Here is a 72,089-nt window from a genome sequence, read left to right as displayed (position 1 = left end):
ATTCCCTCTTAAAAACTACGGACGGTTTCTCCTCTTCATAGCCATCCTTTATAGACCACCTTTCTTTCCAATCATGGAACTCATGCGGATATCTTAATCTTATGAAATGGCACTCAACTCTCGACCATTTGAGTCGTCCATCAATATTAATGTTCCAGGAGACCATGAAAACCTCCTCTTTTCTTTTGCCTGATTATGTAACGCATCACATTCCTGCTACATGTGCTCCGGTTGGCCGCCCTTCGGGTGGAATTATGATAGCCATAGACAATGCTCTTATGTTTAATTCAAAAATCGTGTGGCACGCTAATAACCTACTAGCAGTTCTACTGGATACGAACCTCCAGAACTATCCCCATTTAATTATTATGACTATGTATTGGAATCCGTCCACCCTTGAGATTGATGAGATGATTGAGATAGTTGAGAACTGTCTGGAATATGTCACTCACGAATATGAAAAGACTGAAATCATTCTAGGTGGTGACTTTAACTGTGATTGCAGAACCATCAATGAAATCGGAAATCCCCCTAGAAACCTTCTCTCTAAAAATAGAGGCAAGATATGGAGGTCCTTTTTGAAAGACTGGGACTTAGATCTTATTCCACCTGTCGACCTGTTGAATTGGACCACATGGTCAAGAGATGGCAAAATGTCAACTCTTGACTTTATATTTGTTAGTCACAACTTGCTTCTACGAACTTCTCCCCTACGAATCTCCATGTTGCCTTTTAGTGACCATGCTGCGTTACTAGGTAATTTGAAACTTGATTTTTTTATTACCGGAGTTGACCATGCTACTGCATTATGTGAAGTAGATCGACCTATGACCTCTATCAGATGGTCTACGGCTCTCTGCAAGCAATTTATTCAATTTATAAAGTCAGCCACTGCGCCTTGGCATAACCTGGATTGTATGCCTATGGATGCCCTTGAGCAGCAATACGCTGAAATAACACACAGAGCACTAACATACCTCAACAAAAAGAAAAATACAGACAGCAAAGACTGTCATTCTTTTGATCCGCTGTATAAGGTACAGAAGCGGGAAAAAAACAAGGCTCTTAGGGCCCTGAAAAAACTTCCAGATCTGTCGCAGGAACAATATCTTTCACGGCGCAAATCCATTCTGTCGAATTACAAACATAGCTTGAAGCAGTTAAGGCTCATAAGGCATAATGAAATAAATTGTAAACTCATCAGAGCCATTTCTGCTCATGACACCTGTATTATATGGCGAACGATTAAGAGCAATTCTTTGCAAGTAACACTTTCAATGCCGAATGTCATATCGGAACCTACTTGGCATAAGTATATCTGGCACAAATTCCGGATTCCGGAGCAATTTGCGAATATCTCGACACCGCTAATAAGATATCAAGATCTGCCGCGGTTGGGCTGGTCCATTGCTGACATTAAATGGGCGATCTCCAAACTCAGATATTCTAAATCATCCGGTCCCGACGGCTTACCTCCATGCCTCTACAAAGAAGATCCGGACCTGTGGGCCAGTATTCTCAATACCAAGTTTCAGTCCATTTTTAACACAGGAATTATTCCAGCTTCATGGCTAACTGCTAATATCATTCCGATTTTCAAGAAAGGAGATGCTGCGCTGCCACAGAATTACCGTCCCATTGCCTTAATTGACACTGCGGCGAAATTATTCGCCTCTCTCCTTCTTCATGACTTGGAAAAGCACATTGGGGCACTAGGACTATATTCCAAATACCAAACCGGATTTAGAAAAGGCATGTCCACCACGTTAAATGCTATGGTAATAGCATTTACGATCGCAGAAGCCAAAAAACCAACATCTAACCCGGTCTACATTGCCTTTATCGACATGTCCTCCGCCTTCGACACAGTGATTCGTAATATATTATGGACTAAGTTGACCAACATGGGAATCCCACCTATTCTCATTTATTGGTTTAAAGCTTTACATACTAACACTTCTTATAGAATCAAGCTCACTTCAGAGGGACGTGTTTCTAAAGATATCAGTACAGAGGTGGGGCTGAAGCAGGGTTGTAATCTTGCTGCTACCCTCTTTAACCTATACCTCTCTGATCTTGATAAAGGTTGGGATGAAAAAAATCTTTTCTCTGCTAAAATCGGCTTGATCCACCTTAAGTGGCTCGCCTTTGCGGATGATATCATCTTATTTGATCCCACCCCGTCAGGCCTCCAACTTAAACTACGTCTATTTGAAGAATTTGCATTAGCACACAACCTGATGCCTAATCCTGCTAAAACAGCAGTCATGCAATTTGGTGTACAGAAACGAACCGGCAAATCACAGTGGCATCTCATGCAGATCCCCATCTCAGTTATTAGAGAAACAATCTACTTGGGATACCACTTAACAGAGAAAAATTCTATCTCAATGTGGCATGATGTTCTCAGCAAAAAGATCAGACCCTTGATATCACAATCCAAAGTCATCTATGCAAAATATTGCAAATTCTCACTAATTCCCCTTATCGAGTTCTTTACTTTGAAAATTGAAAGCGTAATCCTGTATTCTCTTGACATATGTATGGGTGAAATGGGCCCAATTTTGGACCAACTGCAGGGTACTGCCTGAAACGTGCCATGTCGCTTCCGATGTCCCTCCCCAATGCGATCTTGAGGCATGAATTGGGTCTAGTCGCTCTGTCTACCCGTTGGAAATGGCGTCTCCTCACCAATTTTGCCAAGATCAGGCATCCCACAGCGAACTCCCTATATGCCGAGTTAAACCACACCATTACGCTGTCACCCACGTCTTCCATGGCCCTCTATGTGTCAAAAATGGATGGTATACTCAAGACGGCTAACATCACCGTGGACGATGTCTATCATAGACCGGGCTATGCTAAAAAAAAAACTTTTTGAACTTGATTGGTGCACAACCCTTGACAAAATGGGATCGTACTATCTTTACAAGGAATATCAATTATTTGCACGTAAACGTATCCCTAGACACGATTACATTGTGCTTTTTCCTTGTAACTCCACACGGAGGACGTATCTCTGGTTCAAACTCAATTTGTTTCACACTAAAGAAAGAGTTGTAAAATGGATCGGTCATAAGCTGTATGCCTCCAGTCCGCACTGCAGATTTCCCATGTGTACCGAACCCACTGAAACATTAAAACATCTGGTTTTAAACTGTCCCCATTTTAGGAATCAAAGATCGTTATTATTGATGGAATTTGTAAACATTAATTTTATTGACTGCCTTCCCTTTCTCTGGGACAGAATGATGCGAGGTAACCATAAGCCGTTGATATATGCTGTATCGAAATTATGTAAAGTGATTGCAAGAGAATTGGAAAAAGACTGTTACATGAATATCTCTTGAATCACTTATTTTAACTCTCTTCCCCCTTGTAAAATTAGTATGAATTTGAGGATGCATGTACATTTGAGCGTATAGATAATCCCATTGTGTTTTCTCTTGTTTTTTATGTGTTTTTCATTATGTTATATGAATTAATGGTTCTTAAACTTCGACTTGAATGATGTCTTTTTAGGTCTATGCATTGTAAATCTTCATGTTTGTAGGCATTTGTTGTAATGCCCTTTTTTTTTATCATAACTTCTTTGTAAAGTCTCTCTTACTTGCTAGGAGAGTCAAATACAAATAAAAAAAAAAAAAAAAAAAAAAAAAAATTTCTACCAAGCCAAATGCAGGATAAAAGCACATATGGCTTTTTATTTACGAACATTTCACCCGAAACGGAAGGTGAACACTCTCTATAAGGAGATCAGATCTCTTCTTTTGAAACCACAGATATCCATCAGGGAGATGGCGAGAATTGTGAATTTTGGGATGGCTAGCATCCTTAAGTCAGGAGATATTTCCAGTGGCCTCTTCACTCCCGGGTTTTCTAATGACTGAAGATTCAGCACCTCAGGAAAGGACTAGCCTACACACAAAGGGTGCCCTCAGGTCCGGCCCAGGAAGCAAAAACAACATTGTGCTGGTGGCTCCAGCATATAGGGGTATGGAATGGAAGAGCGATCTTTGTGTCCTTTCTGGATCTGCAGATTGAGTCTGATGCAAGTTTGAGAGGCTGGGAAGCCCGTTGCAGAGATCTGTCGACTGGAGGGAAATGGGCCTGAGGGGAGCTGAAACTCCACTGCTTGCAGTTGCTAGCTTGGTCATTTGCTGTGAAGTGCTAGACTCAGAGGAAGGTGAAGTGTTGCGTACCAAGATGGACAATGTCTCAATGGTGAGATACGGGCGAGCTAAGCTGCTGATTGCCCTAAGGAAGCTCTTTAAAGCAGTGTCATCCGCAACTTTGTCCAGATGGGTTAAATGATGCATGCTACAAGCATGGATAGACACATCCTGTTTCGGAGCACACTCTGTCCAGGTGCACTGGCATCTAAAGGCTTTGGTAACAAAGGTGGGTCTAAAAGACATATTGAAAGCCGCAGACTGGTTGAGTTAGTCTGTGTTCAAAAACATTTACTTTGAGCCGAGCTAACCAATATCTTTGTTGGGGGCAAGTAAGCTTTGAACAAGCACAATACGAGCCCCGGTCTTGGCATAGAATTGATATTTTCCATACTAATGTTAAGGAAAGGCATGATTCTATGAAAGGCATGGGTGCAAAGTAGTATCCACCGATGCAACAGCTTGAGATCGAATATGAACATGCAGAGAGAGGAAGTCAGCGAAAATCAGCTTTAGAGCAAGCTGCATTAAAGCGGCGCAGCAGGATAGGGATTTCGCTGACGACACTGATGAGGAGTCTCATGTTTATTATGTCTCCTTGCTGCAGGTGCACAAGTTAAGACATCCGAATTGTGACGAGATACAGCAATCATTTAGTTGTCGAGTTCTGTTGAGATCCCAGTTTAGTGAATCTCTAGTTTGCAGTAGCAAAAGAAAGAGGACGAGTTGGTCAGAAGAATGCCTCTTTTGAGGCTTCTGTGAAGGGGATTGGAGGAGTGGGTCACATGATCCAATGCAATGGAGATGGGAAGTTTTGGACAACAAAATTGTTGTTTTAGGTGTTTTCTTTTTTCATGTTTATACTTTGGAGTTATGTTTGGCTGCTCCAGAAGGAGAAAAGTAAGCTTAATACTCATGTTGCTCCTGAATGTAATTTGACAGCAGGGGCCTGGTACGTTTGCACTCAGTCTGGCCAGGTCTCTACAGACAAATTGTCATATTTTGCACTACAGAGTCTGAATGTAAAGGGCAAAAGGCAGCGTACAAGCGTGCACACTACCTTTTGCCCTTCACATTTGCACTCCACAGTGCAAAACTAGCATGGCAGGAAGCGTTAACTTTTCATTATGAGCACTGCATGCAATTCTCACATGACAAGCAGTGCTCACAATTGAAATAAAACCCTCACCAACATGCATGTCGGGGAGGGTTTCATTTCAATTGTAAATGCTCCCGCACGTGTACAATTGATCCCTATGGGGTCTTTCTGCTTTAAACTGGTGCATGAAGCTGGCGGACACCAAATGCAGGAAAATGAGAAGTGCCTCAATGGAAGGCGTACTGACTTTGCGGCTCAATTGAACACGAGTCTCTGTCTTTAATAGAAACACGAGTGTGGCCAGGCAGTGTCGTAAACAACTTGAAATAACATTAAACAGAATGAAAGCACAAATCCGACTCTATCTTGCATAGTTGTGTGTGCACACTCGCACACGCCCTGGATCTAAGGTTAAAAGCTCATGTCAGTGCCTGGTGTTGCTTCAGTGGGAGTCGCCTGTCATTTTTCTACGGAAAGAACCGCAGGCGTCTGTGTCAATATCAAGTGACACGTTATCTGGCCGGGCTCGGGTTTCTGTTGAAGAGTCATTTCACACTCTTGTTACTGATCATGTGTGGTTCAAGGTCATTGTTTCGGGAATTGGAAATGACAACTGTCCAATACAGTGCCTATAAACTCACGGGGGAACTGTAAAACTGTCCCTTTGCAGTCGATTCGTATGATTCAAGTTTTTGACCCGTCATTAGATTTCAGGATCATTTCTTTGCAATTGACGTGAACAGCAGCGCGGTAAAGTAAATCTCACGCCCACAAATGTATTCCCCACCAAATCACTCCTTTCGGTAATATGCTGGCGAGGGACACGCGCCGCATCTGTTGCAAACCAAATATTTTCAGTCAGTTGGTTTAAAAGTCAAATATTTACAGAAGAAATTGCGCAGACAATTAGGAAGTGCGCAGCTGAAAGGCAGAAGTGGGGAGCTGTTGGCAACAGCAGTGTCTCAACATGGGCTAGTCTGCAGTTCATAAAGTAAGCTACCCTCCCTCAACCCCTGGAGGGGTCCCACCCTCTGGACCCACTGCAGACGAGGCAGCTGTGTTAAGATACCCAGGAGTTATGACTTTGTTTTGATCCACTTGACCAGTTGCAAATATGTTCTACTGGATCCAAATGCCTCAGGTCGTTTGTTAAACATCTACCGAACTGCTATAAAGACACCTCTGGATAATTCACTTTCCGTCACGAAAGCGGTAAATGATGTTTAAATGAGCATAATGGTTTCAGGTGCCATTTTCATTTTATCATTAGAATTTTCTTATTAATGCACATACCAAGTCGAATATCCAAAACACATGTGATGGGTTCAGTAGATACCATCTGTATCTGGTCAATTGGAATGTCCACTACACCAGAACGGAGGCATCATTGATCCAAAGGTATCAGCTGATATACTGTGTTTATGTAGCGCCACCTCTGAGTACCTAGGTGCCCTGTAGTGATTATAGCACATTTATTACAGGTGCAGCGTTACAGGGGAAAGTCATACATGTCATTGCGGTGAGGTTTGCATAGGAACGGGGGAGGGTGGGCAGGGATGAAGAACAACAAAAACGGTCCTACTAGGCCTGGTGACATTCAGATCGTGCAAGTGCAGTAACAAGAAATACAGTGGAGTAGGTGGGGAGAAGTGCCGGTCAGAGCGGAACGCGCTAATTTATTTATTTATTGTAGCATTTATAGCAACGGCCAAGACCGTGAGGTATCACAGCGCTAGTTACAATAAGTGCAAATTCTCAAGTCAAAGGAAGCATGCTTTGGCAGAGGCGCAAACCACGGTACAGGGGGCACATCAAATAAACGTGTAAAATAGGTAAAATGCAACATTAGGAAGGGTGCACAAAATGGGAAAACCCCACCTCATGATTCGGGGGACTACACCAAATATTCAGGTACAAATAGCAAAAGAAGGGACATGAGCCCAGACTGTTTTGGGTGAGTACATAGGCTGGGAGAGCCCGTTATAGTGAGAGATTGAACCCAGACAGGTTTGTAATGCACATTTCTCTGTATGTTCCACAGGTGGACGAGATCCTTATAGGATTCAACTGTGTATCGAACACAGATCTTCAAAGTTGACCACCAAACAATTTTTCCAATAGGTGATTTATTTCCAATCGAAGGAGGTTGGAGGCAGGGTGTCTGCCTACTTTTCCCCTATTCAAACTACATGTTTGTCTCTTTTGCAGTTACGGGGAACATATTTGGAGGAAAATGTTTTTAGAATTCTATTAGAATTAAGAACTTGGACATACTAGTTAATTGTGACCTATATTATAGCACCTGAAGAATGTTCACCATTTGCAGGGCATTGGAAAAGAAACATGTTGAGCCTTAGAGGGGACTTATGAGATGTATATGAGTCCCATACCCTATTAAGGATACCTAATCTGTAATGCTTTAGACAGATAGATAGATTATAGGGTTGGGTAAAGTCACGCCCGCATTTTAATACTTTGTTATGGTGTTTTGAATACGGCGGTTTTGCATATGTTTTTAACTATTGTGTATGTATTATGAATATGGTATCATGTTTTTTGTGATTATTTACTAAATTGAAGATGTTTACCACAGAAGGGTTTTATATGGATATGCTACCTCCGACATATAGTCAAACCTCTTTTTCTTGGCATTATATTTAGTCCAGGCATTGTTTTAACTACACACACCCAACCTATGAGGGGGTGGTCCAAAGTTTCTTTTTGTATATTGGGTAGTGGTAAAACACCTGCTAATTGCCGTCCCTCTGTGTTTTACCATGCTGCCAAATTATACATTTCATATTTGAAACTCACTTTTCCGCCTGCTTTTGAGTGGTGGATTTTACTGCCACCCAAAAGCGGATCTGCATGCATTAATTAGCGCATGCGTTAACAGTAAACAAGTTTGGAGGTATTACCGGATGTAATATCCCCAAACCCATAATCGGGCCCTTCCATTTATGATGCCTAATTATGGAACACACATTTTAAAACGCTTTTCAGTTCTCCACAACTTTCATCTTTTTTCCAGCCAGTCAAGTCATCAAAAGTCACTCTTTCAATGCCTCAAAATGTGTTTTTGAGACATCAAGAGGGCTCTGTACACCCAAAAGAGTTTACTAGTAGACTAATCAACAGTAGAAGGGAACAGACCCAACACACAAATCAGCGGCGTACGAGGGAGGGAGACCCAATACAATATTGATACGCTGAAAGACTTCATCCCAGAATGGTTGAATCTTCCAGAACAAGTGTAAGGTAGTACCCACATCTCTTCTACAATTCTAGCAGATATTATCCTGGGACAACTTTCAGGATTTCCACCAGGGCAGTTTCTAGACAATATGGCACCTAAAACAGTAGAATGATCCCTCTCCCCACACCACACACCCCACACTGCAATCCCCCCAACATAACTATTTGGAATTTGAATCAAGTTTTATTGACTTATACTTAACATTAATAAGTACCACCTTGAGCACCTAACTGGATATCTACATCCCTCAATCTCTCTGCTCCTTGGTCTGTTGTCTGCTTTTTCATGGTCGCCTGCTGTTCTTTGTTCTTTTTTGCAAGTTTGTTTGCCTTTCTCTTTCATTTTTTCTTTCCATCTCATCTTTCTTTTGGGTCCTTTTTTTTCTTTTTACTTACCCCCCTTTTTATCTCTCCTTATATTTTCTGTCATGCTTTCCTTTCTGCTTTTCTTTTGATCCCACTCTTTCTTTCCCATTCTTTTCTCTTTCATTGTCTGTTAAATTAAATGTTCTTTCATTCTTCTTTTCTTTCGGTTTACCCCTTTTTCACTTTCTTTCAGTCGTCATATTTATTTTGCATGCTTTGTTTTTCGTAGCCAATCCCTCTCTCTCTCCATTTCCTTATTTCGCCTTCACTCATTTTTCTTTCTTTCTTTCTTTCTTTCTTTCTTTCTTTCTTTCTCTTTCTTTCTTTCTTTCTTTCTTTCTTTCTTTCTTTCTTTCTTTCTTTCTTTCTTTCTTTCTTTCTTTCTTTCTTTCTTTCTCTCTCTCTCTCACTGTCTAGCCCCTGAGATCCACACACAGTTGCACCCACGCCTCAGCAGGACATTCCTCCGCTGGGTTGATTTCTTGATTTCCCAAGCACACCACGGAGCCCTAATAGTTTGTGAGCATGGCTGCTAATTTAGTAAGAGGTGTTAAGCCATCTCAAAACAGTGACCATGTTTACCTGCGGGAGGTGCAGCTGACATACTATGAGGATGGCAGGTTCTTGTCCTCTTTGAATTTGTGTCTATACACGCTCATCCACTAACGTAATTAATAGCTGAGCTAAGTTAGCTTACCTAACTTAGCTGTTCCTGCTGCGCTGCCTCCCCTTTCCAGGTCCTGGGCTGTGGCCTGTGTCACCTCCTGCCCCTCGACACAGCCTTGGATGGCACCGGGACGTATTGGTTGACAGGGGTTGATGCGAGCTGTTAGTTACAGTGCTGCAAAAGATGGATACAAGTGTGTGTGTGTGTGAGAGAGAGAGAAAGAGAGAGAGGCAGAGACAGAGACAGAGAGAGAGAGAAAGAGAGCAGAAAAGTTGTGGCTTAAAAGGCATAGACAAACCTTATGAAAATGGAATAAGCCATTTCAGCCATGTCACAAACAGCACAGCGTCACCCAGTAGCCACCACTGGAAGTTCACCTCCAGTTGCGAGCCAGATGCGGCTATGCAATTTAGTCCAACTGTCCAGCCTTTGCTGCAGGAAAATGCATTTGTCTATATTTAATACATAGCATTTTGTAACCCAAGGCAGTTCTATGTGATTTCCTCAAGATGTTTCCATCGAAAGAGAATTCATCGAATTATTAATTTTTCTGTAGGACATTTGACTCCAAATGTATGTGGGTAAACCCCCCTGCATCCCCCCTACCCACCCCAAGCTCTCTCCAACTTTTTTTAAATTACCCTAACCCACCCCTACACGTACATTTGCGGCAACATTCATTGAAAAAAGGGTGTTGATTTCTCCCTCGATGGAAAAACCTGTGATGGAATCTACCTATCCCCCCAAGACAGATGGCTCTCAAAGATGCAGACAACTGCATGCATATTTCTCCCAATTTTTGTATTTTATTATTTATTTAAGTGCTTACGGTTTCATCACACAACCTTTTACACTGAAACGTTTTAAAGAAAAGAAAAATACAATGAAAAATAGAAATGGTACATTTCATCATACATGATACATCATTTAAAATAATAAAACAAGCATTTTCAACAGTATCAAAAATTCATGCTTTTAAAATGCACACGTTTCCTATTCATTTGCTTCAGGGGGCAGATTTATGTAAGGTGCCATGCTTTGCTGCAAGACCACCTCTATATCCAGCAATGCTTTGGCCTTAAGCCATATATGATGGGCGGCTGACGTCATCACAAGGGACTCTGCCCCATGTAACATGCTCCAGAATTGTTCTGTATCATATGACCTGTAACGTGCGTACTCTTTGATGTAATACGGGCCTAAGGCTATCCAGTGCGTTAATATGTTCCGCACCATCTCAACTTCAAGTCTACATAAGCGGCAGGTGTGTTCATTTCGCGGTATACTCTGCCAAGCTCCAGTATTGTCATAGACAGGAAGGATATCAAAAAGCATCTGCATTAGGAAGCGTGTTGGGGCGGGGAGACGCAGCTTAAGCGAGTATTGCCTAGGGGCTTGGGTGAACCGACCCTGTTGGCTATTGGCTAGATATTTTCGCCTTTTAGCCAATTCTACAAGGGAAATTGCTCTATCATAGTCTCGAGTTTTGAGGCCCAACTTATTTAAAAATACCGCAACCTCATGCCAGGGCGATTGCATCAAAATGTGTTAGCCCCACCAACTCCAAACCCCTGTACCATGCACTGCGAGTACAGCGATTTGCATGTCTCCCTGTGCGGTATAAAAGGAAGTGATACTTAGTCCCCATGTACTTAATGTTGACCCGCAGCTTACAAATTGCTGTTAACCACAATGAGTGTAATGATTGTAAGCCTAGCTCCAATCTAATGGCCTCAACCGGGACTGATCCCGGGAGGCCCAGCAATGAGCGTAATATTTTTGCCTCGAGGTTTGGTAACCATTTGATGGCCCTTGCCGGAAACACTTCCAGTGCATACATTTTGCCTGGCACAATTGAGACTGTATAAGCCATAAGCTTTGCTTCGATGGATCGTCCATCACAATTGTTGATAATTTTCCTTGTGGCAAGCCACTTTTTCCATGTCTTAGGCCATATTCTTTTCTTTAGGTGAACAAAAGAGGGCGATGGCCTAACGTGGATGTCCAAGTACAGTTTGGGCTAGTCGTCTTTTTCCCAAATACCAACTGTGCGTTGGTGCCCTGTTCATCTTTTTTCCAATAGCCATAACGTTAGTCTTTTCAATATTGGTCTTCAGGCCGTTCTCTGTATATTCGTGTAAAGCATTAAAAGAGCGCTGCAAGCCGACAGGGGTCCTATCTAGTATGACTATATCGTCGGTACACAAAACAAGTAATGTTCCCTTCGCCCAAAATGTGGGGGATGACCTTTCACAGTTTTAAAGCCACCTCTAGATCAGCATTATACAAATTATAAAGCAGGGGTGCCAACACATATCCCTGCTTAAGGCCAATGTTTGTGGCAATACATTGAGTAAGTAGGCCCTCCTGAGTCAATCTAACTCTCATGTGGGTGCCACTATGTAGTTGTTTAATGAAGTAGAGTAACGAGGGGGCGATTTCCCATTTGGCAATGTCCCCCATAATGTTGGGTGTTTGACACTGTCCAACGCCGAAATGTAGTCTACAAAACATAGGTAGAGCGATATCTCTGGGTAATTAAAGGTATCTGATATTAACGTGAGTAAAACCCAGATTGGATGTGAAGTGCTGAAACCCTTTTTTTTTTTTTTAAACTTTTATTTTTATTCAGCTTGGTAGCACAGAACAGGTGAGCAACAACAGAGCATATAAAATCAAAACAACTTAAAACATCACAGACTTATACAATAAGTCGAGGGACTCGCCTCGCGAACAAGGGAGGGTACATAGCAGGACAGCACGAAACTCGGTGGAGGGCCATACAAGAGACAACTGGGGATTAACGAGAAGAGGTGGCTGGGGATGTAGGACCTGAGTCGGTGTCGGGGGGGGACATAAATGAGCGGAACTTCAACCAGATGTCTCTGGGTCTAGAGCAGGCGGGCTGTTGTACCGCCCATGATTCCTCCGTATCGGAAGCCCAAGTGACTGCTCTGAGCCACTGTGCGTGAGTCGGGGTGGTAGGCCTAAGCCAGCAAAGTAGTATAGTCCGCACAGCCAGAAGCATACAGAGGCCAGCCCGTCTCCTAGAATCTCGGTGGAGCTCAGGAAAGTCGTGGAATAAGCATTTCATTAGGGTTGGGGAAATGGGGTGATCAAGAATAGACGAGATAGTGGAGCAGACTGCGTCCCAGAATTGGGTGAGGCGGGGGCATGACCAGATCATGTGGATATAGTCGGCGTCATCATGGCCACATCTACGGCATCTAGGGGAGGAACTATTAGAGATACGGTGTAGTCTGGTTGGGGTGTAGTGGTATCTGTGGAGTAGCTTAAATTGAATTAGCTTGAATCGGGAGTTGAAGGAGACCCTCTGGATACGTGAGCACATATGGGACCAACGGTCTTCAGTCATTTCCAATCCGAGATCAGACTCCCAAGCGAGCTTCAATTTGGAGAATGAAGGGGGCGATCTGGATTGTACCAGGGTGTATAGTCTGGAAATTTTCCCCCTCATAGGGAAAGGTGAGGACAGTTCAGTGATCGCCAGCTCATCAGGTGGCAACGCTGGGAAGCATGTGTACTTATGTTTGAGGACTCTACGGAGGGATGAATATTGAAGCCACACAGAGGGTCTCTGTCTGAGGGACGGTGGGAGGTCAGGCCATTCTATGAAATTACCACCTTCAAATATGTCTCGGAGCAATTCAAATCCCGCCTCAGCCCATGTGCGAACAACCGATGGGGGGACCTGTGGGATCCCCGGGACAAAGTTCCAGATCGGGAAGTTACCATGGAAGGGATGGGTGGTGCCCAATATTTGCCACGTTTTGGATAAAGCCAGGGATGTGCACCTCAACGGATCTAGTGAGCCCGAATCTATTGGCAAGGGTGCGATCACCAGGGATCTGATATCGCGGTCACCAACCGATAACTTTTCTAGTCTGACATGGGGAGGGGGGTCAGATATATTGAACCAATGTGCAGTGTGTTGAAGTTGAGCTGCCAGCCAGTATTTGAGGAAGTCAGGTGCACCGAAGCCACCCACTTCCATCGGGGAAGCAAGGGTCTGGAACTTAAGGCGGACCGCACCAGAGTGCCAGAGGAAAGTATTGAGGGTTCGTATCAATGTCTGAAAAAACTCGACTCCCGGCCACTGCGGGATATTAGCGAATCTATACAATAGCTGGGGGAGTACCACCATCTTCAGTATTCCCACCCTACCTGCCAGTGAAATCGGAAGTTTGTCCCAACCCTGAATTTTTAGCGTAAGATTTGTGAGGTATACTTGATAATTCTTCTGGAAAACCCGATCAACGTGACGCGACACCACTATACCTAAATAGGTAAACTCAGATTGGGCCCAAGTGAATCCAAGGGTATCGGGAGGGGGGAGTGTGCTGGGGGTGAGTGGGAAAAGAGTTGATTTAGCGCAGTTTACCGTCAGGCCAGAGATGCGACCAAAAAGAGCAACATCCTCCAATATTGGGGCAAGGTTGATTTCCGGGGAGCGAATGAAGAGTAGAGCATCGTCGGCATATAGGGAGACTATATCAGAGAAACCGGCGGTGCGTAGGCCTCTATGAGAATGAAATTGGCGAAGCATATCCGCGAACGGCTCCATTGCCACAGCAAAGATCAATGGAGAGAAGGGACAACCTTGTCTAGTACCCCTAGCTATTTGGAAGAGAGAGGAGCACCGATCCTCAGTGCGGACTCTGGCAACGGGGTTTGAATATAGCAGCCTGACCCAGGAAAGAAACGTGGGGCCGAATTTGCATTTGTTGAGTACCCGCCAGAGATACCTCCATGAGACGGAATCAAAAGCTTTTTGCATATCGAGCGTGGCGGCTACTGCGTGGACATCCGGGCTCACCCTGCTTATAATATTGAAAAGGCGCCTCAGATTCAGGGAGGTAGAGCGTCCCGGAATAAAGCCCGCCTGGTCCGGATGAATGATATGTGGCATGAAGGGGGCCAGACGTAAGGCAAGTAACTTTGCATAAATCTTGACGTCGCAATTGATTAGCGAGAGTGGGCGGTAAGAGCCGCATTGAGTGGGGGATTTACCAGGTTTTAACAGGACGGTTATGGTGGCTTCGCGGAGCGTGGGAGGGAGCTGACCCACCTCCACCGATTCCTCCCAAAGCGCGACCAGACGAGGGAGTAGAAGAGACTTGAACCGCTTATAGAACTCAACAGGTATACCGTCAGATCCCGGGGATTTGCCTGATGAGAGGGAGTCTATGGCCTCCGAGAGTTCCAGGGGAGTGAATGGGCTCTCAAGGGCTCCGATGGTATCGGAGGAGAGAACCGATTGGGGAAGCTTGTCAAGAAAGATGTCGATTTCTGATATAGTGGCACTGTCCGCGTTAGCATACAGGGATTGATAGAAGGAGAGGAATACGGAATTGATATCACCAGGGGAAGTGGCTAGGGAACCATCAGGTCTCTCGACGCCAGGAATGGGTGGGGCACCAAACTCACAGCGGAGAAGCCTAGCCAGGAGACGGGATGGGCGTTCACCCTCACTGTATTTTCTCGCTAGCCCAGGGTTATCGAGAAATCTCTGCTCACGGTCCGCAAGTGCGCGGAAGGTATCTAGTTCCGTGCCGATCAACGCAAGGGTCTCAGGAGTTTGATTTGATGCATATTGGGCCTCCAACTCGGACAGTGTGGCCTCGCTCTCGGCGATCTCTCTACGGATGGTTTTAAGGATGCCATTTTCCTTAGAGAGAGCGATGCCTCTGATGTAGGCTTTAAAAGATTCCCAGAGGGTGGCTTGTGATGAGACGGAGCCGGTATTGGTTTCAAAGAACTCCTCAATCGCCGACTCCAACTCCGAACTGAAGACCGGGTCGAGGAGGGAAAGTGGTTTCATCCTCCAGTGTCTAGTACGGTTGTGATCCGAGCCCCAGGATAGGGTGATAATCACTGGTGAGTGATCGGAGAGAGTCCTGGGGAGGATCGACAAGCTTGAGACGCTCCTTATGAGTATATCAGACACTAGCCATCTATCAATCCGGGAGAAGGAATCATGCACCGAGGAATAAAAGGAGTAGGCGCGGGAGTCGGGGTAAAGGAGCCTCCATGCATCAAACAGGGCCAGGCGAGGAAGTGAAGAGAGTGTAGTATATGCAGCCCTAGTGAGTTGACGGGGACGAGAGCCAGATCTATCGAGATCCACATCAAATATCGTGTTAAAATCGCCTCCCCAGAGAATCGGTACCAACGGGAAGCCATCTAGGAGAGACGTGAGATGTGTAAAAAATTCAGGATCGTCGATGTTGGGACCGTAGATATTTAGTAAGACCACTTCCCTATTCTGTAAAGTGCCATGAAGTAAGACATATCTGCCCAGAGGGTCTATTGTCGTGGCTATGGGGTTGAATCTAATACTCTTGTGAATAAGGGTCATAACCCCCCGGCTCTGTGTAGAATAGGAGGTATAGTATCTCTGTGGTCCCCATGCTTTAGCAAACTTCTCACAATACTCAGTAACCGCATGTGTCTCCTGGAGAAAGAGGATCTTAGTCCCATGCCGTTCAGCCTGAAGCTGTAGTAGTCTCATTTTCTTGTAGTTTCCCAGCCCCCGCACGTTCCAACTCAGGAATGTCAGGGTTTCCTCACTCGACACTCCCAAAGTAGACATAGAGGAATACAGGTGGATGGAACAGTGCCCCCCATAACCAGTCCCTATTGTAGTCAGATCTGTGATGACATTGAGACCCTGGAGCTCTGAACTCTACCCTTTCTGCAATCACCAAGCCTTTTTTAAAGTAAACTCCCCTACCCCCCACCCCCTCCCACATCCCTCCCCCAATCAGAGGGATGAACACCCCATATACAACCAACCAAATCCAAAACAATGGCATCAACGCCTGGGGGGCCTGTAAGTCGGCCTGGCGGCGATGCTCCGTACCTTGAGGCAATTTTAGGATAAACGTAATGCCTGGCAATGATAGCAAGTCTCATACAGGGATGGACCCGCGGGGGGAGGGAGGGAAGGCACGGCCATCTATAATGAACCAATGTAACGAGATTATATGGAGTAACCATCCGAACAGCTTGATCGGGATGGTGTATGTGGTCAGTCCCAACATTAGGAACGAGGGATTACCACAGAGTTCCCGGACAATCAAACGGGCAAAGGATGTATGTGGTGAATAGCTGGGACGCACCGACGGAGAGAAGTCAGTGCCGTCGAACCCACTGTATCATAACCCAAAAACCAACAGATGCATCGCATAGAGAGAAAACAAAGACATAAACATTCTCCATCACAACGTCAACAGGACAAGATGGGTGGCATCCCCTCGGCCCAAAAGCCTTTGTAGATGGCGCAACCGGGAGTGACGAAATGCTACAAGTCCAACTGAGTTCTGGGTTAGGGCTCAATGATGTCGCCTCCACAATAAAAGCATGTTATGTTAGGCCAGAGACCCAGCGAGTGGTTCAATGTAACAAGACATAAAGCAATGGTAGAGATTGTTGCGAGTACAGTTCAGCCGGGAAAGTGTTCATCTATAAACTTAGAGGCCTCCTCCGGCAGCGTGAAGAAGTATACTCGGTTTGCATGTTCGATTCGGAGTTTGGCGGGATATAGCATAGCGTATTTGACCTGGAGCTCGCGCAGTCTTCTCTTCACCGCCAGGAAGAACTTACGCTCACGTTGGACCGCCATCGAGAAGTCCGGGTATAGGTGGATTCTGGCTGCGCCCAATAAAAGGTCTCCCTTGACTCTCGCCGCCCTGAGAAGGGCATCTCGGTCGCGAAAATTTAGGACCCTGGCTATAATCGGGCGAGGAGGAGCGCCAGGCCTGGGCTTCGCTGTAAGTGCACGGTGGGCTCTCTCGATTGCAAATTGTGAGGAGAGTTTTGGGGAATCAAGGAGTCGGAGCAGCAAGCTCTCCACGTAGTCCTCCATGGGTTCTTGTATGCCATCCTCCGGCAACCCGATTATGCAGAGGTTGTTGCGTCTCGAGCGAGACTCAAGATCCTCATTCTTCTTTTCCACCTCTGTCACGCGGGCGGATAGTGTGGAGACCTCCGCCCGAAGGGAGCCCAGACCATCCTCAGCGGTGCTCACCCGTGATTCAATCTCAGTCACACGACCATTAGTTCTCTCCATGTGTGCCTTAATAGAGGATATCGTACCATTCATGTCGTCTAGTTTGCTATGGATTGTGGTGAACCCCTCACGGATGTATTCCATCATTTTCTGAGATTCGGATGGTTCCAGTTCATGTGAAGTGGATGGTTCCTGTGCAGGTGTCTCCGCACCGGATCCCCCCGGAGGCTTCGTAAACATATTGATGGAGGATTGTTTCTTCCCCGTCCGCGTTGACATGATGCCGGCAGAAGGTGAACTCAAAACCGGTGGGCCGGACAGGGGGGGCGAGAGGGACGCCAAGGGAGGGCACCAGGTATGTGTGGGGCCGCAGTCGGCCAGCAACACGAGACGCGGTTCAAATCCAGATGGGGAGGGACCAATCTATGCTGGGCTGCCGGGTCTGGGCCAGGAGGATCGCCCAGGTCGGCTAATATGTGTAGTAGCCAGTGAAGTAGACCTCCGAAAACTTGTAGAGGCCAGGGTCAAGGAGACAGTGTCTAATAAGAGAAACAGGAGAAGCCTCTGGTAGCCATTGCGATGAGGTGGGACCGGGGAACACCACTGTGTGCGGCTGCAAGGCGGTCAGCACTCTGGTATACTAATAAGGCAAGTATGTCCCGGATCAATGATGCATCCGTATGGGAGATTCGGGGGTCAGAGCGTACCTCGGCACAATAAAATGACCAGCAGTAGGTAAGTAGGGAGGAACAGATGCCTCATGCCGTCCCCCGGCTAGTCCATGAAGCAGGCCGATGGGCCCGGGGAGCGGCGTGGCCGGAGAAGAGATCCGCCGGGGGGTGGGCTCCGGAGCAGCCGGGCAGCGCCACACAGGGTATCAGGATACCGGAGGAATGTAGTTACTGCCGCCAGACAGGGCCAGGTGTAGCGCCCGAAATCATGAGAGGGAGTCCAGCGTAGAGAATGTGATACTGCCGGGCCCAACGCGCTTCAGTGACGACCCCACGCCGTGCAAGGCCACCCGTCAGCAGGGTGTATGCGGCGGAGACCAGGGGCCCAACTCACCGCCCGGAGCCAGGAATGGAGTCACGATCCAAGTCGGCACGCCGCCTAGGTCGGGGCAGCGGAGCGAAACGCTTTTGAATCCTGTGAAGGTCCAGGGGACAGGCCGCCGCGCCGGTCAGCCGCTCTCCCGTGAGGCAGTAGAGAGCGGTCGCGCAGGGCGGTAAGGATGCCCCTCCCCCCACGGAAGGCCGCAAGCCGCGGGACACGGCCGCGATTCTCCGGAACCCCGAAGGGGGTCGGAGGAAGCACTCGCTCCCGCCTCACCCGCGGAGGCCCGCAGCTCCGCGGTAAAAGAAGTCCGGGAGACGGGACGAGGCCAGCAGAAGCCCAGTCACACCAGCTTTCCCCTCCGTTGGTTGGTTGTTGAACACGCCGAGGCAGACAGGAGGATTTTAACACAAGGAGCGCCTCGCGGCTCGGAGCTGATCAGAAGGCGGCCATCTTCGCCGAGCGCAACAGCGCCCCCCCTGAAACCCTTTTTAAAGCCGAATTGGTGTATACCCAATAGATGTTTTGATGACGACCAAGTAGCTAAGAGCTCAAGCAGAAAGTTGGCAAAGACTTTAGTGCTGCAGTCCAGCATGGCCCATAGTCGATAAGAGTTTGGTTGGAGCCGTGCGCCTGGTTTAAAAACTGTGATCAATATAGAATTGTGCCACGAGTAAGGAATTTCACCAGCTACACAACTATGGAGGAAAAAGGCCTTTAGAAGATCAGCCCAAAACTCTGGATCTTTTTTTAAGATCACGAAACACAGGCCATCTAGTCCGGTTGCACGTGATGATTTTGTCTTTGTGATTATATTTAACAGGTCCGCATCATTTACTGCCTGCCGTCAGTACCGCTGAGTATGTCGTGGCAAAGCTCCTATAATACCCTTTAAATTTGTGCTTTTCCCAATAGCGGTCTGTTATATGTCTAAACCAATCTGCTTCCTCAATTCCATTTACTTCTGTTGTTTCTCCGTTATTAGGAATTATCAGTGCAGTGTAGTCTGCATGCTTGCGGTTGGAGCATTGGGGCCTGTTGAGAAAACACCCAAAAAAAAGTATGGGAGCTTTAAAAGGCTTAAAAGAAACCTTCCACCTGAGATGTGAAGTCTACACAGCAAAGTGCACCCAGTAGCCATCACTGGAAGCTCACCACCAGTTCAAAGCCATATGGGTGATGCATTGTGAACATGCACATAAGCTCAAATTCAAGCCTGTGCTCCATGATGGGGAGCAGGTGCAAGTGGATCTAGGTCACATGGCCTAAACACCGCCAACCTGGTGACTTCCAGATTGCCGCTCTTTTTCCCCACTTAGCAAGCCCCGCCCAACTAGTGCCTTCCTGGTTGCCGCTCTTTTTCCCTACTTAAGGAGCCCTCCAGCCTCTTTTCCTTTGCAGATGGGGAGCAGGTGCAAGTGGATCTAGGTCACCTAGCCTATGCCCCGACCACCTGGGCGCCTTGCAGGTTGCTGCTCTTTTTTCCCACTTAGCAAGCCCAGCCCACCTGGTGCCTTCCTGGCTGCCGCTCTTTTTCCCTTCTTAAGGAGCCCTCTAGCCTCTCTTCCATTGCAGATGGGGAGCAGGTGCAAGTGGATCTAGGTCAGCTGGCGTAAGCCCTGCCCACCTGGCGCCTTCCAGGTTGCCGCTCTTTTTCCCCACTTAGCAAGCCCCGCCCACATGGTGCCTTCCTGGCTGACGCTATTTTTCCCTACTTAAAGGAGAGTTCCGGGACTTTTTTTTTATTGTCCCTACGGTTCGGCCATGTGTTTTTAAGCATAACTCGGTCGATCGTAGAAAACTTTCCTATGGACCTTACCCGACTTTTCGTCCATTAACGCACTCGAAATCAGCCGCCATTTTCTGATAATCCTATCACTTGCCGCATCACCCTGGCTCACCTGCTTTTGCGGCACTAAATCAAATCCCCCGCCCCTGAAACAGACTTTATCAAAACATTCATATTCCCCGCCTCTATCCGTGACGTGACTGTGCTGCGTAGGCAAACGCGCCCAGGCGTCTTCTACGCGACTCCACACAGAACCCGGAAATCAACACAGATCAGCTCACACAACACAGCGCGCCACAATTCGCAATATGAAACTGTACTTTTAAATCAAACCGCAAGATTGTAAATTTGGTAAAGTACATTTATTAGACATCAAATGTTTAGAGAATATTCAGCGATTTTCTTTTTTATTTGCTCACGTTCCAAAAAGTTCGTTTTCAGGCACGCGATGTTCCTTTGCTGTACACAGGGTCTTAGATCATCTCACAATACAGCGCCACAATTCGGAATATGAAACTGTGGTTTAAAAGCAAACTGCAAGATTGTACATTTGGCAAAGTACATTTATTGGACATCAAATGTTTAGAGAATATTCAGCGATTTTCATTTTTATTTGCTCTCGATCCAAAATAGTTCGTCTTGAGGCAAGCGATGTTCGTGTGCAGTAAACAGGGTGTTGGTTAACGGTAAAATAAGCTCTTCGGTCGCACTGATAATCGCATGGCTGTTCCAACAACGAGGCACTAGGCCACCACAACGGTCTGTATGTTGCATCTAGCCGTTAGTACCGCGTAAGGGCATACTTGTACTTGGCGATCGTCCCATAAAATGGTCAGGGTGGTAACGTTGTTCACGCGGAGAAGCAACTGGCGGTTAAAAAAGCCGTCCGCCGGTGTCTGGTACTCGTGACACATGCAGTAATGCATGATGTACCTGTTTGAAAAACATAAACAATGAAATTAGTCTCACCATCAGATCTTTATTAAAATTATTCATTTTATATATTCGGTCGGGAAATTATTTCATAGCTAGGACAGTGCAACTGGGTTTTAAACGTCAAGGGGGGGCTGTAGGATACTGAGACAGTCCCTCAGTGCAGGGGTTGACAGGGAGTGCAGGTGGAGAGTGGAAGGGCCCAGGACCGAGATCGCAGACAGTGGACCAGTTGTAGCAGGGGAGAGGGAGAGAGAAAGCAGAAGCAAAGGTTTTGAGGTGCTTCCGTAAAAGTAGACGGTTCTCCCCAAGATAGTGCGCGGTACAAAACAATATGCCACATAGAACGAACAAGTACAACTTAACCCGTCTTTAAAGCTACTGTATAGTAATTAAATTGCGGTATAAACCCATCTAAAGAGTTACTTACATTATATTTGCATTTTCCATTGTGTCTGTGCGTAGGGCAGCCCCGAAATACCACTCCTTCTATGCCGACGTTATTTCTTCTAATGAACGAACATGAAATGGCTTTCGTTTCTGAAATTATATTCATTATCGTTTCTTACGTGGTCCCGGCCTGTCAAGGTCAAAATACAATAGAACCTTATACTGAGTCGTGGGCCATTCTGGCACCCGAGAAAAAATCAAAGCAGCTGACCTTCACTTTGAACGAGCACACATTCCTAGTTAGCTACATTCAGTGTAAGGCATTCTCACAGGACTTGAAATTTACACTCCATCTTTGCATTTTGTCTGCGTGCTTTGCAGCCCCACAGAACCATAAATACGGAGACATTCTATATTTTTTGAAAAATGATTTATATTACTGTTTGGTTTAATTTAATGCGCAAATGAACAAGGTTGGATAGATACACATATTCAATGGGCCTGCGACATGAGGAGACTCGAGAGAACAGACAATCAAATTACAATCATTTAAACCGTGATGTGTATTTCTCAATGAGTTCTTCTTTAGGTGGACATGGAACAGAGGCAATGTTGGGTGGCAATGCAGTTGTCCCCTGCACAGGTTCGTTCACAACTCCATTTATGTGCCTATCTAGGACGTCAACAATAAGTTTCTCAATAAACTCATATTGCATATCCTCAAACACTGGTTTGATCACCCATTGTTTACTTCTTTTAGTGAAGGCCTTATTGTAGCGAAGCGTCCCTAAAGTTCCGGTCGTCCTACTTTGTTGACGGCCAACATTATGGTTATGTGCCAAGACCGCTAAAAGAGTCCGATTTATCATGCCCTCCATGCCAAAATGCAATCGTTTTGGCCTGTACTTGAGGCACATATTGTGGAACACCTCCAAATCTCCTGTGTGGCAGAATTCCGTGAGTCCCCTCAAAGCTTTTGTTATAGTTTTATCAAATACAATCTTTTCAATGGCTTTGTGAGTGGGTGATGAAGGAATCAACCACTTCTTCTTCCGTGCCTCCTCTGTGGACAAATGGCCATGTTCACAATTGTGGAAATGTTGGTTCGTGTTCCATCGGTGAACGTTTGTACAGTGTGGCATTACTGACCGCCATTTTTCCAGTAGAATTTCCAACGACCCTCCACATGTTTTTGAGCTCCACCAAAGATGGTTGCTTGGACCACTGTGAAATACCTTGCAATTCTTTTTTTTTTACCTGCAGCCGACAATTTTTTATTGATTGATTTTGCAAGATGCCAAACGTCAAATTGGTGATTTATATTTTTGTACTGTTCTCTCATTGTCTTGGCAATTGAAACGTGTCTGTCCGTGGCTATCAGGTCGATCACCATTCCCCGCGATTGTAGTTCTTGCAATGATGCTACAAAGCCAACTTTCTCCATGGCCACTGAGGATGTACTTTGTGACACCTGCACGACCACCGAACTCACAATTTTCTTACTTTCCATGTCCTGAAAGTGGTAGGTGCAGTACTTGGCTGAAAATCCTGGGCTGTCGCACTGTCCATCACCGGCTAGCCTGAACCGTTTGCCCGCGAATGTACTATCAATAGACATTTTTTCCATTCTCCAAGCTTCGCTAATGGCTGGAAATAGATAATCGGTTTGGTATTTGTAGAACTGAGTTTTCGCAATGAAATGGATTCCCACAAACTGAAAGAAAGACTCTAATTTTTTAAAACTTGAACCACTAAAAAGTGCAGCCGCTGCACAAAGTAGATTGCCTGCTGGCAGTTGTCCCAGCATAGGTTGTGCAGACCATGTGAAAGGATGATATTTTGTACAGGTGGCATGTATTTTAAGGTTAGTGCCTCGAATTGCACGAGTCACATTAATCAATGGCTCCCCACATACTTCCCCACCTACCAAATGCCCACATTTAATCCGAATAATAATATCAATCAAACAACTATCGAATACAATGAATTTGGCCTCTTTCCTTATACTGTCACTCTGCATCCCAGCTGGTTCGGCCTGTAACGTTGAGGACATTTCACTCATATGAAAGGTAGAATCTCTGATATCGTCTTCCGCTATGTTCAGTGATATTGATGGTGTTTCATTGTCGTCTACTTCATTCTCTTCCATTGCAACATCTGTTCCTTCTCCGGCGATGGGTGAATAAAACAATTTCTTCAACTTTCTCGCGGTCTTAGTTTTTGCGGGTGTGGATTCTGTGAATTGATCTCCGACTGCATCCGAACTACCAGGAGGACATTCACTATCAATGGCTGGTGGTGGTATAGCTCCGTTGTCAATCACTTCATATTCTTCCCATTGGCACGATGCTTCTCCAGTCTCAAGTCCCTGCCAAAAGGTTTGACAAGCAACATCTCTCGTTCGCTTCACTGTCTGTGTAGATCTAGTTCGTACACCCACTCGCAACTAGAGGACAGATTGGAAAAGGGGTGTTCAGTTTAAACACAACTTACAGTATTGAACTATTAACAGTGAAAAACAACATAATATAGTGACCAGGACACTAACCTTCTTTTGCTTTCTTTTCTTTGAAACTTTCTTGCCTCGAACTTCAACATCAGGACGCTGTTGCTCCGACTCGTGTGTGCATGTCTCCACTTCCTCTTGCGCTGCAACGACTATGTTTTCCTGATAAGCCCATCCATCACGCACTGACGCTCCATGGACTCCCTGAAACATAGAACTTTCATTAGTATGTATAAAAATAATATCGAAAACACAAAATGTACTTGGGGACCAATACCCACGTACATCTCAATAGCAAAACACGAATGAACGCTTTGTGTAGAACATTCAAACGACAACTATTCACGCATTGTTGATCTAGTTAGATGGAACTGTCAAGATCCATACCTCGGGCTCCTCATAGACTTCCATTGATGATATTATTGAAGATGATGCTTCAGTGACTCCCTGAAACACAGTAATTGCATTAGTATGGTTTTCTATTTTGATAAAAAGAACAGAAAGTTTGTGCAGGCGTGAACGGCTCATCTAAATAGACCTGCACAAATGATCAGTTGTCTAAAATAAATAAAGGATATCTAAATATGATTCGATTTGCTCGATCGTTGGAAGTGTCACCACCCAGAAATCTGCATCAACTACTAGGGGTGATGTTCTTGTAGAAGAAGCTCCGTCATCTCCCTGAAACATAGTACTTGCGTTAATAAAGAAGGAAGTATAGCGGATGTATTCACGTCATATGATTTCGCTTCATCGAACTGTCAGTATCCATACCTCGAAATGCATAAGAACATCAAGGGACGATGTAACTGCGGTGCACACTTCTGCAAGCTGTTGCGCCGACCCGTAACTGCACGCTCCCCCTTCTTCTTGGACTAATGCTCCATCGACTCCCTGAAACATAGGACTTTCATTAGTAATGAACACAATATTGAAAAAAGAAGACACATAGGAGGGCGACGACAGAAGGACATATCAATGGCTAAAAACGAAAGAAACATTGTGTGTAACAATCACGCTACAAGAATGCAAGATCTGATGATCTCCATCGATGGAACTGTCCTGAAACGTACCTCGAGCATCTGAGTGACATCAACGGTAGTCGTCAATACGTTGGACTCCTCAGCATCTCCCTGAAAGACAGTACTTGAATTATTTTGGATAACAATAATTATAACTGAAAACAAAGACTAGAGGACGAGTACAAGGGTGTACCATTAGGTAAAATAATTACACGATAAATTAAAACTATTGATTTACATGCCTAAAACAAGTCAGTGGCAGAATAGCCAAGTAAGATTACCCGATAGGCGCTTGAAGTGGCTGATGACTGCAATAACGACACGGATGGAGAATCTTCCGCCTTCATATTGAGTGGATACATAAATGGGGAAATTATTGTTAGCTAATGCTACACACTACCGCAAGGCCGAGAGATAAATACGTAAACTTGACTCACCAGTGGAGGGATGTGGACGAATAGAGTGGGAATAGCGGTTGAGAGCAATTTTCGCCTCGCTCGCGGTGTGTTCTTCTTTATTAGCAATGATGTGGAGTACATGTCAGAGGTAAAGTGCCTGCTGCAGATGCGGTATCGATCACCCCTCTTGTCCTTAAAGACTTCTAGGACTCTACTTTCAAGCTCAGAGGGTGGATATCCGCAATATCGGACCCATTCTCTTATCTGATCTATTGTCTTAGGGAAAACATGCATTATAGTACCTTCAGATTTATTATGGGTCTTCGAAGGGCAACCGCCAATGGAACAGGCAGGCATTGTGGAAAGTTCTGAAAAGTAAAGATCAACAATTCTCTATGAATACCAATGTGTTAAAAAATTAAATGACACATAAAAGGTTCAATGCAAGGTATGTTTTGGTTCTTGGAACTATACACGTTATTCACATGCGGATAAGTATTTGAATAACTTTAAAAAAATAGAAAAATAATTTGACTAAACTCAGAACATGTGACTAGTTCCTTGCATGTACTGTCTTGAACGAAAAGAAATTGGACGCAAAATGAGTATGGTACATGGCCTTACCTTGACGAGCAAACAGTTAGATGCAGGGATCAGAGTAGTTTCTTGTCGTTCACAGGTTGCAAACTGACGAGTTTCCTCGAAGTGGTCACGGAAGTTCACAGAGACGAAGAGCAGATAACCAGCACCTTCACGGGTTGACTAGCAAAGTGCAAAGAAGTTCTCATTAGAAATATGAAGTGGGTTATAAAGAATTCGAAACAGGGGTGTGTTTGTGAATGAATGACGTGTATATGTCGTGGCATTATGCGGTTTGCAGGGGGCCGTCCAGCGTGAGGGGGGATGCTTGGCAGGAGACACGGGGTCTGGAGGTAGACATGGGAACAACAACCCATGCTCTATAGACCACTTTGAAGTGTACATGGTCTTTGGCACCTCTTGGCCTTTATCGCTCCCCGACAGCTCCACTTGGCAGCGCAAGTACCCCGGTGCGAACTGCCTTTGATAGGGTGGGGGGTGGATTGGGGCGGTGGTCGTGCAGACAAGACTCGTTTGCCGCAGGGCCTCACCAAGGAGAGGCCATCTAACTGCATGTAAGAGGCAGGCTGAAGGATCTAGTACATGGAAGGCAGGGGGGTGAGTTTATAAATACCTCAGCCTCCCAGGAGAATATATGGGTGCAGTTCACCCTGGAGACCCTGGATGCCTAGGCAGTTAGTCAGCAGCAGGCTGGCCTGTGGTGGCAAGGCGGCACGGGCCAGAGGGGGTCATCTCTGTACCCGGTGCCCAAAAGGATGATTTATTATGATCAACCATATTGATTATTTACCTATAACCATGTTTTGTGTCAATAAAATCCAACGGCCTTCCTTTTATTGCCAACGCTTGAACAAAGTGGTGTGGTAAGTATTTTTGGGGGAGGAGGCAAGGCCGGGAGGCTTGATGCCAACCCGCAAAATAACATATGTATGTCTGCTGCATATGGGTTCAACGGTTATGTGGATTGAAGGTGGGCGGCCTGCGTGAGGGAGGATGCTGGCCGGAGACATGTGGTGTGACAAGACAAGGCACAGGAAGACTATTCAATGGAGACACACTAGATTCATTTAAAAAATCAAAACAACCATTGTTAAAATATATGTTGGGTTTTATTTTAGATCTTAATTTCAATTGAACATAAATAATAAACATTACACATTGTAAAGTTGCGGTTGCAGCACATCCAGGGAAAATCCGCGGTATTGTCCACTGTCGCTGGGGAAATGTTGTCTAATGGCAAGTACCGCACAGGCAGGTATTACTCTCCGAACGCGGTGTCCGAGCCTCCCGTGAAGCCACCAAGTGAAGCAACGATAGGCCACCAGCCTGTACCACCTGTGAAAATGAAAGATGCAAACTGTATTAAAATGACAACTTTCTTATCACTGTCGATTCAGGTAAAAAATGTCATTCTGCTTTGAAAAAAATTCTATCTAGAAAATGCACAACATGGAACCAATTTACATGCATTCGAATGATGAGACGACCATGAAATAGTAGTGGCATCACTGACATCACAACCAGAGTATACTTACTCGTTACTCGGATTACGCGGACGAACAGTGCCGCAAAGTTCGTGCATAAGCACCATCATCATCCTCAACACTGTCCGTGAGAGGCAGGCTTCCCTGAACTCTGGCAGCTCGGTGATGCATTGCGGACTTGGCTCGCCTTCCGAAATGTAGGCCAAGCACCCGGAATTTTCACGGCAGCAGCAGTTCTCCTCCTCAGTTGGCATTAGCTCGCACAGATTGCACGTGCACCAGGTGGAGACGCCGTCCATGCGACATGGTCCAGGCTCTTCATCCGTTGACTGGTCCTCCCAACTGCCGTCCGAATCCCCATCGTTTTCGCGTGCTTGCCTTTCCAGTAGTTCTTCCTCGGTGTACTCGGGCTCGTACATATACGGCATTATTGTAGCCATTGTGTGGTAAAGAAAGTAAAATAATTTATAGCGGTGGTACTGGTATCTGTTCACACGGGCTACAATCAACGAAGGTAGCTGACCAGAGCACAGAAACGAGTCACAGAATACTCAAAGTAACACACAGAGAGTAATGGAATCGAAAATCTGCTGCTGTGTGTTGTGAAACGGTGTGTTTATACTTATTGAGGAAAGAGGCGTCCTGCCATTTCCATGGCGACAGTTCATTAGCTGAGGCGCAGCGATTGTTGACACGAAACGTGCTTTGGCGTTGGGAAATGGGCGGTACGCGTCTGCTGATGTCAGGCTCAGGGGCGGGGGATTTGATTTAGTGCCGCAAAAGCAGGTGAGCCAGGGCGATGCAGCAAGTGATAGGATTATCAGAAAATGGCGGCTGATTTCGAGTGCGTTAATGGACGAAAAGTCGGGTAAGGTCCATAGGAAAGTTTTCTACGATCGACCGAGTTATGCTTAAAAACACATGGCCGAACCGTAGGGACAATAAAAAAAAAGTCCCGGAACTCTCCTTTAAGGAGCCCTCCAGCCTCTTTTCCTTTGCAGATGGGGAGCAGGTGCAAGTGGATCTAGGTCACCTGGCTTAAGACCCGCCCACCTGGTGCCTTCCAGGTTACCTCTCTTTTTCCCCACTTAGCAAGCCCCGCCCACCTGGTGCCTTCCTGGTTGCCACTGTTTTTCCCTACTTAAGGAGCCCTCTAGCCTCTTTTCCATTGCAGATGGGGAGCAGGAGCAAGTGGATATAGGTCAGCTGGCATAAACCTTGCCCACCTGGTGCCTTCCAGGTTGCCGCTCTTTTTCCCCACTTACCAAGCCCCGCCCACCTGGTGCCTTCCTGGTTGCCGCTATTTTTCCCTACTTAAGGAGCCCTCCAGCCTCTTTTCCTTTGCAGATGGGGAGCAGGTGCAAGTGGATCTAGGTCACCTGGCTTAAGACATGATCACCTGGTGCCTTCCAGGTTGCCGCTCTTTCTCCCCACTTAGCAAGCCCCGCCCACCTGGTGCCTTCCTGGTTGCCACTCTTTTTCCCTACTTAAGGAGCCCTCCAGCCTCTTTTCCTTTGCAGATGGGGAGCAGGTGCAAGTGGATCTAGGTCACCTGGCCTAAGACCTGCCCTCCTAGTGCCTTCCTGCTTGCCGCTCTTTTTCACCACTTAGCAAGCCCCTCCCACCTGGTGCCTTCCTGGTTGCTGCTCTTTTTCCCTACTTAAGGAGCTCTCCAGCCTCTTTTCCTTTGAAGATGGGGAGCAGGTGCAAGTGGATCTAGGTCACCTAGCCTATGCCCCGACCACCTGGGCGCCTTGCAGGTTGCTGCTCTTTTTTCCCACTTAGCAAGCCCAGCCCACCTGGTGCCTTCCTGGCTGCCGCTCTTTTTCCCTTCTTAAGGAGCCCTCTAGCCTCTTTTCCATTGCAGATGGGGAGCAGGTGCAAGTGGATCTAGGTCAGCTGGCGTAAGCCCTGCCCACCTGGCGCCTTCCAGGTTGCCGCTCTTTTTCCCCACTTAGCAAGCCCCGCCCACCTGGTGCCTTCCTGGCTGACGCTATTTTTCCCTACTTAAGGAGCCCTCCAGCCTCTTTTCCTTTGCAGATGGGGAGCAGGTGCAAGTGGATCTAGGTCACCTGGCTTAAGACCCGCCTACCTGGTGCCTTCCAGGTTACCTCTCTTTTTCCCCACTTAGCAAGCCCCGCCCACATGGTGCCTTCCTGGTTGCTACTCTTTTTCCCTACTTAAGGAGCCCCCAGCCTCTTTTCCTTTGCAGATGGGGAGTAGGTGCAAGTGGATCTAGGTCACCTGGCTTAAGACCCGCCCACATGGTGCCTTCCAGGTTGCCGCTCTTTTTACCTACTTAAGGAGCCCTCTAGCCTCTTTTCCATTGCAGATGGGGAGCAGGTGCAAGTGGATCTAGGTCACCTGGCTTAAGACCCGCCCACCTGGTGCCTTCCAGGTTACCTCTCATTTTCCCCACTTAGCAAGCCCCGCCCACCTGGTGCCTTCCTGGTTGCCACTGTTTTTCCCTACTTAAGGAGCCCTCTAGCCTCTTTTCCATTGCAGATGGGGAGCAGGAGCAAGTGGATATAGGTCAGCTGGCATAAACCTTGCCCACCTGGTGCCTTCCAGGTTGCCGCTCTTTTTCCCCACTTACCAAGCCCCGCCCACCTGGTGCCTTCCTGGTTGCCGCTATTTTTCCCTACTTAAGGAGCCCTCCAGCCTCTTTTCCTTTGCAGATGGGGAGCAGGTGCAAGTGGATCTAGGTCACCTGGCTTAAGACATGCTCACCTGGTGCCTTCCAGGTTGCTGCTCTTTCTCCCCACTTAGCAAGCCCCGCCCACCTGGTGCCTTCCTGGTTGCCACTCTTTTTCCCTACTTAAGGAGCCCTCCAGCCTCTTTTCCTTTGCAGATGGGGAGCAAGTGCAAGTGGATCTAGGTCACCTGGCCTAAGACCTGCCCTCCTAGTGCCTTCCTGCTTGCCGCTCTTTTTCACCACTTAGCAAGCCCCTCCCACCTGGTGCCTTCCTGGTTGCTGCTCTTTTTCCCTACTTAAGGAGCTCTCCAGCCTCTTTTCCTTTGAAGATGGGGAGCAGGTGCAAGTGGATCTAGGTCGCCTGGCCTAAGTCCCGCCCAACTGGTGCCTTCCAGGTTGATATGATATGATATGGCATTTATAACGCGCCTATACACAAGTGTATCAAGGCGCAATAAGGCAAGGGAGGGGGATCAGAGGGAAGGCAGACAACGATCCTACTAGGCCAGGTGTCATTCAGATCGCGCAAGTGCATCGGAAGGGGAAGGAGGAGAAGTGCGGATGGGAGGGGGGAGAGCACAGTGCAGTACATTATATAAGACAATAAATAAACAATAAGTAAAAGTACGGCCAGCAGGTGGCAAGGGTAAGTGCAGACATCAGGTGTCAAGTGCTAGTAGTGGGATCGTAGGGGTACAGAAAACAATCACCAAGTGCGGGGTTGCCAGGAAGGCAGTGCAGGAGTGCGACTTGGGCGGGAGGGGACCTGGGCCCGACATCAGAGGGCGGCCAGGTAACCAGTGCAGTTTCAGTGTCAGCCACCCTTTTTCCCCACTTAGCAAGCCCCGCCCACCTGGTGCCTTCCTAGTTGCTGCTCTTTTTCCCTACTTAAGGAGCCCACCAACATTTTTTCTTTTGCATACGGGGAGCAGGTGCAAGTGGATCTAGGTCACCTGGCCTAATCCCCGAAAGGCCTGGACCCCTGCTCAGACAGCAGGTAAACATGCACCAACATGTGTTTACTCCCTCTGTCCCCACAGGCCATCCCCACCCCCTCTGATCACCCCATGATGTTCACTTGTGCCCCCCACCCTTCTCGCACACAGGTGTTGCCTGTTTTGCTTGATTCTTCTACCCTGCTCCCCCTGCCTCCCCCTCCAGCCTACTTCTGCAGGAGTCTGTCCTGATTCATTCTGGTTTGACCATCACCGTCTTGTGGCCAATGCCAGACTTGACTTTTTATCGACTTCATTTTTTCACGGTGCGTCACACTTTCTCAACTCTCATGCTGGACTTCCTTTGCATCTTGTACTCATGGTGGCCCTGAATCATGCTGTTTCCATCTTCAACCTGTATCCTGGCTTGCAACATTATGTCTTACTACTGACTTCTGCAATTGTATTCGCTCTCCCCTCTTGTGTCTCCACTCTTTTTGACTTTTTGACTTTTTTGACTTTTTGACTGCTTACTCTCTGTTCTCTCCTCCTCTCCCTTTCTCCCTTTTCGTATCTCCTCCCCTCCTCCCCTTACTTTCTTTGATGCACTTACTCTCTCCGAATTGTCCCTGGACCTAGTATGATAGCAACCTCGTCTGTCTCTGCCCCCCTCCCCTTACTTGTCCCTCTCCTCTCCAGCACTATCTGAAATGTCATCAGGCCTAGTACGATAGTCGCTTGCTTTGTTCCTCCCCTCCCTTTCTGCACCCCTCTCCCTCACCTTTTGTTTTTCTCCCACTCTACCAGAAATGTCGTCAGCCCTAGTACGATAGTCGCATGTCTGTTTCCATTTCCTTCCCGCTCTCACCCTCCCTTCCTTATTTATATTTTAGCACTTGCACTATCTGAAATGTCATCAGGCCGAGTACGTATGATAGTTAATTTCACATACTCACTGTTCATGGCCTGTAAGAATGTCATTGTATTTTTCCTTGTTCACTCCCTCGCCTTGAAGCGCTTTGAAACACATTGGGCCTCATTACGACCCAGGCGGTAAGGGGTTAACGGCGCCGTAAAAGGGGGCTGCGCCGTTAACCCCTTACTGCCTAATTACGAGGTCCCTTTGCGGGTCCACACCTTAACGGCTGGTTTAACCAGCAAAGGGACCTTCGAGGTAATTACGGTACCGTAATTTGCGGTACCGTAATTACCGCCTTCCCCATTCCCATTGAGCCATATGGGGGCAAAAATGGGAATGGGGAAGGGCCAATGGTGAATGGGGAATTACCGCCCACCAACCTTGGAATGGGGCGGTAATACCGCCATCCACCATGGCGCAATCGGTAAAATACCGGCGTCAACCATGGCACAAATAGCGCCATGGTTAACGCCTGGGTCGTAATGACCCCCAATGGGCCTCATTACGATACTGGTAGCCATGCCGGTAAAACAGGCACGGTTACCGCCGGCCTTATTTTTTTTTTCCGGTGCCCGCGAATGGGCAATTACCGGGTCATTACGGCCTTGCTGGACCCGGTAATTGCCCATTCGCGGGCGCCGAGAAAAAATGCTCTCCATTCCCATTTGAGCCCCAAAGGGCTCAAATGGGAAAGGGGAGGTCGACTGCACCGGTGCATCCAACATGCTCTGCTCGCGGGTGCCGGTACGCCTGCCGGGTCAGACCTGGCAGGCGGGAAGGCACCCGCGAGCAGAACTCGTAGTTTGTCAGTCCAGTAACAACAGTACCAGTAGCTTACCGGTACCATTGTTACCGGACCGGCAAACTTATAATGAGGCCCATTGTGTATAGGCGCTATATAAATAAACTATCATATCATATCATATCATGAGAGGCTTGGCATTTTAGCTAATTTGCATGCCTATATTGCATTACTGCATTACTGTGAGTGCCATAGCTGAAATGGCTCATATGTATATCTCTATATATAAAAAAGTGACATTTGTGGTTATGTAAGTGCGTCTGTTTGAAATGTTCAGCATACTTCCCAACATGCTACAAACCTGAGTAGGTTTCATGGTGTAGACAATGAAAAAAGTATAAAATGCTCTACACTATTATCACCTTTGTCTAATTTTTTTGTTTTTGGGAAATTTGTGGAGATGTGTGTGTGACTTTCAGAAATGTTCAGCATACTTCCCAACTTGCTGCAAACCTGAAATTTGGCATTAGGGTAGAATCCACGGTGTAGACAATGTAAAAAGTATAAAATATACATTTTTCTAATTTTATTTTTTAAGCTTTTTTTCTTAAGCAATCTGTAATGCTTGGATATTTTTTTATTGTTAGTTGTTATAATCAAGATACCTTGATTTTTCAACTTACATAATGATACAAAATTCACAAAATCAAAAATTCACAAAAATTTGAGTGGGTAATTCCATACAAAACAATAACATTTGAACATTAAAATACATAGATGTAGTACATAACATCACCAAAATATGCAGCATCAGGAAAAACGCAAGAAGAGAAAAGATCAGGGTTATTACAACAACATATGTCGGTCATGTGACATGCACTAACTTTCTCAATTTGCTCATAATTGTTTTTTTTTCAGCAAACCCAAACTATATAAAAAATTAGAATCGCGTATCTGATGGTTCTCATTGTGCTATGAAACAATAACTTCCACAGTCTTATGCTCGTTGGAATCAGCTGTCCATCAAACAGATGTGCAAAGTACAGAATTCTCTGTGCTAATAGTGTAGGGCATTCAGTACATAATTGCTTCACCGTTTCAGGAGCAACTTGGCAAGTCAGTAAGTGATATGATCATACGTATACACAAGACTTCATTCGTAGGCCAGATGTTCAGGCGAAAGCGCAGGAAGTCATTGCGCTGCCGCGGGGTAGGGAACATGATTAGATAGCTTTCGGTCTCACCATATCGTTTTAGGGCAAAAGGATTAGTCGCAAACTTATGATATGTGAGACACACGCTCCTGGTTTGAATCCAATCATATTCCCAAAGGCGCTTTTTGGCCTTGTCTGTATTGTCAATTAATAGCGTCAAAGAGATGCCTGTGTTGGTAATGATCTTTTTTGCCATTTCTCTCCAGGTCACAGCAAATTTGTCCATTGATTTCAAAAGATATGCCGATATGATATCCAATAGACTGGGGAGGTCGGTGATCATCACACATTTACGAAAAAATGAGCATAATTTCCATTTGTATAGAGCGTAAAGTGATAGTAGACCAAGCTTGTGCCTAAGAATGCATATTGGTTCAGATAGTGGTATGTTCAAGACACGCTTCCAGTAGCATCCTTCTATGGTTGACCAGTATTGATAAGATTTACTTGTGAATGCTTCGGTACCATATAAGATGACTGGGGTTAGTTTTTATTTGTAGTATACAATGATGGGCATTATTGAAAATTTACAATATTTTGCTTTAATGAGGTGTGCTTGTGATATGGCTGTTAATAATTTTTGCTTTACATGCTGATGGTTGGCATTTTACTTAGAGCAGTTGGTTATGTAAGTACCCAGATATATATAAGATGTAACTGCTGTTAAGTTGGTATTTTGGAGTGGCCACTGCTGATTTTTGTTTTGGTTAAATTGAACGAAATACAATTTTTCTGGGTATATAGATCAAGTGCACCCAAAAGCGCTCGTAACCCATTAGGGGTCTTTGAGAAAAGAACCATGTCATCAGCGTAGAGCAGAAATTTTACATGGACACCATTGATATTTGCAGAATCTGCAACAATTGCGTCAAAAGTAGATCCAACATCAGATATTAAAAAGTTAAACATGTCAGATGCCAATAAAAAGCTCTATTTTAATCCACGAGCGGTGTGAATTGAATCTGACAATAGACCTTTTTTGGTTAATCTGACTTGAATTGTGGTGTTAGTGTGCAAGTCAGTGAGCCATTTTAGGATGGACCATGGGCACCCTTTTTCCATCAGTTTTTTTTATAAAGAAGCTCGCGCGGGACGGCATCGAATGCCATACGAAAGTCTATAAAAGCAGTATAAAGTGCCTGGTGTCTATGTTGTGCTTGACGAATGATACTGTTCAGGGTAATGATGTTAACAGCTGTACCAAGACCTGGAAGGAAGCCTGTTTGAAATGAATCGCATATATATTTTAGGTCCAGCCAATTGTTGAATTTGTTCAAGATGAGCCGTGCAAATATTTTGCCTGGACAGTCTAGTAAAGCAATGGAGCGGTATGATGTGGGCTCGTCTCAGCTGCCTTTTTTAAATATGGGAAGTATTATAGATTGCTTCCAGGATTTTGGGATGTCTCCTGTTGCAAATATGTGCATAAATATTTGTAGGAGTATGTCTGCCCACTCGTATGGGTGGTCCTTTAGCATTCCATTATGTAGGCCATCTGGGCCCAACGCCTGCGATCAGCCAAAATTTGAGATGCAATATCTAATATCTGCAATTTCAATTGAAAAGTGATAGGATATGTTTTGCACACTCAGAATCATGATCAGATCTTTGAATGGAGAACGGTAGAGTTCTTGAAAATACACTTTCCAGACCTCGTTGGGTATGGCGTTGATTTGTTCAGTTCCCTGGGTTTTAGATGTCGCCTCATTCAAACAAGCCCAAATGCCACTCTTGGATTTAGTGAGGATCTGATTTAACATTTTTTCCCCATCATTTTGATATTGGAGCATGTGTTGTCCCTGCCACCACGATCTGTAAGCAGCTTTAAGTTGTTTTTTTGCTGCAGTTCGAGTGTTAGCCGGATGGAATTTCAGATTACGAATTGCCCATCTCAGGCGAGCTTTCTTGTGCTGCACCAGTGGATCATAGGGGTGGAGGTGCCTGAATTTGATACTTGAGTCTGGCATTCTGGATTGTTTGAAGATTTGCATCATTTGAATGTAGCAATCTGTTCCATCAATTACAGGAGAGCTATAGGTCTTGCTAACAGAAACCTTATATTGGTTCAGTTTGTGAGTGTTCCAACGCAGGCGAGTGCCACTATTATTCCCCCTTATGTTCATTACATGGGGATTTATTAATGGTAACACTATACTCTGGGGTAACTAGCAATACGTAATGAGCTTGTTGTGATCACTAAGATTTGATTGCATGACCTGCATAGATTGTACTTGTATCAGAAAACTAGTGTGTACATAGATGTAATCCAATGTCGCTCGCTGGTCCCCCCTTTTCCATGTGAATTGAGATGGTACATCTCCTGGTACACCACCGTTCAACATGACAAAAGCTCTTTCTTTCATGATGTTGGTCCAGGTTGTTTCATCGGAGGCTAGAGTCTTGCCACCGTTGGGAAATAAATGTAGGTTTAGATCACCTAGTATGATTGTATAAGGTGTACTCTGATCCAACAACAAGGTGTCCAAATGCCAGAGCAAATGTTCAAAAAAAGAATCTGAAGATAGATTCTGCCTGCTCCAGTAGATGCTAATAATGACAATTGTTAAGGTACCTCTGGTCAGTTTTACAACTTGAAAATAGGGAGATGACGAGGGAAGTTTTTCACTGGTGAAGGCGGAAGCTTTCTTAACAGCCAGTAAAAGGCTGGTTTTATAATGATTGTGTGGGATGCCCAAACAGGAATTTCGGTAAGCCAGGTTTCCTGGAGTGTGATGATGTCGTAATTTGCTAGGCCACTAATCCTAGAATTAATGTCTATGGCCTCTTGTATTACAAGAGACTAGACTGCAGGTACTAGCAGTTATATCATGTAATAACCTTGTGCCATGTGGTTGTACTGCCATAGCGTGAGTTGGAAAATGTTGGTAGCCGCTGTTAGGGCTTTCTGGCTAGACTTGCAAGTCTTGACATGGGGTCTTTCATTACAGCTGACTTTGGGATTTGGTTTGTGTAGTAACACAAAGCCTAGGTCAAATAAGGACATTCTGGCCAGCCACAAGATGTTGGCCACTAGATTAGATCGTACATAAATTCTTGCCTCGGATAGAGCATTCAGGTTAATGAATTCTACTAGGTTAATGACTGCTGTGGATAGTGCTGTTAGTGATGAAACTTCACTACAAATATTTAAGATCGCTCTCTTGAGGGCATACTTCGGAAATGGTTCATCACGGCATCTTAACATTAGGCAATGAAGATTAGATTGTTTGGTTGTTTGAGCGTTATCAAGACCATTAAAGTCATGTAGGTTTTTGTCTAGCTTTTGTTGAAGTCCATGGGATGATTTAAGTTCAACATGGGGATCTCCGTGCGGGACACTTGAATTAAACAATTTAAGTGGGCCCTTTAGTAACAAACTCACATCGGGAAATACTTTGTGTTGGGTGTTATTGTCACATTGGTTTTGATCATGGATCTGTACAAGATAAGAGTCCATTGACGTCTTTATAATGTCCCTTAAGTCTTGTATTGGTAAAACTGTCTGATCGAGTTTCGCCGCCAGCACTGGGGCAGTATTCATTGTTTTTGAGTTGAGCTGGGTGGGGGAAGGTAAAAGCTTGATAGGATTGAGTTGGTGGAGTTCTTTTTGAAACATTTGATCTCTGATTGAATCAGACATATGCATTGGCTGCAAGGGTATTGAATCACTGCACATAACTGGTGCAGAGGCTCCAATGACAGTTTGTGAAATGGAACTGAGTGGCTGTATGATGGGTGCTGATTGAGGTGCCCAAGGGGTCTGTCTTAAGTGTGGATCCTGAGTCATTAGGCATTAATGGAGGCTCTAATTTCTTCTCTCATTTCATTGAGGCTCGGTGGGGCAAGTTGGACTTTGGTTGCTCCGAAGGTGGTGGAGAGCAATGACTTCTCGCCAGCTACTTTGCAATTGTTAGCATCAGCTGTATGCAATGGGTGAGTTGTGGTATCGACCTGAGCAATAGCTACGTCAGGGCATCCCAGTGGGACGTTTTTGGTGGTGAGTGCCACTAAATCATCTAGGGGTTTATAGGTCATAAGTGTCTGGGTCATAGGTTTGGTCGCATTCAATGTTGCCCTGGTGGTTGCAATGCTCTGAGATTTCTCCTGTTTGGTAATGATTTTAATACATTTGGTTGTGTGCGTAGCCCTTTCTTTTGCGGCTTTGTGGATTTATTCTGCTCTTCGTTAGAAGATAGAAGATAGAAAAGCTGTTTTTTCAGGGATCAAGTTATTAAGAACTGGCGCAAAGAGCTTAAAGATATTCGTTGCTGCGGGTGAGATTGGGTTGACTCTAAGGGTACCCATGGGGAACAGAGGTTTTTTCATATACCTTGTTGGGAACAGGGTCACCTTCAGTGACATCAGATTTGTGTTGTGTGTCATGCGGCAACTGTCAGAGGCTAGTTGAATGATTGACATTCCCACTAGTTGAACCACAGACCTCTGGGCCCATTTGTGGAGCAATCGACCCGGATGCTGGAATTGGCAATTTGCTCAATGCATTCGAGTCTTGACGTGGCTGTGAAGTTTCAGGAACTTTGTGTATGTCAGGTGCCTTAACATTTTGGTCTATGGTGAAAGATGGTTGACTTGCATGAGGCGCAGTGAATCTATCGGGAATAATTCCTCCTTTGAGCATGTGTTCCAATAGATTGGTTTGATGGGCCATTTTGTTGTCAAAGATTTCATACAATTTTGCTAGTGTTAGGAGGGCAGTATTCATGGCGCTCAGGGTGTTATTGAGAGCTGGGGCCTCTGGAAAGGAGAAGCGCTTGGATTGATTTTTATTGATAAAGAATTCAGACTCCTGTGTTGCCTCCTGAAATCTTGTGCGACGTGGGGTGGGAGCTATAAATGAGGGTGACTCGTCAACTATATGAGTGTGATTTCTAATCTGAACTTCTGGCGAGTGTTGGGTAGTTGGGTGCCTCTTTTGAAATATGGGGCTCTGATCTGGTGAAGGCTTGTTTTGAGCTGATGTATTGCTCTGGGTGTGATCTACATGTAATTGGATCAAATCACTGGTGTTAGAGCAAATGACCCTGCGGCCCTCAATCTTGCCAACACCTTAACAGATCTAGGTTTTTCTCACCACATACAAGCACCTACCCACATCAAAGGGCGAGCCTTAGACTGGCTCAGCGACACCAACTGCAACATTCGCCTACTCTCGAACGCCCCTTGCGTTTGGTCGGATCACCACATTATCACTTTCAGCATTGAAGCAGCCTTGCTACCAACGCCTCCTGTCGCCCCAGCTACCCTCACCAGAAACAAAAAGAACATAACTGCTGAAAAGCTACTCCCCCTCATCCTCCCCACCCTCAATAATGCCACTGACTCCTGCTCGGACCCCACTATCTTAGCCAACATCTACAACGAGTCAGTTCTCACAGCCATAAACTCCATCGCCCCACTCAAACTTAGAAGACCCAAACAAAATGCGCACCTTAACTCGTGGTTCACACAACAGCTCAGAGTGCTACGCAAAGAGAAACACAGTGCAGAGGCACGCTGGAAAAGTCACCCTTCTGACAACCACAAGGACAGCCTCCTATTAGCCACCCTTAACTATAACGAAGCTCTATTCCAGGCCAAAAAAGATTCATACAACAACCGCATCACGTCAGCACAATCAAATACGAAGGAATTATTCAAAATTCTCAAGGAACTTGAGACACCTGCAGCCCCCCCTGATTCCTGTCCTAAAGACAGTAACTGGTGCACGAATATTCAGACAGCACACCTAGGTAAAATTGCTACCCTCCAAACTAAAATCAGAGATAAACAAATGTCTTTACAGTCGAACCAACCATTGTCCACTTCTACACCTAGCACCCAACACCAAGCCAACCCGGCCGTTAAACCATTCGCCTTCTCCCCTCTTACCATCCTTGAAGTAGAAGGAATCATAAACAACCTCAAACCATCTAACTGCAAAGGTGACCCTTGCCCGGCTCCTATCATTAAGGAAGCCTCAAACCACCTTGCCCCTTTCATCACATCCTTCATAAATGCCTCCATCAAAACGGGTACAGTCCCTGACAACCTCAAGGATGCGTGGGTAATCCCACTACTCAAAAAACCGTCCCTTGACCCCAACATCCTGACTAACTTCAGACCAATCACTACTGTCGCGTTCTTGCTTAATATTCTTGATCGCGCAGCTTACCTGCAGATCCAAGACTACCTTGAGTCCAACAAACTCCTGGGGCTAAGACAATCAGGGTTCCGCCCCAAACACGGCACCGAATCAGCCCTGATTGATCTGAAAACCCAGATGGAGACACTAAAGGACAATGGGAAGCTAGCGCTACTCCTTCTCCTCGACCTCTCCGCGGCATTCGATTTGGTCAACCACCAAATAATTTGCCAACATCTCAAATCCGCTGCCTACTTCTCTGACTCTGCCAATGCCTGGATCCACTTGTTCCTCAGTAACAGATCTATGCGGGTCTTCTCACCCTCAGCATAAGCAGTCCCCTCTCCCATTCTTTGCGGCGTCCCTCAAGGCTCTTGTGTATCACCTACACTGTACAATGTATTCACCAAGCCACTTTTCGATGCGCTTGACTATCTTGGTGTATCCTATACCAATTACACGGATGACACCCAGATACTCATTCCCATTACTGGTGACTACACAGTCGACACTAAAGCCTTGAATGATGTCTACTTGGTCATCCAGGCCTGGATCGCGCAACATGAACTTTGCCTCAACGACGATAAGATGGAGCTCTTACTACTAGGATCCACCTATCGTTTTAACAAACTTGACCTAACCTATAAGGCCTTCACTATTGACGGCAACGTCATCAAGGTCTCCAAAGACACCAAAACCATAGGCGTTTATCTGGACTCCACCCTTTCCCTGAACAGACAAACAAATGCTGTTAGGTCGGCCTCGGCCTATACATGCAAACTTATCACCGCTTGCAGACCATTCCTGAACCCTCACAACTGCACTACTTTGGCTGGAACACTCATCATGTCCGAAATCAATTACTGTAGTGCCCTCTACCTAGGGACTAGTCAGTCCAACCTAAATAAACTTCAAACTATTCAAAATAATGCCATAAGGGCAGCTCTCAATATCCCTAGACGGTCCCATATCTCCATCATCAGATCCGACTTAGGCTGGCTCCCGGTAAAACAAAGAATTGCCCTGAAAACGTTAGCTTTGACTCACAAATGCCTGAACAACAATGCCCCTCCTTACCTCCCTTCGCGTCTCGCACTTCATTCCTCTTCCCACCCCACCAGATCAGCCCATATTCACAGCCTAACCCTGCCCAGATTTAAACTCCAAAAAGCGGGTGGTGTGAGCTTCCCTGTCCTAGCTTCCAAACTGTGGAACACTCTGCCAACCCACATAAGAATTGAACCTTTGTTCCTAACGTTCAAGAACAACGCCAAAGCTTGGCTGTTCACCCAGAAAGCATAAGGTTCCTCACACTAGCCTGGCTCTCTACCTGCAAAATATCTTATGTGTGTACATATGCCACACTGTATCGATCATAACCTGTAAATTTGTATATGTGTATAACTTGTAAATGTGTACCTGTGTGTAACTTGTACATTTGGTATTCTTGTATACTTTTGTTGTAACCTTTACCTAAAATTATGCGCCCGGTTGCCCATGGGCCTGGTGCGCTTTACAAATAAACCAAACTTCAAACTTCAAACTTCAAATATAAAGGATGTCAGGGGATTGGGGAGTGGATTTGTAAACTCCATGGCCTCCTCATCAACCTCGCCTGCTATTGTTAACAGCTCGTGGCCTTCACAGAGTTTGTGTTGAGCTGCCACTGAGCACTGAATGGGTTCCATGACCGAGTGGGGACTTATATGGATGGATGGATGGATCAGGCTAGAAGGTTGTAGTTCGCCTGATGCATAAGCAGTTTCTAGAGTTGTGTCAGTGACTTCTCCTGGCGGTCTAAAGTTTGTTGGATTATTAAAGTCAGTTGACTGTGGGACACTATTGCACACTTCAGTGTCACACTGCGGAGCCAGTTCTAAACCTAATGTTTGAGCTGGTGGAATTGGACTCTCAGTAGCGTGCACAGTTTCACTTGTTCTCAGGTTGGTGCCCGAAATTGCATCTATGTGTGGTAACATGGGCTCGTTGGAAGGAGACTCGTGAAAATAATAGGCGTGAATGTCTGATGTTAGAGACAGCGAGCGCTGCGATTTAGGGCTCATACGGTTAGCTCGGCATGATTTTCGGGCCGCCGCCATCTTGAGATGATCTAGGGAAAATGGTTGGGCTGGATTAATAGCCGGCATCCCGGTCTTGAGGGTGAACCTTTTATGGACCATTGTGAAATCAAGATGGTTAGAGCACAGAGCCTCACACAAGTTGCTATACGACTATACCACACAACGGGTTTGTGCCAGTGCCCGCTGTGCGCTCGTATGCGAGACAGCAAGACAGCCCACTCAGCAACCACACGCTTGAACGTGCGCGCTGAACGCGTGGGTGCAGTGGTTTTGTGAAGGCTGATGGGAGGGTGGGCGGGTTCACAATGGCAACAACTGGTGACAAAATCCACAAATAAGCTGAGAGGCAGCAAAAGAGACAAAAGAAACAAAAGAAACAAAATACTGGTTAGCTACGTTTAGCCAAAATCCACAGTCCAAAGTCAACTCTGGGGTAACTGCAAGATTATTACCCAATCAGCTGTGGCAGAGTGAGAGGAGGAAAGTCCAGAGTTCAGGCAGTCCAGGCAGCATAACCAACAGCAAGACAGCCCACTCAGTAACCACTCGCTCGAACGCGGGCGCTGAACGCGCGGGAGCAGTGGTTTTGTGAAGGCTGCTGGGAGGGTGGGCGGGTTCACAATGGCAACAACCAATCAGCTGTGTCAGAGTGAGAGGAGGAAAGTCCATGGTTAAGGCAGTCCACGCAGCGTAACCAACAGCAAGACAGCCCACTCAGTAACCACTCGCTCAAACGCTGAATGGTTGGATATGTATATGTGGGGGTCATTACAACATTGGAGGTAGCCATGCTGCTATTTGCGGCATGGCTACCCCCATCCCGGGTTCCGGGTCCGGGTTCCCTGAATGGGGAAATACCAGGCCGTTCCGACCTTGGAGGGCCCGGTATTTCCCCATTCAGGGAACCCAGACCCTGTGCATCCCCATTCCCATTGGAGTCCCCATAGGGCTCAATGGGAATGGGGAGCATGCTAACAATGGGCCCGTTAATGACGGGCCCGTTGTTAGCATGCTGGACCACTTGCGGGACCCGCTAAGGACGCCTGGTTTAACCAGGATATCTAATGATTCAATTGAGAAGTTTCCCGACAGGAGAGTATACCAGGAAATCCATTTTGAACTAATGTTGTTATAGAGAAACTTTGTCATATCAAGTTGTGGTTTAAATTGAAGATTTTAGTCAACCTGAAAACTGGAAAAGACTTCCTTTTGTCATACCTCAACCAATATTGGAGAGAAGACATTTGTTTAAACCATCCAGAAAAATTTGAAAAGACTTTCCTTTACTTTATTTCAACCAATGTTGTGAGAAAGACATTTGTTTGCCATCCTGAGGAGCGAGACATTTTCATTGCCTTTAATAGACTATTACTGAAGCAGAACATTTTGAACATTGTTTCTTAAACAATTCAGGGGAAGGGAACCACCCCTTGCACACAAGGATTGTTTTGTTAAAGTTAAATGTTTAGGTTTTTGTAAATGTTTTGTTGAATTGACATTAGAAATATTTGCCTTTCGGATTCCAAGATGGCCGCTGCGTAGAGGAGACACACTCCTCTCACCTCCACCAGAGCAAAAGCATACGAAGCATACAAAAAGTTTTAAAGGCATCAAAACCCCTCCGGACCCAAAGCATCTGCCGTCGGAGAGCTGATCCCAGGAGGAACGCTGAAAATCAAGCGAGGGCTGCTGACCGCAGCGCGGACTCAGAGAGGGGCCAGCCCGCGGCCACTGCGTGACAGGGACGGCAGAGCCAACGGTCGCCAGTAGTGGGAAACGAAGACCCGGGTCATAGCGGGGAAATCATCCACCTGTGACGCTGGAGCCCCGCTGCATGTGCTGTGATCCGGATTCTGTTGGAGGGTAAACCTACGGAGCCCCGAAGGGAGTGTGAAGCCCCGGCGCCCGGAGAAGAATAGAACACCAAGGGACTTCAGCCACCCGACACCTGGTGAGAGCGCGGCACATTGAAAGAGGGCGGGGGAGCGGACCTCCAGCACCGCACATGCAAGCTGGGGCTGGGCTGGGGAAGCAACACGCGGAACCCTGGAAGGAAGAGCAGCCCGTAAGTGTAGGCGGACCTACGCAGTGGGTTGCGGAAACGCGAAATATATGCATGGCCCCACAGTGCCTTTGTTGGATCTCGGAATAAGACTTTGAAATAACATCTCAGCGGGAGGCTGCTCCTCGGCAGGCGGAAGACGGGCTGTGCAGTGAGTGTAAGGCAGACACATCCCAGTTCCTGGAGCCCTGAGGGAGGACCCTGACATCGGAGGTCCACTGAGGATTTACATTTGGAAACTCCCCTGTTAGTGAAGCTTGACTGGAGGGGCATATAAGTGCAGGGGCAATCCCAGGGGCCACCCCCATACAAAAATCAGAGGAATACTGAGCCAAAGGCAGACTCCAAAGCCCTGAGGCGGAAGCGATACATCAGCTCCTCCACACATAGTGGACAACAGAGAAAAGGAGGACTGAATAAGAGTGCTGTGGGGCCCTGCTGCAGCTGGGTGACCTGGGCCAAGATCAGGATAGACAATAACACGGCCCTTCCGCGCCTAACTCTCACGGGTGTTGGGGGACATCCCAACGGACCACAATTGAGGTGTGACGGTAAACGCATGGAGGAGATAGAGAGGAGAAAGACACGAAAAGCTGACTGTCGCTGTCCGGGGGAGACCCAGCCCAGTAGGCACCTGATCCCAGCAGAGGGGGCCACAATTCCCCCCCACCTTGGCATTTCTACAGGACCGCCCGGGTGCAGAGCCCAGAACCAGAGCAGCCGCATTAGCAAGTCCAAACAGGAGAACTCTGATACCAGGGGTAAAATCCAGAAGAATCTCAGGGAAGGCCAAAGGGGCTCACACACGCTTGGAGAGCCAAATTGAGAAGTGTTGGAGAGTCAAACAGCCAGAGGGAGACGGGATAACGCCTCACCGACGGGACAGCACAGGGCTAGGATCTATCGAGACGCCAGAGGTCATGACTTCAGACAAAGAAGAATTACTGACCTGCCTGAAAGGAATGGATGCGAGAATTACAAATACGTTCCATCTCCAAATGGGACAACTGAAAGAAGAGCTGAAAATGGTGCTACAAGATATCAGGAAAGAAGTGAACGAGATTGGAGAGAGATTCGATGTGGTGGAAAATTGCCTCTCCTGTGTGACTGAAGATGCCAAGCAAAATAGCATTCTAGATGGCAGAGCAGATTGCCAGAGCTACAACTAATTTGGAACTACAGGCGGAAGACTTAGAAAATAGGTCTCGTAGATCAAATATCAGGGTTAAGGGCTTGGCAGAGACAGTGCTGGATGCGGACCTGCAGGCCACTATGGAGCAATGCTTCAGCAGTCTAATTAATGATGCCCAACCTGAAGAGATACGTTTTGATAGAATACATCGAGTAGGCCCGAAAAGAAATGAGCCGGGAGCCACACCCAGAGATGTACTCGTGGCCTGTACTACATTTGCTCAAAAAGAAGAAATCCTGAGAGGGGCTAGATCTTAAACGGAGCTGACAATCAACAGAAGCCAGGTCAAACTCTATCAAGACCTGGCCCTCTCGACCCTGCATAAGAGGAGGTTAATGCGTCCAGTGACAAAAGCCTTGATGAATAAGCATATAAGATACCAATGGACTCACCCTTTCGGCCTACTCTTTACATGGGAAGGTAAGGCTCGCCGGATCAGCACATGCGAGGAGGGCCTGTCTTTACTGCACATCGACGAAGATATAAACCAGACATATGCTACTCTGCGCCGAACACCTGGGAAGCCCGCAGCCAATCAGTGGGAATGGACGACCGAGAAAGCCGGAAAGAAGGACCGGGCAAAGGCCCTGTCGGGTCCCTGCACGAAGACAAACTGAAAGGAAAACAGCAGGGATGACTACAACGACAAGCTGGTGATGGGGGGGTAACAAGATTGCAAAAAGTTAACTGTGTACAGCGGGACGGAGGCAGGGGAACACATCTTGGAATTGTGGTAAGCGGGACGGAGGCAGGGGGGAACATGTGGAAAGGAGGTGGCCCAACGCCCTGATTGGGAAATCGGGGAGAGTCCGGTAGGATCCTGGCCACATAGGGATGGGAGAAAGGAGAGAAATCAGGGGAGGGAGGGGAAGGAGGGAGGGAGTGAAAGGGGAAAGAAGTTGGGGACAGGAAACGGGAGAAAGTAGAATACAGTTCCGAGTTAATGATTGGAGCATGGGAAGCCCCACCCCACCAAAGAAAGTGTTAAAGAGGCTTGAAGTTAGGAAACGGGACCTGCACGCTCCACAGGACAGGTCAAATGGGTGAAGCGGTGATTGTAACTCTAAATGTGCAGGGATTGAACTCCCCGATGAAACATTGTGCGATCCTAGCGAGGCTAACATAACTCTGGGTGTCGGTGGTGATCCTACAGGAGACACACCGCTTCCTGGAGGATGAAAAACGAATGTCGCACAGAATGTTCCCACAGCAATACTTTGCTTCCGGGGGGAAGAAAACGAAGGGAGTGGCAATCTTGCTAAATAGAGAACTGAGATTCCGGAAAGAGCAATTCCTTAGTGACCCGGAGGGGAGATACTTAGGCCTTAAGGGCTGGATCGAAGGGCAGAAGAATACCATTATTGCACTGTATGCCCCTAACGAAAAGCAGGACATATACATTGGGGAGCTCTTGCAGAAATTGGAAGGATGGTGTGAAGGCCAAACAATAAAAAGGGGTGACTTTAACTGCGTTATGGACCCCTCCATGGACAAAACATTACTGGCAACCATGGCAGACGGGAGAAATAGGCAAGCATTAGGTAAACTCTTTCGGGATCTGGGTATGATTGAAACCTGGAGGTTTTTTCACGAACATGACAGGTAATACCAGGGGCGTTGCTAGGGGGGGCTAAGGGGGCTATAGCCCCTGATCTTTTGGTTGTAGCCCCGGATAGAATCTCAGGAGCTACAGCCAAAAGACTAGCTAGCCCCCAGTCCCAACATTTCCGACATCAGCTTAGCCCCGGGTCTTTTCCAGACCTAGCAACTCCCCTGGGTAATACACATGCTTTTCGCCAGTCCATAGAGGGTACTCTAGGATTGACATGATCTTGGTATCTGCAACACTGGTCCCTCAGGTAACGAAGGTGAATATAGGGGTCCAATACCTTAGGGATCAAGCACCAGTCATTATTCACATTGATATAGGTGAAGTAAAAGAGAACAGACCAAAACGGTGGACCCTTAATGAGCTGATTCTGAAAGACATTGCGCTCAGAGCGTGTATAGAGGAGACGATACTTAATTACTTCCGGGAAAATGACAATGGAGAGGTGGACTTTAGAACGGTCTGGGATGCAGGGAAAGCGGTCATACGAGGGGAATTCACTTTGTAGGCAACACTATACAAGAGGGAAAGGGCACTAATAACGCAAAAACTTGAGAAAGACTGAAAAGAAGCTGAAACCCAACACAAGCTTAGACAAACACAAAAAACACTCAGAGCACTTAAAAAAATTAGAGCACAGCTGTAAGCCCACGTGGCCGATAGGACAGCACAAACACTTCTACGTACTAAACAATCTTATTATGTACACAGGGGGAAAGCAAACAAATTCCTAGTGGCTAAACCGCAGAAACAGAAATCCCGCAACTATATAACACAACTCAAGGATAGTCATGGCGAATTGCACTCAGGGGAAAAGGATAAGGTGGATATAATGGTTGAATTTCATGAAAACCTATTAAGGCGAGAAGAACTAGATCCCCACCGCCAACAAATGTTTCTGTGTGGGACATCCCTCCCCCAAATTACAGAAGTGGAAAATGTATTGGAAAGTGAGATAACAGCACAGGAAGTCAGCGATGCAATAACTAGTCTACCAACAAATAAAACCCCAGGGCCTGATGGGTTCGGTAGTGGGTTTTACAAAATTTTCCAAACACAACTACTGACACCATTGGTAAAACTCTTTAATGTTATCAGGAGAGAGGGCTCAGTCACTCCAGATATGAGTAGATCCATGACCCTACTTATACCAAAACCAGGGCGGGACCCTAAGGAATGCGCTAATTATCCGCCCATAGCGCTTCTAAATACAGACGCTAAGCTTTACGGCAAGATAGTGGCGAACAGGCTGGGGAAGGTCCTCCCTCGAATTATACACGTAGACCAGACGGGGTTCATTACAGGCAGGCATACCCTAGATAATGTGAGACGAGCCTTAAACGTCATTGAACTGGGCTCCAGAACAGGTCAGCGTTTCTCATTGGCGGTGCTTGACGCCAGGAGAGCATTTGACAGCTTGGATTGGGAATATCTGAGAATGGTATTGGAAAGGTTTGGATGTGGGCCGATCTTCACTAAGATGATATTGGTAAATTATCGAAGCCCATCTACGAACATTCTAGTTAACGGGCACACCTCGGGCCAGATCAACATTCGGAGGGGCACGCGGCAGGGGTGTCCCCTCGCCCCCTTAATATTTGCAATGGCAATAGAGCCACTTCCAGCGCAAATTAGACAAGAACCAAACATTGCAGGGGTAAAATGCGGAGACACCAGAGATACAATTGCATTGTATGCAGATGATCTCATGCTATTCATGTCAACTATCCGAGACACGCTGCCCAGAGCTATTCAAAAACTGCAAGAGTTCGCTGATGTTTCGGGGTTCCACATAAATTATGAGAAGTCAAAAGCTTTGAACATAACAGAGGAGCAGGAAGTTATTGTTAAAATCAAGTCGTCACTCCCGCTACTCTGGGAAAACAAATCACTAGAATATTTGGGGGTTCGTCTAACGAGAAAGATTCGTGACCTGTATGAGGTAAACTTTAAACCCCTGTGGAAACAGCTGCAAGAGGACCTGCACAAATGGGATAGCCAGGAACTCTCTTGGTTTGCTAGTATTGCATCGGTAAAGATGACACTACTCCCCCGTATGCTCTATGTAGCTAGCTCACTCCCAGTAGAGATCCCACTCCCTGCGACTAAAGCTTTGCAATCAGCAATATCTGCCTTTGTGTGGCAGGGCAAAAAGCCCAGGGTTCAGAGGAAGATTATGATGCGACCTCCCCTTCTTGGGGGCCTGGGAATACCAGACATAGAAAGATATGTTTGGGCAGCACACATAGCACCTATGTTACAATGGACAGGTCAGGAGTCCAGGGTGGATTCAATTAGAGCAGGAGGTCACAACACTCCCCTTGAAACTATTGCATACTTTTGCACCCCACAAACGCCAAGGGGGGGGGGAGACTACTCGAAGCCACTAAAGTGGCTCTTAATGGCTGGGGCAAAGCGGTGAAGAAGAAAAACATTCACGGCGGACTAGGTCCACACTCCCCAATAGCACACAATCCTGAGTTCACTCCGGGACGACAAGCGAAATTCTGGAAGGGATGGCCAAATGCAGATAGCCTAACCTTAGCGGACATGTTCCGGGGGGGGGGGGGGGCATTATCCTTTGAGGAATGCAAAAGTAAATTTGGCATTGGAGAGGAAGAAAGATTTAGATTTAGCCAGATTAGACATTGGATTACACACCCGATAGTTAGAAGAGCGGCTAATAGAACCCTGATAGGCCTTGAACTAACCATGCAGAAAGGATCAGCTAGGAAAGGAATCTCTAGAATCTACAAATTACTAGATAAAGCCCAACCAGAAGATAGCTTACAGTATAAGACTAGCTGGGAGAAAGATCTAGGGGAAAGAATCACGACGGAGGAATGGGGGCAGATATGTAGAAGAGCGCATAAATCTTCTAAATGCACGGCAATCAAGGAATCGGCCTATAAATCAGCTACCAATGGTACATGTCCCCCTATAGACTACACAAGATAAACCCTAAATATCCGCCGCACTGCTGGAGAGAATGTGGGGGAAGGGGAGACTTCTACCATATGTTGTGGACTTGTCCCAAAGTGGTGATTTTCTGGAAAGAGCGGCTGGGGCATATGAAAACGATGACAGGACTGACTATGCCGTACAATCGCAAAGTCATCTTGTTGGGAAAGGTAGCGGAAAACGTGCAAGATTAACGCTGGCTCAGGGATGGAAAACAGTGCATGGATCAATAATTGCTTGGTGGTGGATAGAAATATGGGGAATAATGGCAATGGAAAAGATCTGCGCACTACAATCTGGTAGATATTTAAAATTCCTAGCAGTGTGGGAGCCCTTTCAGGAAATGGTAAAAGACAGAGAACCTCACTATTGTAGACCCAGGATACTTGAGAAAGCTAACATTTGCTAAAGGCCTGAATGAGGACAAATCAGAATGACTACAAAACCGGCAAGCTTGGCTATAGGAAGAACTCGGAACTGTTGTACTTTGAGGGGAGAGGGGAAGGATGACGTTGGGGATGGGAATTTGAAAGTTTAAAAACTTGCGGAACCAGCAGAGACTTTACACAAGGTGTTAAAGGAATTGTATGATTGCGATCAAATGTGATTGAATCACTGTTGTTCTCTGTATGATACTGCGGTATAAATAAACCATGTTAAAAAAAAAGATATATTTACCTTTCACCTTTTGATTGTGTATGTTAGTGTGAGGGTCAGGGATAGTCTAGACACAAGGCCAGCCTGCTTTAGTTTTAGTTTTATAGGAAGGGGCATTCCCTCTAGGATAGGGAAAGATAGGCCTTTATCCACACCCCTTTCTGTGAGTAAAAATGTCTGATTTTATGAATATTACAACTTTCTGGCTGCCTCTCATTTCTGGCCCCTCATAATATATATAAAAACGCTCTCTTCTCAAGCAGCGCTCTTTCTATATATATTTTACATCACTGCCCCAAAGTTAAGTTGAGTCGAACTTCCATAGTAAACCCCCAAAAATTATTTACTAAGAACAGTTGACTCGTATGATTTATTTGATTTATTTATTGTTTGCTTGTTAGGCACTTATACACAAAGTAAATACTGTTTCAAAGCGCCCACAGGGCAACAGGGAGGGAGCAAGGGAATGTAAAAGCGATAGAAATACGTACAAATATTAATACAATGGGAGAGGGAGATGAACCTACTATGCCTTGCGAGTGTTCAGAATGTGCAAGTGCAGAAGGGAGGGAGAATGGGATAGGTGTTCTGGTGCTCATGGGTGAGCAACAAAAGAAGTGCAATGCAAGGTAAGTGCAAACCTCCAGGGTTGCGGGTGAGCAAAGGCAAGTGCTGAGGATAGACAGAAGCTGGGGGGATTCAGTGTGGGAGGTCAGGGCCCCAAGGATGCATAACAGCACTGTACACCAGATACACAACTGTGAGATTAGCAGAGGAGAGTGGGGGGGGGGTGGAGGTAAATAGGAATGTCTAGAGGAGTTTCTGGAATTTAAGAAAGTCCTGCTCAAGATGAAGAGGTAGGGGGAGGCTGTTGCAAAGAAGGGAGCCAGCTGAGGAAAGAGATCGACCTCCTGCCCTCTGTTTACTGAAGCGCTTTACACATAAAGAGTTGGTGCCAGAAGAGAGCAGGGGTCTAGAGGGAGAATATTTAGTAAGAGAGAGTTGCAGATAGCGTGATCCCTGGCCCCAGAAAGCCTTGTGAATGATACAAGGGTATTTGAATGTAATCAGTGAAGCAACCGGGAGCCAGTGAAGACTATTTAGGGCAGGAGAGTTGCGGTCCCTGGGCTTGCTGCCCTATTCTGGAATTTGATAGACATTTTTCAGTACATTTTGTATGCGGGGGCCACCTCAGACTGCAAATATTGAGAAAGGTGCATTAAAAAATAAAAAACTATTAACAAAAAAACAAAAAAAGCCTTGGGATTTAGTCCGTCCAGTACTTTTTAAAATATTTGACTGAGAATGTGGTGCTCCTTTCTGCAAAATAGATAGCTATATCTCGGGTAAATTAAGAATCTGGGTGTTTATAAAGAAACAGCTGCCATCTTTTTTTCCCCAATGTGATAGAGAGCCACGGTTGTACTCTAGGTTATAGCCGACGGTATTGGAAAAGTAAATATACAAACATACCATTTGCATGTCAAAAAGCATGAAATGCCGTCAGACTAGAGGTGGGGGAGGCAGGAGGACACCATGTGAAATGCAGGAGTTGGTGGGGGGTTAAGGACAAAGTCTGCAACATAAGGCTCAAACATTTGTCACATACCCTCGGCTATAACCTGGGGTATAATCGCAGCTACCCATTTTTTTTAACATAACTTTTTATTTGCATTTTTAAACATAACATTTCAATGTTTGTTAAACTCCCTCTCTCCCCTTGGTGGTCCAGCGATGGTCCCTGGGGTTTATCTCTGGTCCTGTCCCTCCCTCTTCCTCCTTGTCGGAGAGTGTATGCACTGCGTTCTGTTCCTGGTTGGTGTCTAGTTACTTTCCATCCTGTACTAGAAGGGTTGGTCAGTCATACCAATTCTAAGAGACGCATTCTCCTTGGCTTGGGCACCAGGCCCCCCTTGAGCCTGTTTGTAAAAAGTCCAAAACCCTATCCACTCGTGTTCCAGCGGGGATTCCTTAGTTATCCACTTTTGTGGTAAAGTCAGTGCCCTTGCCATCATCAGGAAGACGTATACCTTGCGGTTAGCTCTCGAGGTCAGGTCTCCCAGGACTCACTCTGTCTAGGCCTAATAGGGCCAGGCCTCTTTTTCCCCGACTCTTCAGCCCCAAGGTTTGTTCTACTGCCTCCTGTATAACTCCTCAATGTTCTTTTATCCTGGGGCAGTCCCATCACGTGTGGCTCCACGTACCCTCCATCCTGCTGTCCCTCCAACAATTCTGCCAGATACATTTTGTGGAGTTTTGTTGGTGTTAAGTCCCACTGTACAAGCCATTTTACCCACATTTCTTGGATCTGGAGGGATCTTGTAAGTTTGGGGATGTTCGACCAAAATCTTACCCAGTCAGTCTCATCTATTGTACGACTTGTGATCCTTTCCCATCTTTTCATGTAGCTCCTTTGGGCCGGTTCTTCACCCGATTTTATTTGAGCATAGATTGATGCTACTACCCGTGTGTCCCCGGGGTCTGTAGTTAAGTACTTCTCGAAGGGGGTTAAGTGGTGTGTCGCTGCCTCTTTCCTCATGGGGTGCTGGAGCCAATGCCTTATTTGCATATCTTGAAATCATTCCCCCTCTCCCACTCCAAAGCCTAGTTTACATTGGGCGAAGGGTTTCATCTGTGCCCCTTTGAACAGGACCCAGATCTTGTGGCATCCTCCCTTTTGCCAATGGAGAAAGACGGTGGTCCTGTACCCTGGAGTGAATTGCAGATTGCCGAATATTGGGGTGAGTAGGGATGGGAATGAAGTGATAAGGGCTCCTTTGATTGCTTCATCCAACGAATCCCAGACAAGAGCGAGTATTGTGCTGCTATACATTTGGGTCGGCCTGTCTGCCTTGGGCGTCCAAAGTATCCCTTCTAGGTTCTCCCCCGCTACTGCCCTGTCCATTGGTGTCCAAATGTTATCTCGATCTCCCATCTGCCAGTCCCTAATCACTCTAATTTGGGTAGCCAGGTAGTAGGCTTTGAAACCTCATTATCCTGCTTGCTGATCTCAGAGTCCTATTATTCCAAACAAATCTGCTTGTGTGTTTTTGGATGGTCCTAAATAGGGCGATCGGTGCTTGGACTGGGAGCGTCGAGAAATAGTAAAGCAGCTGGGGCAATATTACTATTTTTAACATATTTATTCTGCCTAACCATAGTCTGCTCGACCCATCTGTATGGGGAACCCCTTCTAGTGTTCCAACTCTACTCCCTTCGGGATTGTAAGATTGAGCACTTCTGCCTTGTGAGCGTTTATTTTTTGAGCCTGCCAAAACCCCAAATTGTTGAATTCTGTTTTGTATTGCCCCTAGGGAGACCTCTGACTGTGTTAATGATAACAGCATGTCATCCGCGAATGCAGCTAATTTATGTTCTTTTCCCCCAAATTTGATTCCCGCTATTTCTTTGTTATCTCTCACTGCTGCAAGCAGGGGCTCTAAATTTATCGCATAGAGCAGAGGTGACAAAGGGCAACCTTGTATTGTCCCTCGCTGGACAGTCACTGGTTGTGTGAGTTGGCCATTTATGACTAGTCGGACCATGGGGTGCTGATAGTTAGCTTTGACCCTAGTCAGGTATTTGTCCCCAAATCCTATATTTTTCATGGCTACGAACAGGAACCCCCACTCCACCTGGTCAAAAGCTTTCTTGTCATCAATGGCCATGAGCAGAGCAGGGATTTTCTTCTTATTAGTCTTTTTAATTACATGCGCGATCCTTCTAACATTGTCGCTAGTCTGGTGGCCCTTGACAAAGATTGATTAGTCTGGCTGATCTATGCAGGGGAGGATTTGATTGAGTCTAGTTGCCAATACCTTTGTGTAGATCTTGGCATCTACATTGATCAGGGCGATTGGACCTTTTTGGGGATGAGGAACTCTTTCGCCTCTTCCATGGATTGTGTAATGGCCCCTTCGGTACCCAGTTGATAATGGTAATAGCGTCTCACTGTGGGTCTTGTAGAACTCGCAGGTAAAACCATTTGATCATGGGGCTTTGTTGGTGGGTAGAGCTTTTATTGTTTCCCTGATTTCCTCACAGGTTATATCCTGATCTAGGGCCTTCCTCTCTTCCTCCGTTATCCCTTCCAGGGTAATGTTCTCTAAGTATGTCTCCTGTGCTAGTGGTGAAGGATTGTCTGAGGTGTAGAGCCTGGAATAGTATTTGACAAACTCTCTTTCAATATACTTTGTGTTAGAGCTAGTGGTATCCCCTTCAACTTTTATTTTTAGAATAGTTTTTGCCTTTTCTTCTCTCCTCATTAGCCTAGCCAGTATCCTATCCAATTTATTTACTTTTATATAGTATCGCTGCTTTCAAGATAATAGTGTGCGTTCCCCTGCTCTAGTTTGTATTAGCTCTAGTTGGGCCTTTATTGCCCTATATTCTCTCTTTGTATCTCCGCTCGGGGCTTGTGGGATGTATTAACCCGCTTATGCTCTGCGGCATCCCTGTGTGCTGATGGTGCCAGAATGATCAAAATGGCTGCAAAACCTATGGAAATCGCGCTTTACAACACAAAAAGATGCCTGCCAATTCTACCATGCAGGTTGTCAGTGGTGGAACAGAGAGCGCACTCCTGAAACATGTCACTGGGCTGTCCAACAAGTAAAAATTGAGCCTGCATGAAAAGCAGTGCTTTTCTGAAAGAAATCCAGAATCTTGTTTTTAAATCGTTTTCTTGGTTGCTGAAACTGCAGAATGCCGGTACAAAACACCATCAAACATCCAATATTCTTGCTGGGTGCTACAATTCACGTAGTTCAAGAAATCATTATGAACAGACAATGTCATGAAAAGCTGAATTTGTCATCAAAACATTCACAGCAAAAATGTGCCTGTCTGTGAAATTTGTCAAAATCTGGGCGCAGTATCCGTGGCCGCCTGTATGACAGCTGTCAGTAGATTGTATGAAAGAATTTAAACTTGTACAACTGAAATCTAATGTCTGAAAATGAAGTGACCTGTTATTCAGTAACCTAGGTTGTAACTGTTAAATCCCATGGTTTAGAATCTGGAATAAGTGTTGTAGCTGCTTGTTTTGAAATTACAAGTTTGTTTTAAACCAAGAAAAAAAATGTAACAGAATGACATTGAAATTAAGCCTGCATAAAAGCAATCCAACCAGTCCAACAGCTTCCCCACGGAGGCCAGGCATCTCCCTTCTGCTTCACTTCACCAGGAAATCACACCTCTGTGATGATTAGATTAGGGGAGGAGAATTTAGGGCTGCAGGGGAAGGGGACAATGGACATCCCCTGGATGAAAGGACATGCAAAGTGTGAAGAGTCATAAATGGCCTCTCCCTGAAGGAACTGGGAGGAGATTGCTTCGGAGTTGCCAGGAGAAGAGGAGGCGGAGACAACCCACCCTTTGCTGCTTAACAAAGGCCAAAAGCACATTTTTAAAAAGACTGATAAATTACTGTGTAAAATTGTAAAAATTATAGAAATAACAGCATTGTTAATGTGATTTCTGGATGCATGTTTTAAGAGACGCCAGAACTCTGTGAGATGTTCTGGGAAGTAATAGCGGAAAATATGGTTTTACACCAAATGTATTTATGCCAAAAGCACGAAACGTCATACTCTTATGCCCATATTCAAAGCGCACTTTTGTACAAATATTCTGATAAACTGGATATTGTGTTCCGGACAAAAAAGGCAAAATTCTGTCAAAAGCAGACACAAGATCCTACAGCGACGAGGTTTGGAGGAGTATCTGCTACACAAAATATGTAATCTATATATGTTGTTGTTATAAAGATTGCACACATGTAAATATGTATTGTACTAAAAGTAGATTGTATGTTCAAAGGGACAAGGGGAGGATTCTCTGACTCATAAACCCACATCATGGTGACACCCTGTTTTCTTCTCCAATCAAGGGAGAGAAGAGACTCCAGCCAATTGCCTGCCTAAGGGGCGTGCTTAGGATAAACCAGCACACACCCCCTTTATCATAAGCATAAATAGAGACAACTGAGGACTTAGAAGCACACACAGATTCACCCACTAACCGATTGCTGGCGGAGCACCCTGCGAGAGAACCATCCATATTCCTTGCGCCAGACTCCAGAAACTTGGCAAGCAGAAAGGCCCATTCCATTAGTTGAACCATTTTCAACTAGGCCTTGAATTTCCAGAACCAGAAAGAATCCCACAAAACCTAAGGGGAACAAAAGAAACAGCCGGGCTATGCTGTAACTGCTTTCCTGCTAAAAGAATTATTACCAGCACCAAAAGATCCAATCCAGTTGTGCTGTGCTGTGACCAGAGAACCATTGCAGACCCGATCCAGTGTTGTGCCGAGCTGTGACCAGAACCATTGCAGACCCAGTCCAATCCGTTGTGCCCAGCAGTCTGTCCCAGAACCAGAATCCCTGATCAGAATTGTTTGAATTTTGCCATTCCTGAAACCTGTTTCTCTCCTCCTATCTCTTTACATTGCCTGTTGGGGGGTTGAGGGGTGCGCAGGTGGAAATAGTAACAACATTGCTATTTGATCTGCACCCACACAAAAGTATTATTTCTGGGCCAAATTGTTTTGCTCACTATTACTCCTTCTGATTAAAGAGATTGCTTAGTGTTACATCACTCCATTGGTGATTATTGTATATCCATTAAACATAGTGTGATTATATTGTGAATACATAAATAAATATTTTGACTTTGCAAACCAGCCTGATTCCTGGTTCAGTGTGACCGAGGGTTCCAAGAGAGGGGCGTGATATGAGTGGTACATTGTTCAGAATAAAAGTACTTTTAGACACAAAATAAATAAGGATTTCAGTTGTGCATTACACGCTAGGCGTTGACTTAGGTGAAGTGCCAGATTGAAATCACTTACAGATTGGGGGCTCGTCACGAGATCCTGAATTAGACATGCCACTTGTGACAGTCTAACACAGCGTGCTAACTGACAGGGTACATAAACCCTGTTGGGCTACCACACTGTGCTACACTGTCAAAACACCCTTCAATAGAAACACTCTAAGGAGTTTGGCCTGTTTTGCAAAAAGAAAATAACTCCTGTAAGTCAGAAGGAAATTAATATTTCCAGAATGGGGACCACAGTAGAAATTAATATAGCAAAAAGAACACCTACTGCACAAATTATTTGGCGGGGGTGAATGGACAGAGCAGGATGAGACTGTTTGGCTGCAGGAAATCAAAAAACAAGCCCCTGCACAGAATTAGATATATGGCAGGATCAGGGTCCATTACACATGGCACTTAGTGAATTGTACATGGCCCAAGGGCAAAAGAAGAGCAATGTAAAATTGCCAAAATAGCGGCATACCTGTACCGCCACATTGGAGGAATACAGGAAAAATATGCCGAAAACCTAGATCTGGTAAAAAGACATGTACAATCACTAGAAAAAACCCAAACTGATTTGGACTCTGCAGAGCAACGGCTACAAAAGAGCCAAGAATCAGAGAATGAAACCAGACAGTACCTGATAAAAGTAAAAGGAGATCTGGATATCCTGCAGCAAGAGAAGGAAGAGCAGGATACCAAATAACTGGCACTGCAAAAAGAGTGTCAGGAAAGATTGGACTCTCTATTACAGAGCCAACAAAAGCTGGAACAGCAATTAAATTATAATAGGGCCTGCGCAGGGCAGATAGTCACCCTGAAAATCAGATTGATGAGATAAAAGAAGAAAATAATAAATGAATTCTCAAAGATCTTGAATCTCAAACAGAATTTGATGAAGAGCGCCAGAAAGCTGGTGCATTCAAAAAACAGAGGGACGACCTGGCTGCATAGAGGGGTACTCTAATTCAGGAAAGGGACACCTTAGGCCAGGAAGTCAGTTATTTAAAAACCAAGATGGAAGAAAATCACCTGGCCCTTCAGGGACTGGGTGAGCTCAAAAAGGACTACGAAAAACTGTTGGAGCACACCAGGAGGGTGGAAGATGCGCTAGCAAACAATGATCAGGCTGGGAAGGACAGGACTCAGGAGGTGACCCTCCTGCAGCAAAAATTGTCCCAATATTCTCAAATTAGGCAGGAAGCACAGAGAGACAATGAGGCTCTCTGTGAGAAAAATGACAGGTTCCATAGACAGATAGCTATGCAGGAACAACTAATAGAGACCAGTAAGGCCTTGATAGAAGAACAAAGGGGTCAGGTTCTTGCATATCAACAGGGAGTAGGGGCTGAGAGAGATGAGGTCAGATGGGAGAGGGAAACCCCTGAGCATAACCTCAGGAACCCTGGCACCAGAGACCCCAATCTCTTCAATTCCATGGACTCTGCCACCCCCATGTCCACTGGCTCACTTGAGCCAAGGACTATGGGGATGGTAGACTTGAACCCAAGGGGAAATATGGGGCCAATAGGTCAGCGCCTCCCAGAAATGGATGGGCGGGCATCTATGTATAGGTTCCCAAGTGCTAGGGCCATCTTCTCTGATCAGGGAGACTTCAATGAGAGAAATGGATCCTCAGAAATATCACTTATCCAGAGATCAGACGGTAACATTTAGTGGGGAATTCCATGAGGGTAGGCCCACTAAGAGTACATTAAAAACCTCTTCCCAGCTAGGACAATGGGGGGGGATACTCTGCCAATCCTGGGAGCAAGGAAGAATCAGAAGACTCTTCTGAGTGCTACAGGACCCAGGAAACTAGGTCCCCACATTCTGCCAGCTATTCCCAAGCTCGCAAAATCCGGGAGAGCCTAGAAGACCAGACAGCCACCTCTGGTAGCAGTGCCTCTGAGTCAGAGGATGAGTGGACCAGGGTGACCTGAACTAAAAAAGCCAACAAAGTCAAAAGGGCCTTGCTCAAGGATCCCCTGAAACAAATAAAAGCCATTAGGAGCGTCATTACGCCCTACCACAAGAATGCAAAATATTTGGTTTGGGAGCACCTTGAGCTATTTGAACAGATGATGGACACTTTCCATCTGAAGGACAGCCAAAGATGTATTCAGTAGGTGAAGTGGACATTTTCTCCTGAGTACTCCAGCTTCTTTGCGGGGCTGTAGGATCAGAATCATTCCAGATGATCCACCCATAGGGTGGCCATCCTGAAACATTTTTCCATTCGCAGGAACCCTCAAGAGGCTCGCAAGGCAGCCTACAACTTACAATGTGGGGAAGACCAGGCCCCACAAGAATTTGTTCAGGAGTTGAAACGCGCCTTTGCGCAGACCACTAGAAGGGTGCGCATTGACAGAAAAAAACTTGTAAACACCTTCTTTCATGCGCTCCCTAAGTATATTATGACCCAGCTAGTGAGGGACTTTCACGAGAAAAGGTAATTACACTGGGTCATTGAACAAGCAACGCGCATCTATGAGGTACAGAAGCAGTTGGAAAATAAAATAGCAGCAAAAAACAACCAACATCCCTGCTGCTGCTAAAGTGGCGGAGGTGAAGGTTGCCCCCATTTTAGATCTGAGATGGTGGGCCTAAAAACCTTCCCGCACAGAATCCAAACAACCTCAAACCCAGAAGGCCCTCGGGCCAATCACAAACAGGGAGCTGGTGAGGCAACCCCACAAATGGGACCCCTAACTCCCCTGACTACATCAGCCCACGCTACAAGGGAAATAGACCCATCCTGGGTTATGTGTTGACTCCTCCAGCCCAAGGGGGGGGGGATCTAACCAGCCACCTGGAAACCCAGGGAACTTCCCTCCTCACTTTCCCCAGGAGGGCAGTAATCCCCCAAATATCGGACCAAATTTCTTTCCCAGGCACCTGCCAAATTTCAACCCCCAAAACAACCCATCCTTCTTTCCCCACTTTCCTGAGCCCAGACAGCCCCATCCGGGAGAGGGGAGGCCAAGGGTGGAGGGGTACTCAAGCTTTCCTAACCCGGGGTATTTTGGGAGAAGGGATAGCTACCCTTCCCGGGATCAGCCCATGGGAGACATGAGGACCCCGTACCAGCCAGAGCGGGTGTCCCAACTAGAGCGCCAGGTCCAGAACATGACCCAGGATCTGGGTCACATGCTGAGGGCTCAACAGAACCGTCAGATGAGGATGGCGGCTCAGAATGCCTCAAATCCAAGATCTGGCGCTCCAGAACAATGATGGGGAAAGAACCCTGACAACCCACCGGTTCCCAGGGAGGAGGCACAAGGGGAAGGGGGGTGTAAAACCTTGGAGGAAGATTCCTTCCCCACGTGTAGAAAGCCCCTGGAAACCCAGGAACCGGAACCAAAATCTCCTGCCCCCGAAAGTCTGCAACCCAAGGAACAGAGGGGGGGTAGGAGAAATAAACACCCTAAAAAGACCCATTTTGAGGAGGAGGTACAAATCTTCCAGTTTGAAGGAGAGGGATCCTCAGAGGATTCAGGAAAAAGGATCTTCTTCTTCAGGGATGGGGGAACTCCTCCCAAAGAAAAATGGCTCCAAAAGGATCCAAATCCAGACTGGGTAGATGTGGGGACCGAGTTAGAACCGCCCATCATCAGTACCCAGAATGTCCAGCATGAAAATCCTCTGATTCAAACCCATCCTGGTCACTGCCTCCAAAAAGGGGGGGCAACCCAGAATCAGACCCGGGGGAAACCAAAACTTCCCCCATGTCTAGCTGTACCTTTTTCTTCCAGATTCCCAAGATCCTAAACAGAATTCTGCCCAAACCTATTCTGGGGACTGCCTCCAACAAAGGGGGGGTGGCCCAGAATCAGAGGAAGAAGAGTCCCTAGCTCCCCAAAGCCCCTCAGAGGACTGTCTCCAACAAGGGGGGACAGCCCTGAATCAGAAAGGGAGGAGCCTGAGACTCCTAAAATCACTGAGCATGATACGGGATGCTCAGATACCCAAAGTATCACAGTCCATACCACAGACCACCTCCTAGAAGGGGGGAGCAACCCAGAACCAGCCCAAGAGGAACCCCAAACCTCACCAACCACTTCCGTTGACTGCCTCCAGAAAGGGGGGGGTGCCCAGAAACAGAGCAAGGGGAGCCTGTGACTCCCCAAATAGCGGTGTGTGAGACTCCTGTGCTAGATTATCCCACTCCGACACCATCTCCTGGCCCAACTATCCCGGTGTCAGAGTCAGAAATAAGCAAATTGACCATTAAGCTTGCCCAGAGAACCCATTACCTTTGCCCCTTGAAGGAGAAGGAAGGTAGATTCTACGCCTCCGTCCAGGTGCAAGGGCAATGCGCAATTCAAGCACTGGTGGACACTGGATCCCAAGCCACCTTGCTGTCCAAAAAGGTCTTTGAGCAGCTAAATTTGGGAAGTGGGGAGGAATACCAAATTCCTCTCACCCCTCTTCCTGGACAGCTCCAGAACTTTGACGGGAAGGAAATTCCTGTTGAAGGGTCTGCAGAGCTGGAAATTAAAATTGGGTTACACAAAACGAAGCACCCGGTCTTGGTTGTGGTGCCAGAGGGAACCCCCTGTCTATTAGGGAATGACATCCTCCGCAGGCTGTCTCCCCTCATAGATTGTGTGAACAAGGTCCTCTGGACCCAGACCCACAGGCCAATTAAATTGAAGCAAAGCGTCAACCATGTGAGTCTAAATGGCACCTTCCACATGGTTGAGCAAAAACCGGACCTAGTTAGGTTCTATTTTCAGAACAGTGATGCACCCCACGTCACCGTCATAGCTATGGGACCACCCAACAATGAGGTGAACTCTTCTCCATTTCTGCAAATCAGCCTCCCTTCCAGGCTCAAGTGGCATTCCAACCTGGAGGGAGATAGATTGAAATTCTACACTGATGCACAATTAGAAAACCCCAAGTTCATAGCCAAAATTGACATCAAACCAGCACAGAACTTAGCTGTCATTCTGAAAAAGGGTGAACAGCACTTCCTCCTGATTCAGTTAAATGACGGGAAGCGGTCTGTCCTCAACCAAGTTGACTTGAATAGCGAAGAAAGCTTCATTAGCGAAGCACTATTCAACAAACTCTCAAAAGACCAGACCTTACCCGCTGTAGAGTCAGTGCAGCAATGGGTAAGGGATCTGGAACCACCCGCTCCAAGCATCCTCTGCTTAGCAGTTGTATGATTAAAATCTCTAGGAATAACAAAAGCATAATCGATACTTGTCGGGTTGTGCGAGGTGTTCCTTCCGCCTTTTATATGAGCCGGGACCTCCTCAACCAACTTGATATTAATTTGGACCCTAGTGATTAATGGATTTTCAGAAATGGAGGAGAGGTGACCATCCCGTGACCCACTACAAAATCTGTATCCCCAAAGGCAGTTTGGCATAAGGGGAAGATAAGTGGGTCCTCATCAACCAGCTGAAGTGTTGCCATCCTAGGCATACTCTGCGGCAACTAGAGGAGCCACCTGGAAACCCGGAGGGGGACATTCCGGATCCCTAGAAAATTACAACTGTAAGACCATTCAACCTGTTAAAATCAGTAGTAATTACAGGTGGGAAAGATTGTCAATTGTATGTCAAATGTATGCATCTGCCCCACTACATGAATACATGAATAGTGGTGGGGAAATGTCCATAACCATGCTCTGTTCTGTCATCATAGCACTAGAACCTTGGATTCTAAGCACCAAGGAGGACCACTCGGGGACCGGGAGGAAAGACCCAAGGAGCCCAGAGTATCGCTCCATACCACCATCCGGAACCGGCAAGGAGAACCTGTCGATCCAGCACTGATGGGCGAAGCAGACAAATGTTACCACTTGGACCAAAAAGAAAGAATGACATCCCAATCTCCCGACAGCCCCTTGTGCTGATGGTGCCAGAATGATCAAAATGGCCGCAAAACCCCTGTGCGTGCCAAAACCTCTGGAAATCGGGCTTTACAATGCAAAAAGATGGCTGCCAAATCTACCATGCAGGTTGTCAGTGGTGGAACAGAGAGCACACTCCTGAAACATGTCACTGGGCTGCCCAACAAGTAAAAATGGAGCCTGCATGAAAAGCAGTGCTTTGCCGAAAGAAATCCAAATCTTGTTTTTAAATCTTTTTCTTGGTTGCTGAAACTGCAGAATGCCGGTACAAAACACTATCAAACATCCAATATTCTTGCTGGGTGCTACAATTCAATTCACGTAGTTCAAGAAATCATTATGAACAGATAATGTCCTGAAAAGCTGAATTTGTCATCAAAACATTCACAGCAAAAATGTGCCTGCCTGTGAAATCTGTCAAACTCTGGGCGCAGTACCCATGGCTGCCTGTATGACAACTGTCAGTGGATTGTATGATAGAATTTAAACTTGTACAACTGAAATCTAATGTCTGAAAACTAAGTGACCTGTTATTGAGAGTAACCTAGGTTGTAACTGTTAAATCCCATGGTTTAGAATCTGGAATAAGTGTTGTAGCTGCTTGTTTTGAAATTACAAGTTTGTTTTAAACCAAGAAAAAAATGTAACAGAATGACATTGAAATTAAACCTGCATAAAAGCAATCCAACCAGTCCAACAGCTTCCCCACGGAGGCCAGGCATCTCCCTTCTGCTTCACTCCACCACGAAATCACACCTATGTGATGATTAGATTAGGGGAGGAGAATTTGGGGCTGCAGGGGAAGGGGACAATGGACATCCTCTGGCTGAATGGACATGCAAAGTGTGAAGAGTCATAAATGGCCTCTCCCTGAAGAAACTGGGAGGAGATTGCTTCGGTGTTGCCAGGAGAAGAAGGAGGCGGAGACAACCCACCCTTTGCTGCTTAACAAAGGCCAAAAGCACATTTTTAAAAAGACTGATAAATTACTGTGTAAAATTGTGAAAATTATAGAAATAACAGCATTGTTAATGTGATTTCTAGATGCACTTTTTAAGAGATGCCAGAACTCTGTGAGATGTTCTGGGAAGTAATAGCGGAATATATGGTTTTACACCAAATGTATTTATGCCAAAAGAACGAAACGTCATACTCTTATGCCCATATTCAATGCGCACTTTTGTACAAATTTTCTGATAAACTGGATATTGTGTTCCGGACAAAAAAGGCAAAATTCTGTCAAAAACAGACAGAAGATCCTGCAGCGACGAGGTTTGGAGGAGTATCTTCTACACAAAATATGTAATCTATATATGTTGTTGTTATAAAGATTGCACACATGTAAATATGTATTGTACTAAAAGTAGATTGTATGTTCAAAGGGACAAGGGGAGGATTCTCTGACTCATAAACCCACATCATCATGGTGACACCCTGTTTTCTTCTCCAATCAAGGGAGAGAAGAGACTCCAGCCAATTGCCTGCCTAAGGGGGCGATCTTAGGTTAAACCAGCACACCCACCCTTTATCATAAGCATAAATAGAGACAGGTGAGGACTTAGAAGCACACACAGATTCACCCACTAACCGATTGCTGGCGGAGCACCCTGCGAGAGAACCATCCATATTCCTTGCGCCAGACTCTAGAAACCTGGCAAGCAGAAAGGCCATTCCATTAGTTGAACCATTTTCAACTAGGCCTTGAATTTCCAGAACCAGAAAGAATCCCACAAAACCTAAGGGAACAAAAGAAACAGCCGGGCTGTGCTGTAACTGCTTTCCTGCTAAAAGAATTATTACCAGCACCAAAAGATCCAATCCAGTTGTGCTGTGCTATGACCAGAGAACCATTGCAGACCCAATCCAGTGCTGTGCCGAGCTGTGACCAGAACCATTGCAGACCCAGTCCAATCTTGTGTGCCCAGCAGTCTGTCCCAGAACCAGAATCCCTGAAGGTTCCGTTTGAAACCCATATAGTGAGTATCTATAGATAGAACTGTGTCACTAGCATATGTACTGTCCATAGTAATCCCTGTCTTAAACCCATCCTTTCCTGTATTCCGAACCGGTAGTGTTAGGAGTTTTTTTGAATTGTCAGAGCGTTTTCTTGCAGTAAGTTTCTCTCATTTGTTTTCGAAAACCATAAATCCTTAGTATTGTGAATAAATAAATTGAATCCCAGAAAGAAAGTGAGTATCCACCACGTGAAGGGTCCGTGGCCAGGACTGTGGAGATTCATGTGTGGCATTCTCTTTTTCTATAGTCATAATCTAGTATAAGAAATCCCATTTGTCTTTTAAAAGCACATCCCTGTTTTCCCATTCTTGCGCCTATCTCAGAAAAACAACCTCCACTAAAACGTCCTTAACTTTCTCAATTTTTATGCAATAAACACAATTTCAACTTCTGCTCGTAGCTAACATCCACAGCTTTCCATAGAACCAAATCCGTATAGTGCTCCCGCGATTACAGCGAGTGGAAAAGTTTGCCACAAATTTCGTTTTGCCAAAATATTACACGTGTAAAACAGCTTTTGATTGCACCCAACCTCAATTTTAAGATTTCACATTGCTCATTAGTATCAAATCATTGCTAGTGTTTGCCTGTAACTATCTAAAGCGGCTCCCATAAGAATTTAAACAATTTCAGCAATTTAAGCCATCTTTAGTGTTTTACCCAATCCATTCTCAAGATAACTTTAAAACCATTTTGACAGTTTGCCAATCAATTCTGTTTCTCTCTTGTGTTTGCTGGGGGGTCATTGGGATTGATATATTGTTTGAATTTTGCCATTCCTGAAACCTGTTTCTCTCCTCCTATCTCTTTATATTGCCTGTTGGGGGGTTGAGGGGTGTGCAGGGGGAAATAGTAACCACATTGCTATTTGATCTGCACCCACACAAAAGTATTATTTCTGTGCTGAATTGTTTTGCTCACTATTACTCCTTCTGATTAAAGAGATTGCTTAGTGTTACATCACCCATTGGTGATTATTGTATATCCATTAAACATAGTGTGGTTATATAGTGAATACATATAAATACATATTTTAACTTTGCAAACCAGCCTGATTCCTGGTTCAGTGTGACTGAGGGGGGGTTCCAAGAGAGGGGCGTGATATGAGTGGTACATCGTTCAGAATAAAATAACTTTTAGACACAAAATAAATAAGGATTTCAGTTGTGCATTACACGCTAGGCGTTGACTTAGGTGAAGTGCCGGATTGAAATCACTTACAGGCTATTCCCATGCAGGACATAATCTCCTTAAGCCTTCCCTCCTGTCGTGTTTCCTCTAGTCTCATTTCTCTGTCTCTCCTTGCCTTAATGGCTATAATTTTCACCCTTATTGTTGTCTTAAATGCGTCCCACGTAGTTTGCAGCTTTGTATCGCCCGGAATGTTAGTCTCAAAGAAGGTCGTTATGCCTTCCCTAACCTCTTGCTTCAGTTTCTCATCTTTGAACCGGGCCATCGGGTATCGCCATTTTCATAGGCCGAGGGTCTCTGGTTCCTTTTCAGTGTTAACTTTATAGGGGTGTGATCAAATTGTATTATTGTTCTTACCGTGTTCCCCAGGGTTCAGCTGAGAAGACTCCCAGTTGCCCATATGTAGTAGATCCTGTAATGTGTGTGGTGGACGTGTGAGTGGAAGGTGTATCCTTCTCTATTTCCCTCTATCTCCCACCATACATCCATTAGGGCTAAATTATGTATTTTTCCTGTGAGTTCCCCCGATGGTTTTCATTGTGTTGTGACATCTTTATTGCCCCTGCCCCTTGCCGGGTCCCAGGCTATGTTGAAATCGCCCGTTAGAATAATGGGGGTTTTCACGAATTTCTCTAGACAGGTTAGTGCTTTTTTAATAAACGCGTACTGTCCTGAGTTGGGCACATATATCGTGGCTACGGTATAGGCCTCTCCCCTTCCCTTTAGGACAATCACCAAGTATCTCCCCTGGTAGTCACTCTTGGTTTATGTGGTTGTTAGGCCCAGACCATCCTTCATGGTCGTAGCACCCCCCCTTTCTTACTGGGTTGTGTTGCTTGACAGATCCGAGTATAGCCCCAAAACCTTACTCTGCTCTTGTCCCGGGAGTGGACATGGGTTTCCTGGAGGATTTTCTTCCAAGGTGAGGAGAGGTCCAGTGGGGCCGCGGGTATACGGGGTGGTGGGGGACTGTTTACCCCAGTTGCCCAGCCTTGAACATTGCCCACCTGTATGTATTCCAGGCAGAACCCTCCCGCTGGTCACACCTGGGAACCGCAGAGAAGGATATCTGAGTCCCAACTGCTGGGTGGCGTCCCCGTGGAACCAGGTGAGCGTAACAGAACGCGAAGCCTGCCAAACCAATCCACCTGGGCACCATGGAGACCTCGGAATTAGACCAATTGTCCCAATTAATAGGATAACTGCGTGCCGAGGTTCATTCTGCCCGACAGGAGACTAACGCTCTCCGAAGAGATTTAATAGTGACTAAGGAGCGCACAGAAGACATTAGCAGACAATACTTGCAATCACAAGCAGGACAGACACCTCTGCCTGGAAGCAACCCGACGATGCAGAATCCTGCCCTGCCATCCACTTCCTCTCCTCCGGTACAAATTATGCTACCAGGAACAGTTCCTTTGGCACCGCTGGAGCGGTTTACAGGTGATCCACGGAAATACGCAGTTTTCATGAATCAGTGTCGCCTTCACTTTCTTTGCAGGCCAGGAGCATTCCCAAACGACCAAGCTCGGGTGGCCTTCGTTTTATCATACCTGAGCGGGTAGAGCAGCAGATTGGCCTGTACCTTTGGTGACCCATGATGATCCTTTATTACATGACTTTGGGGGATTTCAGAGGGAAATGGAGAAACTTTTTGCTCACCATACCCGAGAGCAAGCAGTGGACAATGAACTCCTTTCCCTCCGACAGGGGAATCCGGACTTGTTAACGTACATTGCTACGTTCAACAGATTGGTTGCCGAAGCTAGGTGGCCTGAAAATAAAAGAACCACGTTGTTTCATCGGGGCTTATGAGGCAAATTAAAAGACGTTCTAGCTCAAGTAGTTGATCCTCCTCGATACTGTTCTGAGTTCATAAATCTGGTCGTACAACTAGACCACCAGTTGCAAGACCGAAAAGCAGATCGTTCCAAAATGGATCCTCGGGCTGTGTATGTTCGGTCTAAAGACAATGTAACCCGAGCACAAGAGAGCACTGTGGAACCCATGCAAATTGGGGGGGTGCGACCTCCATTAACAAAACAAGAGCGAGATAAAAGAAGGCAACAGCAGTTATGTCTGTATTGTGGAAAACCTGGGCATTTCTTGAAGGACTGCCTGGTGAAAACTCCAAGGAAGATCGTCGGGGCCACGGAAAAAGATGAAAAGAAAGAATCTAAATCGGAAAACTACCCAGCTCGGCAAACGTAGAGGTCAGTTTGTCGAGTGAGAGGAAAGAGCCACCGACCTCACACTTTGCAATACCAGTGATCTTAATCAATAACCAACGGTCATCAAGAATGCATGCCGTTGAGGCAAACATCAGCAGCGGAGAAGTCGGGAATTATATAGATCAAGACCTGGCTGCAGAGATGGGGCTTCCCTTATGTTCTAAGCCGACTACAGACGAGGTGACTACGGTAGATGGGACAGAAATCGCTTCCGGACCCATAACCCAATGCACAGCCGAGATAACCGTGCTGTGCCAGGACGGGCATCGGGAACTCATTTCGTTCGATCACATCAAGATACCTCAATTCCGGCTTATACTAGGGATGCCATGGTTAATCGCTCACAACCCTTTGATCGACTGGCGGGCCAGGAAATTAACCTTCCCCAGTGACTGCTCTCCAACCTGTTATTATCAAGAACAGAAACCAGCTTTCAGTATTTCTGCAACTCCCGGAGTGACAACATCAACCCTGGGTGTAACTAATACCTTGCCAGAGGAATAGCACGATTTCCAGTATGTATTCCAGAAGGACCAAGCAAACACCCTGCCGCTGCCCAGGCCTTATGACTGTCAAATCAACCTTGTTCCTGGTGCTCAAGTCCCTTGTGGTAGAATCTATGCTCTTACGGAACCTGAAAATCTTCATCTGAAGTCTTACTTAGACCAATACCTTGCAAACCGTCCATCGAAGTTCCCTGCAGCCAGTCCTTTGTTCTTCGTGCCGAAAAAAGAAGGGGACTTAAGGACCTGTATTGACTACCGCTCATTAAACCAGATCACTGTAAAGAACCGTTATCCCTTGCCACTTAACCCGGAAATGCTGGACCAGGTCAAAGATGCTCAGATTTACACCAAATTAGGTCTTCGAGGAGCGTACCACCTGGTCCGGGTCAGAAGTGGAGACGAATGGAAAACTGCTTTCCGTACCAAATATGGTTTCTTCGAATATCAAGTCATGCCCTTTGGGTTATGCAACACTCTGGCAGCATTCCAATATTTAATTAATGACGTCTTGAGAGAGTTAATTGATGTCTGCGCCTTAGTGTACATAGATGATATCCTAGTGTACTCAACCTCAAAACAAGATCATATCAAGCACGTCCGTTCAGTCCTCGCCAAGCTCTGTGAACATGGTTTATATGCAAAGCTTGAAAAGTGTTTCTTTCACGTAACCGAAGTAGAGTTTCTAGGCTTTATCCTTACTCCCGGAGGCATCAGGATGGACCTGCACAAAGTTGACGCCGTTTTGAAGTGGCCCTCACCAACGTCAGTAAAAGGAGTGCAAAGTATGTTGGGCTTTGCGAACTTCTATCGCCGGTTCATACCTGACTTCTCCCAAGTTGTACACCCAATCACCGTATTACTACGAAAAAATAACAAGAGATTTGCCTGGACCGAAGAAGCAGAAAAAGCTTTTCAAGAACTTAAGAAAAGGTTCACCTCAGCGCCAATCCTGCGACATCCACGTCCATATCTGCTTTATATCGTTGAAAAGGATGCTTCCAGTATAGCAATGGGAGCTGTCCTCTCACTAAGAGATCCAGACACCAGCCAGCTACATCCAGTGGCCTTCTGGTCGAAGTTGTTCTCACCTCCAGAAGTAAATTACGCCATTACGGACAAAGAACTCTTGGCAATCAAATCCGCCTTTAAAGCTTGGCGACACTATCTTCTGGGGGCCAGCCACGCCATTACAGTTATCACAGACCACCGAAATCTGCAATATCTTAAAACAGTTAAAGCCCAGTCTTCACGCCAGTTCCGGTGGGATTTTTTCTTCGCCGAAAATGATTATGTCATTATATTTCGACCAGGGGTCAAGAATGGAAAAGCTGACGCACTCTCTCGTACTGGCACTGATGACATGGTTTATACAGCCCCAGACCCAGTCCCCATCATACCTGAAGACAAACTCTAGGCCTCACTACGGCCTTAACCCAAATGGAACTGGGAAAAGAAATTTAACAAACCCTGAATCTGGATGCCCTCCTTGCATGGCAAGCGCAGGGGGAACAATATTCCATCAAAGATCACTTACCCTTTTTTAAGGGTCGTCTGTACATACCCACCAAGGACTTACAGCAACAAATCATTTCAGGTTATCATGATTCTTTGATCGAAGGACACCCTGGAATTACCAAGACCTTAGCCAAGGTGAAACAGAACTTCTGGTGGCCTACCTGGCGTAGAAATGTCATCCAATACATTCAGTCTTGTGGAGTTTGTGCACAAAACAAGTCGCAAAAACAAAAACCATCTGGCCTTCTAAAACCTCTGGACATTCCTCCTGCACCATGGCACACTCTTTCCCTCGACTTCATCACTGACCTACCTTCCAGTCAAGGGTTTAACACCATCCTTGTAGTCGTAGACCTATTCTCAAAAATGGAACATTTTATTCCGCTCAAAGGCCTCCCTGACGCATCCACTCTAGCCAGGGTATTTCTGGACGGTATTGTTAAACTTCATGGCTTCCCATCAGTCCTAATCTCCGATCGAGGTAGCCAGTTCGTCTCTAACCTTTGGAGAAAGTGTTGTGCAATGCCGCAAATTGACGTCCGGCTATCCACTAGCTATCATCCCCAAACGGACGGTCAGACCGAGAGAACCAACCAGACCCTTGAGCAATGCCTACGATGCATGTTGCACCATGAATTAAGAGACTGGAAGGACTTACTATGGATAGCCGAATACGCATATAACAACTCCTTGCATTCCAGTACCGGACAAACACCCTTTTACACCCTATATGGTAGACACCCACGTACCTCAGAACTGGATCTCCCAACCAGCTTGGAAATGCCAGCAGTAAAAACCCTACACACCAACATCACTCAGGCTTTCAAAAAGGCCAAAGAACATCTAATTCGCACCAAAGACAAGCAAAAACAATTTGCCAACCAACACAGGAAAAAGGCCCCAGACTATCAAGTAGGGGACAAGGTTTGGCTGGCCGCCAGGTTTATACCCATCAAAGGAAC

The sequence above is a fragment of the Ambystoma mexicanum genome, chromosome 1q, assembly GCF_040938575.1.
Source record: "Ambystoma mexicanum isolate Mex_15411 chromosome 1q, UKY_AmexF1_1, whole genome shotgun sequence".
In the NCBI taxonomy this organism is placed as follows: domain Eukaryota; kingdom Metazoa; phylum Chordata; class Amphibia; order Caudata; family Ambystomatidae; genus Ambystoma; species Ambystoma mexicanum.
This window is presented reverse-complemented; position numbering follows the sequence as displayed.